The sequence below is a fragment of the Protopterus annectens genome, chromosome 6.part0 (genome assembly GCF_019279795.1).
Source record: "Protopterus annectens isolate FY-2018-M chromosome 6.part0, PAN1.0, whole genome shotgun sequence".
Lineage (NCBI taxonomy): Eukaryota > Metazoa > Chordata > Ceratodontiformes > Protopteridae > Protopterus > Protopterus annectens.
In genome coordinates, this window is record NC_056737.1 from 1,236,410,025 (window position 1) to 1,236,482,113 (window position 72,089).

Below are 72,089 nucleotides of genomic sequence, written 5' to 3' on the forward strand. Positions count from 1 at the left end.
GCTACAGGGTAGTGGAGTTAACAAAGTTGAGAAACCTTTGAGCAAGTGAGCTTGAGCATGAGTAATTTACCCAGTCAATGGATGGGTAGTTAAAGTCACCCAACACCATGGTTTTCAAATGTATCTTGATAGACTCAAGTAGACCCAAATAGGTAGAGTGGGTGTCCTGATTCATGGAGGGGGTCCTGTAATTGACCATGACTTGAACAGGTGTCCTACCAACAGTTAATTGCACCTGAAGTATGTCCAGGGAATCATACTGCTTAACAAATCTGGACTTGTATTTATCTATAATGAATGCTGATACACCACCTCCTTTAGTTTTCATGCCTTCAGTTTGGGGTCTGACTGTGCGGAAGGAGGTGTAACCCCATATGACTGGGGTGCTCTCCACAGTCTTTAACCAGGTTTCTGTGACTGAACAAATGTCTGCGTCTTTCAAGGTGATGACTGCTTCCAGTGAGTGCAGTTTCGTGTTAATACTCTTAGCATTTAGCAGCATAACATTGAGGTTGTTTTTAGATGGAGTTTTTACATTGGGAATTTTTTCCTAGAGACATTGCATAAAAAAGGAATTATGGGGGCGGCAAGTGCCTTAGCCAGTAGCTGAAATCCCAGGGGTGACAGATGAAGACCATCTCTGGCAAAGCATCGAGGTCTGTCGATCATGTCATCCCAGGCTGACAGATACTGGATCTCCTTAGAATGACACCAGAATCTAAGCCAATTATTGAAGTCAGTCATTTTCTGTTTGTATTGAGACATCATGCTAGGTGAAGGCAAAATGCTGCTTAAGGCTATGGACATAACTGCCTGAGACACATACTCTGAAAGCTCAGTCATGTCTCTCTTCATATAGTTCAGAGAGGTATGTCTCAAGTTGTTCACACCAACATGGACTGTGATGGAGTCATAAAAGTACCTGTTGTTGACAAACTTGAGTGCATTTGGGATATGGTGTACCTGGCACCTGACAGACAGCTGACTGTGACCTTTTCCTTATCCAGCCTGATGAGAGGAACATCTGTGTGTCTCATGATGGAATCACCTATGACTAATATGTTTGGTTTTATGGTTTGCCTTAAGAACTTGACAGGTGAGACACTGGTGCATGAGCTATTAAGTGTATGTGTTCTGCAGAGGAAGTATTATGTGTAGTGTGCTTGTGTTTGGGAGGTCTCTGGTGTTTAGGTATTGTTCTGGTGAGGCCCTCCTCATATGTAGGTATGTATGATGTGGGTTTGGGTGGAGTAGGAGGTGAGGTGTGCATGCTGACATCCCGCTCATTGTCATATGTACTGACTGGTGTGTGAGAGAGCATGGATTCAAGGTTCTTGATATAGTTACATCTCTCACATTTTGAGTTTGTGTGGGCTAGGAGTAGAGGGCTGTCAGTGAACATGAGGCAGTTGCTACACTGCCTCAGGATGCCCATATTGACCAAGCTGGCTGGAGAAACTGTGGGAAATTGTCCATCCATAGCGTTAGGTAAAATTATATTGTCAGGAAAAGAGGTCGCACTTAGGAATGACAGGAGAGTGAGCGGTGTGTTGGTACCTCTGAGGCTAGGCTTGGTGTTCCATCTGACAGTAGAGCAGGGCCATGAAAAACCTCTGGAGGACCACTAGCAAAGTGCTAAGGGAAAATTTAACAAGCAAAATGTTTACATCTATCACTACTGATGTTAACTACGTCTATGTAGCATTGCACGATGGTGTGCTACATGCAAATAAGTGCAAATGCAGGCTTAAATAAAACAAGAAATACCCTTATAACTCAAACTAGCCAATAAGGACATTATCTCGGTGCTTTAGTCCATCCACCCTTGATTAAATAGGACCCAGATCGCACTCTCCTCCCACATGGGTGCAAAATGGCCTTCATTAACAAAGATGGCTTGAATTTGATGCTCAGAAGTTACAAAGCAGACCTACAAACAGCAAACATGGAACTGGGCTATGCTGTAGCTGAACTAGTACAGTATATGGTAAAATGTAGCAAAAAACATTTCAAGCAATTCAAACAAACTGTAGAATGCAAATAGAAATTAAAAATGCAATATAAAAGCAAAAACAGGCAATTATAATTAGTTGGATGTAACGGATGCCTCAGATATTTCAGTGTCTCAGTGAAGAGCTGGTTTTAGTGCTCAAGTGATACATAACAGTCTAGATTCAGCAAGTCTGAATCTGGCCTATGTTATAAAATGCAGTAGTACTAGAAATTCAAGGCACTTAAAATCACAGTCACAACAGCATAAAACAGTTTAAATAAAACAGCAATTCATCAGCAATTCCCAGCTTAGAAGGGCGTAAGCCACAGTCTCCCACCAAAAGAGTATAGGCCACAAACCTTCCTAATGTAAATTGTTTTTAGACCCCAAGTGCTTAAGCCAGAACTAAGACACTTCAGAAAAGATACCCAATAGGCCTTCAACCAGCAATTTCCAGCTTAGATGGTTGTGGGCTATCCTCTCCTGCTACAAGTTTAGACCCATGAATCCCCCTAAAGTAGAGTAACTGATTTGAAACCCTAGTGCTTAAACCAGAGTGAAGACACATAGAATAACAGGCACGATAAGCCTTCACCAGCAATTCCCAGCTTAGAAGAGTGTAGGCCACAACTCCCTTTTTCCCGTTTCCTACATGGGGGCAGGATGTTGTGTCAACTGCTGTTATCTTTCTCAATTTAATGCCACTCTTCTACCTAATGCAATGGGCATACCTGACTGTCACAGGTCTTCCATCATGCAATCTATCCACCTCTTTGCTGGACTCCCTTGTATCTTTCTGCCTTCTTCCTGTGCCTCTCCTAACGCTTCATCAGCAGATTGTATTCTGCTTTCCTACGCGTTTGAACTATTATAATCTGCTCTTGTTGGCATCTCTGCCTTTGGAACTGCATTGGCTTCAGCTGTTAGGTCCTTATTTCCTCATCTGTCCTACACTGTGCCTTCTACCACACATTTTAGGCACATCATCTCCACCACCTCTAGCTTCCTCGACTTCACTGCCTTTACTGCTCAGAAGTCTGTACCATACAGCAGTACTAGTCATACCACTGTTCTGTACACTTTACGTTTCATCTTCTTTGGTATTCTGCTGTCAAATACTAACCCTGACACACTTTGCCAGCCAGTTACAATGCCTCCATTTTTAGCTTTGACCTCATAATTCAGACTTCTCCTCTTCTCAACCATCCATCACTTGAAGCCATTAACCTGCTCCACTGTTTTTATATATGTCTTTATTTTCATCTACTTATTCTGATTTCCCCATTTGCCATGACAACTGTATTGTTTGTACTCAGTCATCCCTTGTGCATTCAGTTTTGCAGTCCATTCCCATACAATTTTCTAAATTTCTTGTTCACAGTTTGCTTGTGATATCACATTGTCTACACAGAACAGCTTTCTATATATTCCCCTCAGACCTGTTTGCTAATGTAATCCCTCACCTGTATGAACAGCAGTAGGCTCATAAGTAAACCCTGATGCACATCCGCTTCCAATGGGAACATTTCTGTGAGTCCAAACCCTGTTCATACTTGTGTCATTGGGTTTTTGTAATAGCCTGCATTAATTATACTAATGTTTCCAGGACTTTGAATCATCACAGAACTAACCAAATCAGCTTTCTTGGAACCTTCTATTATTTATGCAGCCTAGGAATGCTCAGTTGAACTCTTTTCTCAAAGCTATCTTCTTCTCAACTATCTACCTAACTGCAAACATTAGGTTGTTTATGCTGCCCTGATCTGAATCCAAACTGCTCATATCCCATATTCCTTTCTACTCCTTTATGTATTTGCTTATCAATCATCCTTGTGGGCACTTTCATACAGTCAGGCAGGAGTTTGATACCTCTACACTGCCAATAGTTGTGAATGTCCTCTTTGTTCTTGTGCACTGGCAGAAATGTTTATCCTCCATCATCTCAGATATTCCTTTCTCTCCATACTGCTGTGAGTACCTTCAGGAGACATTTCTCCCCTATCACATCCAGCATCTTTACCATCTCTGCCGAGACCTCATCTGAGCCTGCTGCTTTCCCTGACTTCATCACACCCAGCATCTTTACCATCTCCGCCGAGACCTCATCTGAGCCTGCTGCTTTCCCTGACTTCATCACACCCAGCATCTTTACCATCTCTGCCGAGACCTCATCTGAGCCTGCTGCTTTCCCTGACTTCATCACACCCAGCATCTTTACCATCTCCGCCGAGACCTCATCTGAGCCTGCTGCTTTCCCTGACTTCATCACACCCAGCATCTTTACCATCTCCGCCGAGACCTCATCTGAGCCTGCTGCTTTCCCTGACTTCATCACACCCAGCATCTTTACCATCTCCGCCGAGACCTCATCTGAGCCTGCTGCTTTCCTGACTTCATCACACCCAGCATCTTTACCATCTCCGCCGAGACCTCATCTGAGCCTGCTGCTTTCCCTGACTTCATCACACCCAGCATCTTTACCATCTCTGCCGAGACCTCATCTGAGCCTGCTGCTTTCCCTGACTTCATTCTCCTTAGTGCTGTTCTACTTCTTCTAGGATGAGCTCCTGCACTTCTTTCATAGTAGACTGTGCCTGGGGCAGTACTGCTTCTGTGGGCTTTTCTTTATTCAAAAACTGCTGGAAATACAAATTCCGTCTGCCATTGATGTCTTGTGGACTGGTGACCAGGTTGTTTCTCACTTATGAAGGCTCTCTGATGGCTATCATCTTTATCTTTCTGTCTTTGCCTTGCAATGTGTTAGAGTTTCTTTGTGCCTTCTGCTGAGACACTTTCTAGAAGCTGATTGTGGGCCTCTGATGTCCTGTTCTTTGCTGTGGCAAATGCCCTTTTAGCCTCCTTTTTAGTCAAACAATATTCCTTTTTAGCCTGGTCCATCTTTTTCTCACCACTCTTACACTGAAAAAGGGGTTCTGCCTAATCACACATTCTTGTAAACAAAAACTAATACATATAATTCCTGCACTCCTTCTTTCCTTTAATAACTTCTTGATTATGTATGTATATATGGGTCTATATTATAACATCGAAGTTTGTAAACATCAAATGTTATAATATCGAACCCTAAACATCGAAATCCGCAAACATCTAACAGTCAGAATAGCGATTTTTTTTCCCAGGGAAAAAAATCGCTATTCCGAGAAATATACACACAACACAAACACACACAATAAACAGCAATCCACACACATACACTTAAAATCCTACACCTAAACCTAAACTTAACTTTACATACACTGCTAGCTATCCACTTACCTTAACCCAACCCTAACCCTAAGGTCCATCACTATCGCACACTCACCTCACCCGCACCCTAACCCTAACTCACCTAACCCGCCCCCTAACCCTAACCTACACACAACCGCACACTTACCTGACCCGCGCCCTAACCCTAACTCACCGAACCCGCCCCTAACCCTAACCTGCACACAACTGCACACCTACCTGACCCGTGCCCTAACCCTAATGTCCACACAACCGCACACTTATCTGACCCACTCCCTAACCCTAACTCACCTAATCCGTCCCCTAACCCTAACCTACTCACAATCACACACTTACCTGAACCCGACCCATAACGTTCCAACATATCGAACACTGAAAACAGCGAAGCCACAGCAATGGCCCAGGGAAAGAATCCTGCACCTTCGCTGTTTTCAGTGTTCGACAAACCTGGTTTGATATTATAACATTCAAACTTTATAAAATTTTATGTTATAATATAGACCCATGTATATATATATATATATATATATATATATATATATATATATATGTATAATATATTTAGAAAGTATAATTTCATTTTGTATATATATATATATATATATATATATATATATATATATATATTGATAAAAAAAACTATAGGTTTACTATCAAAATGTGGAAATGCAGTTTAACAAAAATGGGTTTGTCGAACATGTGTTCTTACCATTACCTATAAGGTTGAACTGAAAATATATGACTTCATATTAGCCAAAGTGAGCGCACATTCATTAGTATCAAGTTGACATTGTGAAGTGAGATCACAGTACAGTGCGGATAGGGAAATGTTCCCTTTTCCTCACTGTAGTGTGATCTCATCGTTGGTATATATAACATGTTGGGGGTGACACGGAGGGTGCAGGGTGGCTTGCCCACCTGTAAACATGTTACCAGTAACACATACTTTCGACATTGGAACTTCCAGTGTTCGAATGTTGATTCAGCGGTTATCATTTCTGACATTTTGGTTATTCGGTATTACCAAATCCGGATACATGGGTTGATCATTTTGTAGAAAAATGTTTTGATTTACCACATTTTGATATAAACCTAACTATACATATATATATACATATATATATATATATATATATATATATATATATATATATATATATGGTTCCCATTCAGAAGCCTGAAACATCATAAGCCTGAAAATCAAAATCCTGAAACCAAAAGCCTGAAAATTCAGAATCCTGAAAACTCAAAATCCTGAAAGCCCAAAATCCTGAAAGCCCAAAATCCTGAAACTCAAAATCCTGAAAACACAAATAATGCTAATATGTCACTATAAAGACACTAATATCTACCAACTGACCCTGACCCTAACCCTAACCCTAAGGTCCGTCACTATCGCACACTCACCTGAGCCACGCTCTAACCCTAACTCACTTAAACCGCCTCTAACCCCAATATTTGTCACTATTGCATACATGCCTAACCTGCGCCCTAACCCTAACTCACTTAAACCGCCCCTAACCCTAACATAAAACCAACCGCACACTTACCTGACCCCAACACATGACCTAACACCACAGGGCTAACAATAGCAAAGCCACAATGACATCAGTATGTCTATTTTGTGTTTTCAGGATTTTGAGTTTCAGGATTTTGGGCTTTCAGGATTTTGGGCTTTCAGGATTTTGAGTTTTCAGGATTCTGAATTTTCAGGCTTTTGGTTTCAGGATTTTGATTTTCAGGCTTATGATGTTTCAGGCTTCTGAATGGGAACCATATATATATATATATATATATATATATATATATATATATATGGTGTGTGTGTGCGTGTGTGTGTGTGTGACTTTCATAATTTTGAAAAAAAAGCCTCATTCTGTATTTAAAATGTGCCACTCTTAGTGAATAATTGTTTATATCTACACAAGAAATTATCTTCAAATCTGTGATTTTAAGTTATATGTAGACATATCAATGTACACTAAAAACAATGATGTATTTATGCATATGGCACAGTATCACTGGAGTCTGCATTCTTTAAAGAAATCATTCTCTCATGAAATTATATATTTGATTATTTTAGACCATTGTATGTATTTTCTTTACATGTTTATTTATTCTGGTTGTGCATATGTATTTTTCTTTTGTTTTATGCAGAGACACTACCTTTAGAAATAACTTGTTATATTTTCTAAGCAGCAAAACTATATTGAAAAACAATGGTTTAATTTTGTAAATTCTTTATTCTGCCACACTTCATATGTATCTTTTGATTGCACTGTGTGTCCCAGTGTCCTTTGACATGAGGGCAGAATAATATGGTTATATTTGCCTCGTTGCAACAGTGGCTAGAATGAGAAATTACAGCAATGCAGAATTGCAAGAGGAAAGATACTGCAAGAATGAAGTGAAACAGAGGGTAGAAGTTGATTTCAATTTGTTTTAATAGTGCAATCCCAAAGTTTATCTTATCAGCCGAGTAGTTTAATTTTGTTGCATGCTAATTAATCAAATATGGTGGGATTTAAGTTACTTCTTTCAGCACCTACGCTCTGCTTTTCTGTGGCAACAGATCTCTTTGGTGTGATATAAGAATACTGTATCTTCAGAACAGAGTTCAGTGCACTTCAGTGAGAGGTTTATTTTTGTTATTGTATAGGAAAATCCAAACTTAGGCACTAACACAAAAGTAAGTAAGATATACAAAACCATTAATATGAATGACGTGTAAGTTGTAGCACTATATCATGAAGCAGTCAAATGTAAGATAAAAATCTATGCTATGTCACTAAATATACCTATATGCCTGAAAATAAAGTGCTAGTGTTTGCCTACAACATAACTTTATGTGCCTAGTTTTGACCTCATTTTCTGTCTGCCTCTGTCTTCCAGTAACCATCCTCAGTCCCCATCATTTCTCTTTCTATATAACAGTTCTTAAAGATGTTTGCTGTTTTCCAATATTCTTGCTACACTCAGTGCACTTTTTAAGTTCATAAGTATTTGAGTGTTCAGATAAAAAAGGACCATCAAGGAACACTTTATTCCAAATAACAAGGTCATAAAGATGATCATCAAATGATGTATCTTATCAAATTTTAACAAGTTCAATACTTTTAAAGTTCTAAAATTATCAGGAATTCTATTCCACAAAGATACTATACATATTCCCTATATTGGTCCTACTTACATGTGCATTAAATTTCAAGTTATTATGTTTATGAGTCTTATCAGATATGTGAATTTCCAAATTAACCAAAGTTTGGAATACTAGAGCATACGCTACCCTGTAAGGAAGCAACAGTATACCATGCATATATCTATAGTGAATGAAATATAATTTGCATGAATGACATCTGTCACTATATTCCATGCCCTAATTTTGGAAATCTGTTTTGTAAATCTTCTCTGAACCCTTTCCACAAAGTTAAGTTGACCAGCAGTATAAAAACAAAAATACCATTATATTCAAGGATAATTCTTACATGAACTTTATATAAGGTAGTTAAATAATCTTCACACTACCTGCAATACTTTTAATAATTAAACCTAATTTCCTTAAAACATTTTTACAAGTATAATTAACATGTCTCACAAATAAAAATTTGAAAGAAATCAAAATACCCAAGTACTTATAGGTATTAAACTCTGGTATTACAAACAATATAAGATAAATTAGTTTCCTTGTGGTTGGACTACAAAAAACATACCATTAAATTTAGTTGCACTAAACTGAAATAATAAACTGGTTGCCTATCTCCAAATTTTATAACATATAAGAAATGATGACCTCAAAGTCATCATCGGATTTAGCAAAGAAATCAACTTTAAAATCATAAGCATAAGCATGCTTGCTAATCCAGCAATGTCTACTAAATGGAATAGTGCTAAATGCTAAATTGAATACAGATGGCCCGAAATAAATCCATGTAGCACACCTGATATAACTTTAACTGGATTAGATTCAGTACCTTGGATTATAACCCCCTTAAACTGATCTGACAGCAATTTAGAGATCCATCTAGTTATATAAGGATTTATTTCCAAGATAAAAAGTACTTTAATAATTACCTCATTGTCAATAAGTCAAAAGTCTAGATCAGGTCCAAGTAAATTGCTGCAACATTGAAACCTAAGTCTAAGGCCTTGGTAATTTCATTATAAAAACTAATCAAATTAATTAAGATAGAATGACCTCTGACAAAACCATGTTGATAACTATCCTGGTTCTTAAAATTTCAATATTGTCTATTTAAAAAAATGGGACAAGAGAGGTTTCAAAACATTTCCATATAATCAATGTTAAACATACATAATGATAATTCTTGATTGCTAACTTATTCCCTTTTCTATATATAGGAGCTCATACACATCACTTCCAAGAGCTAGGTACAATGCCATAATATAAAATGTGTTCAACATATTGAATCAAAAAGGTTCAATAAAGTTAAATGAGTGAAAAAGTAAAATTCCAATAATTTTACCAGGGCCCGTACTTGTTGATTTTTATTGTGTCTAATACATTTCTCAAAATGTCCAAAGTAATCAGTGAGCAAAGGTACATATGATCGACTTTCCCTTTAACAACTGAATTAGAAATTTGGATATAAATTTTAGAAAAGTACTGATTAAACACATTTGAAATAAGTTTATAATCTGTTATACTAATTCCATTTACCACATTAGTTCTTTATGGAGAGGCTCAGTCGCTAATATAGTTCAAATATTTAAAACATGTTTCCCCTATTGTCTCATTTGTTTGCTGAGTTGTTCTCATAATTCATACTTTCTTATTCTAATAAAAATTCCAGCGTCCTGCTCTTATTGTTAAAGTTCTTAAAAGATACCCATAATTTCTTCTTTTTGTATAATTTTTGTACACTACAGATTAAATAAAGTCTAGACTAAGTGTACATGATACGTATTCAAGAACATTCTTATCACATTCTTTGTGCTTTCTAGTCACTCAGAAAGATTACCTAAGTATATATGTAGTGTACACTTTGTAGTAACCTTTATGAATCCCTGTCAATATTTAAAGCTGCAAGAATATCAGTAGGAAAATTAAAATTAGGAGGGAGAAGGTGTGAGTTATGCCAGTGTTGTCTGTTCATTCAGAATGGTGTATACTTAGTGTAGGCATTATTGAATACTGGGAAGGCAAACTCTTTGCTACTATCTGATGTTTTGTAAAAAGCATTTTTCCCACACGTTGTCTTAATATATTTTCAAAGTTAACATATCCAAAATCATTGTTAGGTGAAAATGTTAGCTAATCAATATCCCCCATTACAGGTTAGAGTTAAATTTAGATCAAATGCTGTAGAAACATGATCTGAAGACCCTAGGGGTAAAGAGACATAGGTGTTACTAACCAGTAATACTTCCAGTATTTTACCCCTCCCCATTCATAGGTTCTGTATTTGATTGACTCAGACCATGAAATGACTAGATGTTTAAAAATCACTCCTGCCTAATGCACTGAGAAATCCTGCCAGAGGTAGAATTCTGCAGTGAGTTACGCATCTTTAAATTCTACATATGACATGTATTATATTTCATATCTAATGCATTGTGGTGTAAATAAGCTAAACCGTATATTATATTTTGAGATGAGAGATATTAATATTCGATAAACAGCATGCATAAAGGGATGTTCTAAAGAAGTTGGTATACTTAATATGATAAAACTAAAATTCATCAGATATTTCCTGATGAAGGATTATGATTCCTTTTTTTATGTGCATGACAGGTGCAATCATGATGTAACCTACACTTTAGTTACTTTGTGGTAAAAACTATCAATCATTATTGCAAGCATTTTAACATTTGATGTTTAGCACTCCAGTATATGTCCTTGAGACATCCAAGCTTGCATAACAGTATAACAGTAATATTATCTTGTAAATGATAGCTTGATTGTCCTCATGTTCAGATCCCATTGAATTTATAACATTATTAGCAAACAGTAACTATAAAAAAAACCTCTGCTCGCCAACTCTCCAACCACATACTGCATTATTTTTAATTTCTGATCCCTACACTTCTGAAAAAAAAAAAACATGATCGTTGACAGGCAATGAAATGCATCTTTTTTTTTTTTTTTTTACTCTGGCAGGTTGTTTTGTTTGACATGCATTAATTCCTACTTAGAAATAGTAGAACCTTGTGTCTAGGTTGGGTGAGCAGCAAAAAAAAAAAAAAAACTGGAAAGTGCCAGCCTGATCTATGATGCTCAAGCTATAGTGAAATGAACAAGAGTTACAAAGCTGATGATATTAACATTTCCACTTTATATATTACCCATTCACTATTTTTGACTAAGCCCAGCAGCACTGGGTTAAGTGACTTGCTGCTAGCCACAAAGTGGGCAAAAGGGAATCAAATCCTTGACCATGGGAAGCAGGTTGTTAATAGCTCATTGTTTTATCATCTGAATTAACTGTATGGTATTGTATGCTGTAACTGCAAGACCAGAGTAACTAGATCCCTATGTAAAGAGGTGCCTAGGTGCTGTAGTAAATATTTCCATGCAGGACTCATCTTAAAGACACAGTAAGTTTGACATTACAAACTCAATATGAAATATTTCTTTCTTTTTTATTGCTCCTTCTCAGTCCATTTTATGATACATGTTCATCAGTCATCATCATCATCAATCCCCTCTTTTTCCCATTTTGTACATGGGCTTGGGATGTTGCATTGACTGTTACCATCTCTGTCAATTCCATGTCAATCTCCTATCTTCTTTCATAGTCGCGTCTGACTGTTAAATGTCTTCTCTCACACAATCCATATATTTCTTTGCTGGTTGCCATCATTTCTTTTTGTTTCTTCCTGCCTGCCCAAAATCTCCTTCACCAGATTGTTTCTGTTTTCTTGCGTTCCAGACCCACTGTAACCTGTTACATCACAGCACGCTATCTTTTATTCTAAACTTCTTCATGATTTAAGAATCGCACATAACACGGTCATATTACAATATGCTGTTTACAGAGATTTTATGGCAAGTATAGCAGGATTAACTTTATGTATTACTTTGTATCAACGTATCAGTAATGTCTCATTTGTAGATGAGAGATCATATGATATAAAGAATTTGATAAGGACTGATTGATAAGATTGTTTGTTAAGCAGAACATGTATGTTGCAGTGATGGCATTGAAGGACTGACATAAAATATTTTAAAATAAAGAGAAATACAACAAACAACATGAAATGTAGAAGGCAGGCAGTAAGAATGAATGAATGAATGAATGAATGAATGACAAACAGAATTGTCTTTTGAGACTGATGAGTAGGAGGCTCAGAAAATTAGAAATCAAACACCTAAAGCAAACTCATACATACAATGATGTATTCCCTAAACCATTTTTTGGCATTTCCAGTTATTGTAACACATTACTTCCTTGCATACTATGTAAGATTCTAAAAGTAGGCATCAGTGTAACCAGTCTCTAACCCTAATCAGGTACAAATAAGTTCCATTTATGAGATAATTTCTTGAAAATTTAATCATATTTGTTCAGAAAAGTTAATCTCGAGAGAGTTCATCAGTTCTAGAACTGGCAGGCTGTACAATACATTTTCAAAACTCTTCAGAAAAAGTCACATGGTTGCCTTGGCACAAAACACACAATTGTGTATATGTGCTATGAGAATAAAAGATAAACAAATAAGTAATAATTTAAGGATGTGACTGTGATATGGTGAAATGGAAGAAACGCTTATCTTGCTGTCCTTTCTGAATATGCAGGTGCTTGATATAATCTGATGGCTAATGTCCAAAACGATTGCACATTTTCATTCTGCTTAAAAATGAAAAAATATTACAAACACTTTTTTTCTAATTCAAAGTTTGACCACAATATCTTGAAAACCATCAGTATACTTTATTATTTACAATGTAATGTATTGTCCTGAAGGTAATCACTGTGATTATTTGTACTTTTATCCTAGTTCATGACTGAAAATAATCCACAGATCAGCCCAACTATCCAGTATGTAAAAATGAATGAATAAATAAATGTGTACTTCTTATCCCTTGATAACACAAACCAATTATGGTTAGTGCATTCTATATACTTAACATAACTTTCATAGTATATCTGCTTCTATTAGAAGCAATTGATTTTTGAAACAAGAAATAGCCATCTTTTATTTTCATGATGGCCTCTGAATTTAATATATTCACTTAATACTATGAGTTTACTTAAACACACTACATTAGTTAAATTCCAGTAAACAACAAACATGAGAAATTAGATATTTAATTGTTCTGAGTTTAAAATGTAACAGTATCTCAGCTTCTATAACCATTATCAGAGCATCTTTTTAAATATATTTCAGTACATATTTAATAAGATTTCAAAGTCTACAGCTCTAGCGGCTAGATATAGTAAAAGAAACAAATAATATCAGGTATTAACATATAGCTTTATTTATATATATATTCTAGTAGATTCCTGCCAAGAAAACTCAAACTCTTAAAAATATTTTAGTGCAAAAGAAATCTGCTAACTCTGTGTTCATTTAGTTGGAACAGTATCTAGTGAGAAATGCAAGGACATAGTTCTTCAGTCTAAGAGTATTTCTCCTTGTTATGTAGAAAACAAAAAGGAAACATTATAACTGTGATGTTACATTTAATATCTATTAGAATACCATATGTCTGATTTATGTAATTTGATGAGTCTGAAATTACATGGTATATAAATTCATAAAGTGCAGATATAGCTCAGCCTGCATTTTTGCATAAACCTAAACCAAAACATTGCACTCATTTGCAAACTGTGGCACAGCATACCTTAGGCCTTAAGACTTTGACCCAGTTTTTTCTGCTTTAGCAATTTCAGCATATCTCAGTATGGATATATTTTGATATTAGGTTTAACACAGCCCATAATCTACACTGATATTTTGCATAAGCATCTGCAATTAAATGTGCATTACCATATGCATAATTACCACTTACTAAGTCTTTTATTAGATTGCTTCCACAGAAAATGAACATAATTTAGCCACATGACCAGCCTGGTCAGTAGTTAATACAACATGCATTAAAATTTGAAATACTGACATCAAATTCTACCGCATTTTTTTTTTTTGTAAAAATAAAAACAAGCTAATATAAACAGGGATCTGATTAAGATAATCTCTATGGTATAGAACTATGATATTTTATAATAACTGTTATTGTAGTGTTGTACTTATGTTTACAGCTGCAGAACATTAAGAGAATGGCTTGTACACACACTTGTATGTCTGTGCATGTACATATATGTACACCTGTACTCATAGGAACAAAGATGTTTATATCTTGATAATATATCTGTGTGTGTGTGTGTGTGTGTGTGTGTGTGTGTGTGTGTGTGTGTGTGTGTGTGTGTGTGTGACATGTACATGCACACATCTGTTCATGTGAATGTGTTCTGATGAATGCATGCACAGGATTCATACAAAGACAATTTAGAGATGAACTTTTTTATAGAAAAGGTATTAAATAACCTATTTTATGCTGATGCACACCAATACTATTAAAATGTCTTACTCAATGAAAGTTCATGATAGTAGTTGTTTAAATATTCAAAAAACTGAGAGAACATCTTGTTTATGTCATACCAAGTTATGTTTTTTATAAACAGAATGACTACAGTGTTTTATAATAAACAACACTATTGTCCAAGGCAAGCATTTCTCAGTGGTCAAAAGGTGATTCACATGGGCATAATTCAACAGGCATTTGTTGATATTACAGTCATAGCATGATCATTTCAATGTCTATTTAGTACTTCCTGATGTTTCTTATATTAAACCTATTTTTTGTAAAAAATTAATTCTCACAAGCTATAGTGTTTCATCTTTACCCAAAATCAGAACACTGTAAACACCATATGTAAACATTGATATTTATATGCAAAGGACAGCAACGTATTTGCAGCTTTAGCCTCTTCTTTAATCATTATATGTGTAGATAGTTTGAGACAGCATATTGTTTGTGCATTTTGCAAGTGAAACTTACTAAAAACATGAGGACTAATGTGATAGCCTAGGAAGAAGCAAGCAAACAATATAAGCCTGAGAAAAAGTCTTTAGAAAACAATGGCATTGACTTGCAACACAAATGAGAATTTCTTTACTTGCAATTCTCTGCAATATTGGAGAAAAGAGAATTGTGTAGAAAGTGTGCTAAAAAATAAAAGGCTCAACTTCTGTTTGTAACACTTCTGCCACTAGATGGCAGTGATGCATTGATGTTTCTAAAACGTTTGTCTTTCTTTCGCTCTTTCCTTTTTCTTTTTTTCTTTTTGTTTCACTTTGGCAATAGTTTTGTCAAGAAATAAGAGATAAGATAACAAAGTGGAAAATTACACAGTGCCCACTCCATACCTATCAACCTCTTAGAGCAAGAAATCTGGACAAAGCCATAAATAAAAGTGGGACAAAGACCCAAAAATAGGGACACTTTTTAAATATTGCTCTTACAAACTTAGAAAGTTAATAGAATAACAGAATTTGCATTAGCATGAATTTGCCAATTTTATGAAAAACGGAGCAAAACTATGAGGCAAAAATCTGGGCATTCTGCAAAAATCTATACAGTTGAGAGGTATGGTAGGGCCCACTCTTTCCTATATAAGATTGTTTCTAATAAACCTAGGGTCTATACTGTGAAGATATATCATCTGGAAGTTTGTTTCCCTTAGTCCACTTCAGTGTATTACACAACTAACACATATATGTATATATAGACAGACACACACACACACACACACACACACACACACACACACACACACACACACACATATCTACACACAAGCACATGCATAAATACTTGTGCACACACACAAATGCAAACATTCACTTGCATGTGCCTGTGTGTGTGTGTGTGTGTGTGTGTGTGTGTGTGTGTGTGTGTGTGTGTGTGTGTGTGTGTGTGTGTGTGTGTGTGTGTGTGTGTGTGTGTGTGTGTGTACGTATATATATATATATATATATATATATATATATATATATATATAGAGAGATATATATATATATATATATATATATATATATATATAGTTAGTAAGTTATCTAATGTCAGTTAACTGCTGTATATTGGACTGGGGTGAAAGCCCTTTCAATGTAGTCTTTGGGGAAAAATACATTCAAAATAAGAAACTAGTGAAATATTTAAAAAGATATCAAATATTTCAAATAGAAAAAAATTGATAATAAAACAAATGCATATATATATAAAATATATATATATATATATATATATATATATATATATATATATATATATATATGTATATATATATATATATATATATATATATATATATACACACACACACACACACACACACACACACACATATATCTACACACAAGCACATGCATAAACACATGTGCACACACACAAATGCAAACATTCACTTGTGTGTGTGTGTGTGTGTGTGTGTATATTGTATATATGTATGTATACACACACAAATATGTATATAATGCACACATGCACACACACAATATATATATATATATATTTATATGCATATATGTATATATACACACACATATGTATATATAGATAGATAGATAGATAGATAGATATAGATATGCTTTGTGTGTGTGAGAGAGAAATGATGCATATTGTATCAATTTACACTTTGAATATCTGTTGTAATTTTTTCTTAATAAACAGTGCAGAGTATATTCTGAACAGCACAGAATGACTTTTTTACAGGATTCATAATTTGGAAATGTAAGTTTCTAGCAAACTTTACTACATCATTGAACAAGAAGAAATCGCTTTTCTATACCTGAATCAAGTAGGCTTGACTACAGAGTGCTTCCATCATCTGCTGTTGAAATTGAAACAGTTCTAATTCATCTACATTTAACCAATGTAACTGAAATAGAAAAAATAGCAATAGTTGCTTTCAGCATTTAAATATCTATTGCTTGTAAAGAACATAACTATATATTTAAACACTCTCTACACATTTATCTATTTCTAATGTTATTAGCATGCTCATAGCAGAAGCACCTGAGTGCCTTTTTCTTATACATTGAATAGTACTTATACATTTATAATGAGTTAGAGATGTTGAAAAGTAGCACTGTTTGTATATACACAATGCAAGAGAAGGTAATTGTTCCTAAACCAATATTCCTATATCTTAGTTTAAATGTAAAATAGTCCATTGTCAGTGACTGGGAATATAAGTACTTTGTATCACTTTCTATCAATATTAAACACAGCATTTTTTCTTGATTAATGAAACTCATATTCTTCTGACAATGTTATAATTGGTTTATTTTAGTGAATACAGTCATGTTACTCTATTATGTAAAATCCTTAAAACCTAAAGTAAGCACATGCATAATACACCTCCTGTTTTATTTTTTATATAAATCCATTGGTGCCCATGTTTTGATCTGGAGACTGCATTATGCATGAATAGTTGTAGCTCATCCAAACAGAAAATAAGATACATTGTATCAAAACAACATTGCAGAGCTGATATAAAAATCACAATGTCACTTCTTCTTTAATGTATTATGCTTTATTTCCATCTATTAATATAATTTAGCTAAATGTGGTACACCAGCTGGAAACACACACACACACACACACACACACACACACACACACACACACACACACACACACACACACACACACACACACACACACACACACACACACACACACACACACACACACATATGCTCATACAAAATCATTTGTTTTTATATATATATATATATATATATATATATATATATATATATATATGTGTGTGTGTGTGTGTGTGTGTGTTTGTGAGTCACACACACACACATATCTGTAAAACACACACTGATGTACATTTTATGCATTCTTCATTTGCTATCTGCTGTACCTGCAGTGCTTACAGTAAATGCACAATACACTAACAATTATGCTTCTTCTTTATCCTGACTTTAATGACACAACAATGGCATCAACATAAATTAACAGAATCAATTATTCTGGTTTATCACTGATATAACGAAGCTTTATAATTATCAGTAGGTGAATGCTTATAAAGTGATCACAAGTAGACATATTTATACATCCTTTTATTTATATTGTGCTCCTGCAATAACATTCATCACCTGTATGCTGATTCGACCAAGTATTGTTTTTATTCTGTGGCATATTCAGAGTAATTTTCAGTTTACATCAAAATAGGTAGGAAGGCAGATGGTTAGTTTCTTGACAGCATGTCAGACTACTTAACTGCTCTTGGAGCTTCTGCGAGTAGAATGTCCTGTAAAGGATACTATTAATATTATGCTGTTAGATCAGTAAAATAACAATATTAATTAACAAATGATAACATAACTTAGGGTAATTTCCATTTGTCATCTTCTAATTAGAAGTCAGAATGAAGCAAAGCAGAAAATGAAAATTACATTTAGTTAAACCTGCACACTGCACTCTCCTTGTGGGCATTTTATAGTACTATAAGGTAGACCATAGAAAAATAAACACAGTAAGAAAAAGAAACATTTCTTTTAAGAAATGACAATAGTTAAAATGCTAGTGTATAGTTATTTTCAGCAGCCATTCAATGTACTGGTAACAGTAGAAACACAGCATTGATTATGATGTTTTTGTCTTTCTTTTCTTTCTTCTTGCTCTATTTTTTTTTATTTTTACATTTTCAACATTTGTTCCATACTTTATGCTTTGTTTAAGTAAATAGCTTTATCTTTTAGCCTTGTTACCATTTTCTTTCATTACGATCTATTAATTAAAATTCACATACTATAAATAAAATATAGCAGTGGTAATGGTTCATGTTCCTCTACACAGAAAAGTCAGCACAGCACTGAACTAGTATGTCTTGATTTCTTGCTGTAACTTATTTTAAGGTACTACATAATTAAAGATTAGCATACATCCATAATAAGTGTTTACTCTAACTAGCTATTTATGGTACACACAGTCAAATCTCCACACTTAAATGCGTATGGCTCTAAAATAGTAACATATTTATAATGAAGATAACATTTTCAGTAGGCCTTCACTGGCTGTCAGCCAAAAGAAGGCATTGTGTTGATTTTCTATAAGCCAACATAATGATAAAGTAGTTATGCATTTTAGCAATAATAATGATCTTAGACATACAGTGTCAGTTTACAAAGATAAACTAAATAACTAAACATAAAAGGTTTACTCATGAAAGTGCATGTTGAAAAACATTTTATTTATTCAAAATGTATGCAAAAGCAGTTTTGATCTTTTTGATGTAAACAGTTGTTTCACTTGTCCTCTGCAAATATTTAATTTATTTCATTCAGCTATAGAATCATCATGATATATGTTTTTATTTCATGAGTATTGATAATTTCACATATACATTGCTATTTAGTAGTTTTGTAAAATGAGTTCCATAAACTACTTCTTCTTAATCAATGTGACTGAAAATAAAAGAAACAATTTGCACTTACTGTGTTTAGCAAACACACACACAAACTCATACTTTTAGTCTTATAATGGCTGTAATCATTTCACAGCTGTTGAGTAATAAACTTTCATTTATAGTCAGCGAATCTATTGGTTCTGTTGATCCACTATAGAGTATAATATTAGCATATGTTATAGAACTTTACATGCGGTCATGAATAATTGCATATTGGTATATTTTTTTTCAGAAGACAGATGATGGAAATGTCTGTGATTTTACAAAAATGCAGACCTTTTTGTCTGTCAATGCATTAACACATCATAAACTAAGTACTCAACTGTGCTAAAGGAAAAAGCAGAAAATAGTTCTGATTTTTATTTATTTATTTTATTTATTTATTTATTTGTTTATTTCAGTAAATGTTGCTTTTACTTAAATATTTTAAATTGATATATTCCTGACTCTGATAACAACTATATCTACATATTAACCTCAACAGCAGCTATGAAACATCATTATGTTCATCATTACAGCTGTTACAATAAGGCTATATGGGTTGTGTTTTCCCCAAGGCATAGTAACCGGACAGCTTCCAAAAGCTTGGGGTCCTTCCCACACATTCACTCTGACTGCTGATTGGCCATCTCTGAGTATGGAAAGCTAACAGTCAAGAGTGGAAGATTTTCAGTATTTTCATGCCCCCTTTGTGAAGAAGCAGCTGAGAGGCTTCATAAGAAAAGCAGCCAGCCTTCAGCTCCATTCTGGCAGATAAGTCTCCTTTAGTGAAACCCTTCCAAAGTGGAATATTTATTTTAATGCATCTAGTATATGTAAAAAAGAATATTTTATATTTAATGTGTATATATATTTTGTAGTCAGTTTATAAAACATGATATTTTTTTTAATTTCTAGTTCCTGTCCAGGACCAATGTTTTTAGATTTGGCTAGTGTGGGAATTGTTTGATAAAGGAATGTACTGCTTATGCAAACTTTTTTATTTTTATTTTATTTTTTTTCAATTAAAAGTTATGTGTGGAGCAGTGTTTCATATGAGTAGGGAATTCAAATATCTGCTATGTGTAAGTGCACCCTACATAATTGTACTTTTATGCTGGTAATATTGCTTGTTTTCCTACTTTTTGACAATGGTAACATCAAATTCTGATTTTTTGCATCACACACACACACACACACACACACACACACACACACACACACATGTGAATCTTCAGTCAGTCGACATGTAGACATTCCAAATGTTGATAAAAAAGGTCAACAATGCAAACTGGCAGCATGATGTGCATGCGCTGAGACATGATCTAACAATTGTGAGTGTGCACAATACCGGAGAAATGGCATATCCTCCAAACCCAGTATTAAAGCAATCTCCCAGAAAAGTCAACATCTCTCCTACTGACCAAATGAAGTAGGTAGGAAAGCTGTCAAGCATCTTAGAGGATCCCACATTATAGATAGATAGATAGAGAGAGAGAGAGAAAGAGAGAGATACAGAGAGAGAGAGAAGGAGAGAGATACAGAGAGAGAGAGAGAGAGAGATACAGAGAGAGAGAGAGAGAGAGAGAGATACAGAGAGAGAGAGAGAGAGATTTATATATATATATATATATATATATATATATATATATATATATATATATATATATATACGGACATATATACTAGTGCACTAAATACCACTGAAAAGTTTGAGATAGAGTATGCAAATGATCTGTAGAACTGTCATCAAAGTCACAGAACAACCAATAAATTAAACATGAGATTGCAGACAACATTGAGTATAAAAGATAAATTGCAGGGCAAATCTTAAATATGAGTACTACACTCTGTAACTACAGGCACTAATGTTAACGAAGGTATAGCAGTACTGTCTTTACAGATTTATATATGATGAAATATGCAGAATATTGAATATACTATAATGTAAAAAGCATGATTTGTGACTTCCCTTTTTCAGTATTTAAACTGGTGAAAAATTCTTAACCTTCAAGGCTATCTTCCCTGTCTTTGTTGTGGTATGTAAAATGTCTCCTTAATTTCACTGATATAAGCCAGTTACAACATTTGAAATGACAAGATAATGTCACTTTTAACAATGTTAGTGTCAAAAGTGAGTTTGCATTGGAATGGATTCATATCCTTACTTTAGTTTCAAAACTGAATGCAACAATAAAAACAACTCTCTGTTGTCACCTTTTTCCAGTAAAATGTGTAGTTTCTCAACCATTTAATCATTTTGTTTTTATATATTTTAACATAACTTTAAAAAAGAGGGTGGTTTTGATGTACATTCACCATACTGTCCAATGTCAAGCAGTAAGGTGAATTTAACAATGAAAACCTTGGGAAAATGCAATGCCATAGATGATGACAGATATAAAATTAAATCAAAGTAAAGGAAATTATTGACTCTGAGAAAACTTTCTAGAGAAGATAAGGATATATGTGTCAGAAGATGTAATGCAGTGATCTTGTAGTATATAGAAAGAGAGAAGGTTGGGAGATAAATGACAGTGCTGTATATCTGTGGCTATAAGTTATGGGCAGATATAATAGCCAACGTCTTAACAGCTCTTAATATATTTTTCAAATAGATAAAATGATGTGGTCACGAAACCCTGTTCTCTGAACATTACAGTCTCATAAATATTTTCGCTTTGGCTAATCATTCAATTAATTAAGTTATATGTATTATTCCATGAGATGTACTGAAGGATGTCCCACAGCAGAATTCCATGTAAAATGTCAGTAGCAGAGTGGAAGATGTTATCAGTTTTCATAAATCACTGACTGGCTAGTATTGTCATATGAGATACGATTCAGGCTTAAGTAATGTACCATAGCATGGAATTACATCATGATATACTCTTTATTTCATAGTATGGTTTGTGATAAAATCTGGCCTGCACCATTATGAAAACAACATTCCTATATGCTTTACCATCAAAATTCTATACATGTCCAGTGCTTCTTCAAATTTTCCATTCTAAATAACCACTGATGCATAAATTATCCTGTTACCAGAAATTACTTTTTATCATAACTTGATTTTCTATACAGTACTAATGTATATGGAACACTCTCAATGTTTATTATTTATAATTAAGTTGTCATACTGTTGTCAGTTAATGATTACTTCTCTACAAACATTCTCTGATCCCGTTCCCTCACAGTAGGATGTTTTTGTATTTTTTTCATCATATTTCTCTATCTAATATTATGAGGGTGTTAAAAGATTTATGTTAATAATATTTGATATACTTCTTTTCAATGTCACAGTTTAATTTATATTTTAACAGACTTGCACAGGCATTTTTTTTTCTTATTTATTTATTTATTTATTTATTTTTTGCTTCAGCTAAATTAAAATTAAATGAGTTGTTTTTGTAAGCGAGCAAAACAATCTTCTGCTTTCCAGTTGCCTTATTCAATCCAGCTGTGTCAAGTTTGCCTCTTTCATGACAAAAGCTGCCTGATCGTTTATGATGACAATACTGGCTAGTTTGTATAGATCACTACTTTTTATACTGCTTGATATAGCAATGATTTCAGTAGAATGAAAATTACTAAAGATCCAATAGTTCTAGCTCATGCAGAAGAGAATGAAAGTAGGGTTGTAAATTCCTTGCTGTTTTGGATATTTTCTGGATCAAAACATCTAAAATGCAAATAGAAATAAGATGTAGGAGCCACAGAGACAATTTCCAAAGAAAATATTGAAAGATTTCTTGCAGACCTAAAATGGTGGTCACTCAAGAACCTGAATATCAAATAAATGCTACTCAAAGGAAGGAAGCACTATATATCATTTATATATCATTCTATAATTGCCTGCAACTGAAGGGATCATTTTATAGGGAAGAAATTACACTCCAGCATGAGGTACTGTTATTTAATGGTGTGGTTATTATTTAACTAATACTTTAATTTTCAAATTAATCTGAAAAGCCATACTCTAGAAAAATATAATGCATTCCCACTGAATTTCCTATTCTACAGTACTGAAACCACTATAAAAGGCAATGCCTACTGCACATACTGGCAAAGATAACTTCTGCCTAAGTATGTAAACCTTGTTTCAGTGGCAATTGTCAAGTCAATTACATACTTATGAAACATATTCCAAAAAGAAAAAGATGTTTCATCATTAAAAAATTGCAAGTTTAGTATTTTTTTAAAGGGTGATCCTGTTGATATGGCTAAATGAGCTAAAAAAATCACAAATGTTCTTAAAAGTCTAGCCTATGGACTGCTATACTATTAATAAAATCACAACTGCATGTTTTCCAATATTCACCATTGCTGTATGCTAACTGGGCATGTAGGCATTGCTCTAATCTCTCTGACAGAATATATGTTAGGCAGAACCTTAGTGAATGTTATGCATAAAAATAGTCAATACATGAACAAATAAACTCTACTTTGTTCTGTCAACAGCATTTAACACTGTAAATGACTCTATATTCTTTACAAGTCTCAGATCTTGTGGAATTCATTCAACTCCATCCAATATCAGCATGATTTCTGCCCAAGTCTATCTTCTGTCATCTCTCACTACTCCCCTACCAGACTTCTCTGAAGTTCAACCCAAGACCTACTAAAAATCCATAAACCCAAATCCAACACAGGGTGCAACTTGTATAGCTATCATCCCTCTATTGCATGGAACAAACTCCCACTAGAAGTGGGAGTGTAAAACAGCTGTGCCCCATGTGACACTTGCTAGTCAACAAACAACAAATAATTACATTGTTAAAGTAAAAAAAAAAAAAATATATATATATATATATATATATATATATATATATATATATATATATGTAGAGAGAGAGAGAGAGATTTTTAAGTGTCCTTCCATCCTTTCTTTAAAGTACCATTCTGGAAAAGGAACATTTTCACCAAAATATATCCCAGGTGCTTACTCTTTAGGAGACATAAGTGACTAACTTAGGATAACATGGAACGTAGCATTCTTTGCGAGTGCAGGCACCAAATGAGTAACAAGGAGGGCGCTGAGTATTGGAGGCGACACTGAAGAACTGACAGGCTTCACAGTGATTGCATCTCCATATCATGAAAAGGAAATACATTTCGTGCTGAAGATCAGAATCCCCAAACTGAAAAAATATCCAAAAATACTACTTTAAGTGATTGTTGCAGGGGGAATGCCCCCCCAAACCACCTGATGTCAGACCCCCAAACTAATATATACCAAATGCATGGTGATCCAATCTCAAATAACTGGGAAATTACCCATTCCAAATGCCACCAATGCTGACACTATTTGCAGACAATGGTTTCCTTAGAGAAGAGCTCCAATTCTCTGTGGGTTAAACTTTGGGCAAATGGTACATGACAGTTAAATCGTTGCCCAACCACAGGTTATCCTATATATGGATATGTATATATATATATATATATATATATATATATATATATATAGATATATAGATATATAGATATATATATATATATATATATGGATATGTGTATATGTATGTAATTATATATGTCTATATATATATATATATATATATATATATATATATATATTTATAATATAAAAAATATATATATATATATATATATATATATATATATATATATATATATATACTCATGGGTTACCTTCATTTGATCGACAGCCCATTTGACTGAAACCCATTTGACTGACAACTAGTACTTCAGTACACTTTAAGGCGACCCTGGAGTTGGTATGGTACGAGGAGTTGGGTGGGTTCAGCCCCCCCCAACCTATTTTGGTTTAAATTCTGTACTTTTTTTGTGTTATTTTCGTCTTTTAAATGAAACTGGGGGGGGGGGGGCTGCACCCCCCACCCCCTAACTATATATACCAACTCCAGGGTCTCACTACATTGGGAAAGGAGGCAAATCCCTGTTACTTGCCTTAAAGTGTACTGAAGTACTAGTTGTCAGTCAGATGAGTTGTCAGTTAAATGGGTTTCAGTCAAATGAAATTTCGATCAAATGAAAGTAACCCATACACACACACACACACACACACACACACACACACACACACACACACACACACACACACACACACAACCAGATAAGTTTAATGTAGTGCAGAATCACGTGAAACTCATCTATATATATATATATATATATATATATATATATATATATATATATATATATATATATATATATATATATATACATATATATATATATATATATATATATATATATATTCATAGGTTCATAGGTAGGTACTAGGCTATCTACCCGAAGGCATTTATAAGCCTAGCCAGAATGTGTTGGCTTTCGCTGCCCCCTTAGATTAGTTCCCTGTGCCTCTGTTCAGCAGAGCCACTGAAGTGATCCCGGGGTAAACTTTCTGTTTCCCATCCACTTGTCAAGGTTTCTCGTGAAGAGTGTTAGTGAGGAGCTCTGCCTAATGTAGATTGGAATCTTGTTCCAAAGCATGGAAAATCTCTGTGACAGGAATCTATCCCTCCAGCATGTCCTATTTATTGTTGTGGTGAGGTTTAGATCATTTGAGTGGGTGGCTTGAGGGGATAAGCATTTCTTTAGGTGGGACATGTCCATCAGTTCTGGGGTGGACATGGCCTTGTATGTCAGGCAGAGATCACCTCTGAGTAGGTGGTATGCAACCGAGTATGGCTGGAGTTTCTTCAGTCGAGCTGCATAGGTCATCTATTTGAGGCCAGTGATCCTCTTGGTGAGGTACTTCTGTGGTCTTTCCAGCTGTTGCATGTGTCTTGTAAGATGCATCCCAAATGGGGCGTTGTACTCTATGATGGGTCTGATGAGTGATGAGTAGAGGGGCACAATGACCTCTTTTGATTTGGATGCGAACCCTTTTTTGATAAGGTGTGCCACATAGAAGGATTTTCTAACCACTTTGGCAATGTGATTATCAAAGTAGAGTTTACTATCTACTTGGGTCCCCAGATCCCATATTACGTCTTATGTATTTAGGGGACTACCACCTATGTGGTAGTTTGTGGGTACTTTGTTTTTTCCAAAGGGGATGATTATGCACTTTTTGGCATTTAGCTTGAGGCCATGATTTTGACACCAGGTGTCCGTCTCAGTGAGACCCTTTTGGAGAATGTCTGTGTCAGCCGGAGAGTCAGTTATAGCCTCTAGTTTGTAGTCATCTGTGAACTTTTCAGCCATAGTCCTCCTGTGCTTGCCTGTACCTCTGAGAAGTATATGCTGAACAGGAGGGGTCCTAGGACTGAGCCCTGGGGAATGCCACTTGTAACCGGTTTAGAGTCAGACCTGCTCGCACAACTCTTACCATGTGGGTTCTGTCTGTGAGCCAGTTGGCAACTCATCTTGTGATGTAGGGCTTTATGTTCAGGCTGGTGAGCTTGTCTGTAATACCAGAATGGGGAATGGTGCCAAAAACCTTTGCGAGGTCTAGGTAGGCTGTGTGTACCACCTTTCCCTTGTCTATAGCCTTGGTAACTTTCTCAAAGAAGTCCACCAGGTTTAGGAGGCATGATCTGCCCTTAACAAAGCCGAATTGGGTAGGGTCCAGTGTTTGGTGGTTCCCAATGTCTCTGTTAATGAGTTCCATGATGATGCACTCCATAGCCATGCAGCCCAAGCTAGTCAGGCTTATAGGGTGATAGTTCCAAGGGTCTGTTGTGACTCCACCTTTGTGGAGCAGAATAACTGTTTTTGTGTGCCACTCTATGGGTACGTAACCCGTGGAGTGGCTGAGTTTGAACAGTGTGTTTTGGTGAGGTGTTAGTTCATCTTTGAGTTCATGTAGGATGCAGCCTGGGACACCGTCTGGTCCCATTGATGCTGTGTTTTTGGCTTTGGAGAGGGCTGTTTTAACCTGAGTGTCTATGATTTCAGGAGCTCTACATTCTTCTGGTATGGTTATGGGCCCTTTTGGGGGTGAGAGGGGGGTGAAGTTTGCACTGAACCTGTCTGCCAGGATGTTGGCAATATTGGTCAGTTCAGTGTATACCATCCTGCACTAACTCTGAGCAGATCTGAGCATTGCCACTTAGATTCTTGACATAGTTAAAGAATACCTTGTGGTTATCTTTGGAGTCCTTGGCAATTTTTCTTTCGAAACTCACCTTGGATGATTTTATGAGGGATCATAGTTTCTTGCTGATACTGATCAGGGATGTCTTCCCTTTTTGGGATTTTACTCTTTTCTGTACTAGTTTCCTCCTTCTATTGTATAGCTTGTTTATGGCAGGAGTCCACCAGACTGGTTTCCTTTTCTTGAAGGAGTGAGTTTTGGTTTTGCTTAGGATAGCACAATCCATGCATTCTTGTAGGTGCCCGTAGAATGCAATTGTAATGGATTTTGCAGCTTGGACAATGTTATCCTTTAGCATGGGGGCTTTGAAACTTTCCACCTTGGTCTTAAGTAACGTGAAGTTTGCTTGTAAAAGGTTTTTCATGGTGGTTTCCTTATCCAGGGATGGGGGTGGAATGTGGATATCCAAAGTGATTTTATTATGGTCAGATCTAACCAGTGAGGAGTTGACCTCCAGTGTGGAGCACCGGTCGCCCATGTTGGTGATGACCAGGTCCAAAATGTTGTCACCTCTAGTGGGAGTGTTGACCAGTTGATCCAGGGCATTTGAGTTTATAAATTCTAGGAAATTTTGGGCAAGGGAGTTAGTACTTGAGTAGTTCTCCCAATTAATGTTTGGGTAATTGAAATTACCCAGTATTAGGGTGTTTGGTAGGACCTTTATATTTCCCAGTGTTTCCAAAAATGTGGAATGGGGGTCCTGGGACATGGTGGGTGATCTGTAGCAAGTTGCAATTTGAATTTCTGTTTTGCCCGTTGTTAGTTGCACGTGGATGATCTCTGAAGCATTGTGCTGTGTCACTAACCTGGAGGTGTGGGTATCCTTGATGAAAATGGATACGCCCCCACCTTTTGTATTTCGGTCTGGGTTCTGTGGCCTAAATGTATGGTAAGAGTTGTAGCCTGGTAGTGCTGGGGTGCTCTCTGGAGCCTTAAACCAGGTTTCTGTTACTGCACATATATCAATTTTCTCCATACTGAGGAGTGCCTCAAATGCATGCATTTTGAGGTTTAGACTTCTGGCATTGAGTAGCATTACCCTCAGTTTTTTGTTACTTGTGCTATTTATGGTGGTGGGTTTGTCTTTTGAGCCTTGCTTAAAGAAGGCACTATGGGGGTGGCAAGAGCCTTGACCAGTATTCGAAAGCATAAGGGTGACAGATGCAAGCCGTCTCTAGCGAAGCAGTGTGGCTTGTCGAGCATGTCATCCCAGGTGGACAGACACTGGATCCCCTTGGAATGACACCAGAAACTTAGCCAATTATTGAAATTGATAATTTTTTCTTTATACTGTGGTATCATTCTTGGTGAGGGCAGGATGCTACTCAGGGTCAGTGTCATACCGGCCTGGGCTGTAAGATCAGAGAGCTCTTCCATGTCTCTTTTCATGTAGTCCAGGGAGGTATGGCTCAGGTCATTCCCACCAACATGGACAATGACAGAGTCGTATTTGTACTTGTTCTGGAGTGACCTGAGTGCTTGTGTTATGTGGCAGATGCTGGCACCACATATATAGTTACATGAGTTATAACTTCCGATAAAATGAATAAAGTTCTATAACATAACAGCAAAATTTGGAACCAAGATGCACAATTCCATCTACCACTGCTTCACACTCTAAATTTAAACTGGCTTGAATTCCCAAACAGCCTTTCATTCTTAAAGTTTGATCTTGCCATACTCCACTACACTTCCATATTAAGTGTCCATCCCTTAGTTCTCTGCTTTAATGGTCCTCTCCTTCTAGAACACTTTACTCTATAGACAAAAATCCCCTTGTTAAACAAATCTTACAGTACTTTCAGGGACTCCCTGTACTTCTATTACATATCCATGAAGTGGAATTCTATGTTATAGATGTAAGACAAATAGCATCGTTCAGGATCTTCATAGATAATATAAAAGGCTACCTACACAACTGTTGCATATTTTCCTGCTCTGGCTCTTCAGTTAGATACAGGTAGGTCATCTTATTCATCAAAAGTTGCTAAACTTGCAGTGAGGAGCTTAGCCCAGATTCCCAGTTGCCCCCAAGAGATATCCGGTTAAGGGACTTGCTCAAGAACACACAGCAATAAAATGAGGATTCAGGGAATCAAACTCTTTACCAAAATAACTACAGTTCAAAGCTTTAAACCTCTTCACAAACTTCCAAATAGAAACCCAATTTAGTATCTATCCATCTTAGGTAAAAAACTAGGCTATCAGTCTGCAGAATATTACATGCCTAGCCAGTGATCTTAAGGCAGAATCAAGTCCTTTCCATCTGTAAGATGAAAACTTTAGCCATTATGCCAACACCACCCCTTCCATATTTTTTCCAACACTCTTCCATTAATACCCTGTTCTACCCCAAGACCTCTTACTAATGTACTAAATATCAACTTTACCATCTTAATCTAAAGTTCACATATAACCTCTCACCATATGTTACTTTTATACACCCCTCTTCATTTTTCTTATCTTTGCTAATCTCTCTCCATCCACTTCTTCATCCATTCTTCTCTCCTGCCACCTCTGTTACCTATATATCCATTCATCTGTCTTGGTTTGCGATTTATTGATCTTTCCCGTTAAAAAGAGGTGTGTCTTTGAGCAATACTGAGCAGAAGTTACTGCACACATTCATTCACAATGTAAAGGAATTCCACCTTTTAGGTGACTTTCACAACCTTTAACGATCAGAGCAGCAACTTTACTTAAATTATTTTTTACTTGTAAATTGTTTATGTGAGTTTTCTCATAGCATTTTATGTAAATTCTCTTTGAATCCTATGATAACTGATTTTGATTATTGTCTTTATTTAGAATTCTTTATTCATCCAGCTGTATATGGATTCCTTAAATGAGTATGCCATTAGTGGTCTGCTAAAGCACTAGTATTTTGTACAGTGTATCAAACGCTATGTATATTTAAAAGTAACACCTGATAATGGTGATCTGCATTCCTAATGGCAAGAGTTGGATGATTTGCTTACCATTATTAGTAGTAAATCCAGACTTCCTGATGGTAAATACACTTGTGCAATTGACACAGCTTAGATAACTGTTGTTATATATAATTTATGGCTGGACTGATGAGATAAATAATGTTAGGCAAAGAGCAAATAGAATACATTTAGGGAAGGAAGTGTCTATTGTCAGTAAAGATCACTCAACCTCTATTGAACAAGATAATACTACTGGCAACTTTGGAATTCTGGATACAAGTATTCAGCAGTCGAAGAATTTGGAGCATATAGAAGATAAGAAAAAGAAAGAAAGGAAGAAGTTCGCAACACATAACAAGGAAGAAAAAGAAACCTATTAATGTCTGTAAGGTAAAGAGAATACTTACTAAAATGGGCACTGCTTTGTTATGTAACACAGGCTACAGGGAATGATAACTTTTTTCTATCAGAAATCCTTGTCTACAGGAAAAAGCATATTTTTTTTTCAAAAGAGAAGGAAGAAAAAAGAGGCAAGGAGCAGATTACATGGAAGAAATCAAAAAAGAACTTTAAACAATTGAAGAACATTACTGTAAAAAAAAAAAAGAGGAGAACAACAGACATTGACAATGTGGCTGCGGATGTACAAAGCCAGCTGGATGAGAACTGCATGATTGCAAATGGAATAAGTAATGAAAACAGTGGAATTAATATGAATACAGGTGATGAAGATCATTCGTGTGTTACGACTGATAGAGCAGATGTTATTGACTTAGAAGTTGAAGATTCTTCAACTCTGGACAGAAAATATATTATTGTGGTTAGACACTCAACTATAAGAGGAAATGATACTTACATTTCCAGAGAAGACAATTAGCACTGAAGGGTGTTATGCTTGCCAGAATCAAAAATAGACGATGTAAGACAAGTCTTAGAATGCTTAATGCAACTAACTACGCATCTGCTTTTATTCATGTCAGTACAAATAATCTCATCTTCAAGGAACCTCTGACTATTAGTAGAGAACTACAGCCCTCTTAGATAGTATAGCTTGTTCAGGTGTTAGGACATATTTTTCACAAATCAAGTATAGAGAGGAGAATCAGGTCACTATGAATGAAAAGATTTTTGGGGTAAATACCTCGTGAAAAAAAGTCCTCTTTTAAAAAATGGAACCATGGTAAGCATATGAGCTTAACTGGGGACATGTATATGGTCAAACATGATGGCATGCACTTGCCAAGATGAGGGAAGAAAAATTCTCCAGCAGATATTTTGCAATATTTGACAAATGCAAAACATGATTTTTCCAGGTTGAAAATTTAGCAGTTCACAGATAGCAACATTTGATGCATCTCTGGTGTTTGTTAATGCTAGAACCATTAATAATACTATTTCTTTTTTTTTTTTTAATTGGACAATTTGCTACATTGAGAAAAAAGTTTGTAACGGTGAGCAAACCAAGACTCCAAAAAACAAACAAGTGTAGAAGCGGAGAAAAACGGCAATTAAGTTCTTTCTTTCTAGAAAACGTTTATTTACCAGACCACGGTCCACTCAGCAAATTAGATAGGTAAACACAATCAATCGTAAAACATAAACGCTATTGAGCCCTTGCGTTTTCGTCTGCTGCATTGAGACTTCATCAGATGAATACTTTGTTACCATTTACATTCCCTTTATATAGTCTACATAATCATTTAATTAATGAACACACCTTAATTCAATTAACTTAATTAAAATCATATTGCATACTTTCTTGGTAGAAGTGTGCTTCACTATTCTATATTAATAACAACAATATGAAATTTTATTATTTTTTAACAAAGGAACCTTCCTATGATTTTTAATTTATGGTCCAGCATGTTAAATACATATGAATCTCCACTAGATGGCAGCTGAACACCACAAAGTGAATTTTTTGTATATATGTATATTTTGGTATTTAGTCCCTTAATCTATGAAAGAAATGAGTTCATATTAACTCTATGGAAATTAATTCTACTTGTTTTAAACATGTTATAAAATGAAGAGTTTTTAAATGTTGTTTAAATGTTGTACAACTGTTGTTTTTAAGTGAATAGTGAAGCACACTTCTACCAAGAAAGTATGCAATAGGATTTTAATTAAGTTAATTGAATTAAGGTGTGTTCATTAATTAAATGATTATGTAGACTATATAAAGGGAATGTAAATGGTAACAAAGTATTCATCTGATGAAGTCTCAATGCAGCAGACGAAAACGCAAGGGCTCAATAGCTTTTATGTTTTACGATTGATTGTGTTTACCTATCTAATTTGCTGAGTGGACCGTGGTCTGGTAAATAAACGTTTTCTAGAAAGAAAGAACTTAATTGCCGTTTTTCTCCGCTTCTACACTTGTTTGTTTTTTGCAATTTGCTGCATTCCTACAAGACTGATGTTGTTATTGTTTGTGAAAAATGGTTAAAGAACAATGATTGGAAACCAGTTTTGTCAGGGTATAAATGCTTTTACTGTAACAGATATTCTAACAAAAAATCAGGTGAAGGTATTACAAAAGGGATTAAAGGTAGTTATGAGACCTGTGATTATTACATGTTCAATGATAACACCAATACTATAGACTGTGTAACTGTGACTATAAAGACAACCCTGGAACATATAACAATTGTTGGAGTGTACAGACCACCAAAATCAAGTGCAGATGACCTAGAGGAATTCATACATTTCTTGCATGAAACTCTGGATGGAAGAATAATAGTGACTGGGGACTTAAATTTACCAGAAACAGACTGGAATAATATTGATTCAACAATATTAGTAACAAAATTATTCAGAACATATGTTCAGGAATAACAATTACTTCAGATTATTAAAAAGCCCACCAGAAAATAGAACATACTAGACATTGTTTGCGTTCCTAACGAAATTACTGTTACTTCATGTCAGGTTTTACCATTGTCGATGTTCAGTGATCATGAGGTTATAAAGGTTAATTTGTTGTTAGGTAATTCTGCCAAACTAAAATCTAAACCAATGCACAGAAGATTAATAACAGATTATATGGAAGCAAAACGGTGACTGTATAAAACCAATTGGAGTGATATATTCAGAAAAACGTCAGAAGAAATATGGAAAGATTTGAAAGAGAAATTGATTGAATGGAAAAAAATTTCAAAAAAAAATATTTAATGTCAGGAACTAGGCACACAATGTCAGAAGGACATAGTTCCATAAGAACATGATACTTAATTAAGATGAGAGACAAAATGTTATTTATTTATTTATTTATTTAATTATTTATTTGTTTGTTTGTTTATTTATTGACTTTTGTTGACTGGGAAAGTCCATTGGGTCAGGAACCCATTTTCAGTGGAGGCCCAGGGAGAAAAGCTCCGCAATTAGTACAGTGGGTCAGGAACCCAATTTCAGTGGAGGCCCAGGGAGAAAAGCTCCACAATTAATACAGTCCAATAAAAATATAGACACTTGACAACAATTTTTTTAAAAGCAGAAATATACAAAAATTAAAAAAAATTATAAAAGTAGAATACATAGACAATATAAAAGGTATATAAACTTAGATAACAATTGGTAGTATAGTACAAAGCTTGAGTTGTTTCTTTTTGGCATTGCATGTAAAAAACATGGCAGTTCTTGCAGAACAGTTTTAGTGGCAATAGAGCTGTGTTGCTGTCAGGGTAAAAGTTATTTTGAGCTATGGAACTGGATTAGAAATAAGTAGTGAAGGTTTTATGGTGGTTTGTTTGATTTGCATTGGCATTTCAGGTTATGTAGGAAGTAAGTTTTCAATGCTACTTTATATGTCTTTATACAGTCTATTTGGGTACTATGGGAGGGTAAGGAGTTCCATTTTTTAGCAATGCTATGGCAGAACAAGCATTGTTCAGCTCTTTTATTGGACTTGGTTACACTTAGTAGCAATTTGTTGGAGGATCTTGCGTACGTAAGGATCTTAGGTACATAAAGGAAGTTTGTAGTATTGATGAAAGTGCTGTGCATGTATTTGGTTTATAAATTAGTTTATGGGCAAACATTATTTGGGTATAGCAAAGATAGTTTGGGAAATCCAACCAGTTCAGTTCAGAGATTGCTTGTCAGTGGATGTGAGCACTTAGGCTTTACTGAGATGAATTTAGCTATTTTATAGTACCAAGACTGAAGTTTATTGCTGAGGGGTGAGTGAAGGTTAGTAAAGACGGCACTACCATAAAGTAGAGCAGGGATGAGTAAGGTACTTGCCAGTTTTGTTTTGGTGTTTTTGTCCATGTAAAGTTTATGAGAATAAAGTCTGCCAAGTTTAAAGTGTGTTTTCTTTATTGCGTTGATAATGTGTGTTTCAAATGTGTGTTTGTCATCAATTGTAATGCCTAGTAGTTTGGCAGATTTTACTATTTCTATTTCAATTCTGTCTTAATATAAGATTTTGAAGGCTATATCTGCTGGTTTTGAAGAGAATAATAGAAGTTATGTTTTTTTGGCATTTAGTAGCAGTTGTGAATTATTTAGCTATGATTAAATCTCTGTAAAAGCATTTTGAGTAACTGTGAGGAGGTCAGAGAAATTGTTTGAAGTAGAGATTATTGTCGAATCACCGGCATATTGGATAATTTTACCTAGTTGAGAGACTTTGTGGAAGTCACTAATAAAGATGTTGAAGAGTAATGGCCCCAGAATGGAAACCTGTGGGACTCCCATGTTGTTTGACAGATAATCCGCTTAGACGTTATATCACTTTATAGATTGTTGTCTATTGTTAAGGTATGATGTAAACCAGTTGAGGGATTTAGGGGCCCAGCCAAGTTTTGTTAATTGGATCAGAAGTTTAGTATGTGATACTGTGTCAAAAGCCTTAGATAGATCCAATAGGATTATTGAAGTGGGGTGATTTGTATCTAAGGCTTTCTTGACAGTATCGGTGAATGAGAGCAGGGCTGTAATAGTGCTGTGCTCTGGGTGAAAGCCATGTTGAGTGGGAGACAGAAGATTATTATCAATGAGGTGCTTGAGTAATTGTGTGTATATATACACGTCAAGGATCTTGGATAGTGGGGAAAGTATAGAGATGGGGCGATAGTTTGAGAGGTCTTGAGAGTTTCCACCTTTATTTAGTAGAGTAATAACAGATTTTTTTCCATAGATGTGGAATGTATCCTTCTGTGAGAGAGCGGTTTATAAGAATACTAACTGGATATGCAGTTGCATTTGCTGCTAGTTGTAAATATTCTGGGGGAAGGTTGTCTGTGGAAAGAAAGCATGGTTTGAGTTTTTTTAATAGTTTACATATGAGAGATGTGGGTACTGGTTGAATAGAAAATGAGTGAGTTGCGGAAGGATTGGAATTTTTGTCAGGGATGAGTTGGGCATTGATATTTTGTATGAGATTATTAGTATTTTGGGAATATTGGTCTGGGCTTGTTGAGGAGTCTTTGATTAATTTTTGGATGGTGGTTGTTTTATATTCTGTTTGTGAATTTAACTGAAATAAATGTCATGCTAAGCTGGAAAAAAAAAAACACGGCAATATCGAGGTTTGCTCTGAGTTACTGCACAATGGTACCTCCTTTACTGAGCCAACAGATATTGCCAACATACTGGCCAACAGATTCAGTGTCAACTTTACCCCTCTCTCCCCCGCTAAAGGACCAGTCACAATACTGGAAGAATGCAAGGCACCCAGCATTACTCTAGCACAGGTTAAAGCTGCATTGCCCAAGGCCAAGAATACAGCTTCCATAGGACCCAACAGTATCCCTGGATGTATTCTACATGAACTACAAAGTGAACTGGCACCACATCTGTGTGCCCTGTTCAATCACAGCCTCACCTCAGGCTTTATCCCTACTGAATGGTGCACTGCTACAGTCATCCCTCTCCATAAAGGGGGAGTGACTACAGACCCTGGGAATTATTGCCCCATTAGCCTGATGAGTCTGATATGTAAGGTTATGGAGCGCATCATTATGGACCTAATTACCAAGGATATAGGGAATGTCCAAACTTTAGATCCCATGCAATTTGGTTTTGTGAAAGGTAGATCATGCCTGTTCAACCTGGTTGACTTATTTGCGTCAGTCGGCAGAGCTGTGGATGAGGACAAGGCAGTTCATATAGCTTTCCTCGATCTGGCCAAGGCCTTTGATACCATTCTTCACTTAGGAATTATTGATAAACTCACCAAACTAGGCATCAATCCATATATCACTAGGTGGGTTGCAAACTGTCTCACAGATAGAACCCACAGTGTGAAAGTAGCGGACTCCAAATCGGACTGCCATCCAGTCATGCGTGGAGTCTCACAGGGATCAGTCTGGATCCTCTCCTGTTTGGTATCTACTTCTCAGAAGTCCAGGCCAACACAGAGGGACTCTGGCTTACCAACCTCACAGACAACTGCAAGCTGGGAGCCATTATTAACTCCCCAAGTGATGTAGACATCCTACAGAAAGGCCTCACTGAGACCAATGACCGGTGTTGAAACCATGGCCTTAAGTTTAATGCCAAAAAAATGCGTCATCATTCCCTTTGGGGAAAAACTCAGTTCCCACTAATTACCACATTGATGGGAGCCCACTGAACACTGAAGGCATCATAAAAGATCTGGGGACACAGGTTGACAGCAACCTCTCCTTCGATCACCACATTACCACTGCAGACAGGAAGTCCTTCTATATGGAACATCTCATTACCAAGGGTTTTGCATCCAGGAAAAAAGAAGTCATCATCTCTTTCTACTCTTCCCTCATTAGGCCAATCATTGAGTATAATGCCCCATTTGGCATGTACCTCACTAGACATATGCAGCAGATGAAAAGGCCACAAAAGTACCACATGAAGAGGGTGCTAGGCCTTAAAGACATGTCCTACATGGACAGACTCAAAAATCTCCAGCTATTCTCTGTATCATATTGTCTACTAAGAGGCGGTTTCTGCTTGACTTACAAAGCCATATCTGACCCAGCTCTCTTAGAAATGCTACATCTAAAGAAATCCCAATACCTCCACACCACATGCTCCAGAGACCTCGATCTCATTACCACAATCAACAGAACATGCTGAAGGGACAGGTTTATAACCCAGAGACTGCTAATGCTCTGGAATAGACTTCCCATACATGTCAAGCAGAGCACCTCACTGGTCCTCTTCAAGAGAAATCTTGATGAGTAGATGGGAAATAGAAATTTCACCCCGGGGATCACTCCAGTGGCTCTGCATGATAGAGGCACTGGGAACTTATGTTGGGTGGCACAATGCCAAGGCACTACTATAGCCTAGGCTTGTAAAGGCCCCAGGGCCATTAGCCTAGTACACACCTATGAACCTATGAACCTATGGTAATAAAGTGGGTATTAAAGTCATGGGAAATTTGTTTAGGGGGTCTTATCAGGTGCAGGAGAGGGATTCTGTAGAGTTCCAGGGTTGAGAAGGGTGGAAACTGACTTCAAGAATTTCTTTGGATTGTTTTGTAAGGTTGTTAGCTTAGAGGGGAAATATATATATATTTTTTAACTTGTATTACTACAAATATAAGAAATGGAAAACAGGTTAAACTAAAACTTGGAAAACTGAAATAAACAAGCTGGACAGGCTAAGTAAATGGGTGTATATTAGTTAATTGAAAACTAACTTCAGTGAACGGCTATTCATTGAACATATATCAGCAATGTCCATTCATCAAACATTCACATCGCAAATGTTTTTTACAGGGCAGTGAGTTACTTGGTCAGCATTAGAAAATTTGCCCTTTTCCCCACTGTAGTGTGATTTTGGAGTTGGTATATATAAGTAGGGGTGTGTGGAGGGTGCAGCCCTCACAATGGGGGGATGGGGGGTATAGCCCCCCCCCACCTTGGTGGGTTTGATATACTGTGGTGTGTGTGATGGTCGGTATGTTGGCCAAGTGACTCACTGCCCTGTGAAAAATGTTGACTGATGTGAATGGGTGATGAACAGCCATTCGCTGATTTATGTTCGACGAATGGTCATTTGCTGAAGTTAGTTTTTGACAAACTAATCTAGACCTGAGTAAACACAGTGTGAGACAAGATCATGAAAAAATTGAAGAAAATGTATATAAAGATATTGAGCATAATAGAAACCCATGTTATAAATACATAAGATGGGGAAGGAGTAAAGACATGCAAACTGATAAACTGTCCTGGGGATTCCGTAAAGCTTACAATGAGTTTATGTGCTTGCATGGTGAGCAGCAACACTAATTACATATTCATACTGTGCACTGCATTTAAACATAAACAAATGTTGCTTTTTGCCTAGCAACAATGTTGCTGGATAGGAAACTGTGTAAATCAACATGGACAGCAGCAGACATGTAAACTTGTTTACCTACGGGCAAACTAGGTCTACGTGTTTCAGTGAAGTGCAACAAAGATTACCAGGGTTATTAATACAGTATTGTATATATTTCCAGCCAATTACATGACAATGTATACAGTGCAAAGTATTATGGAAACCTGTTTCAGGCATACTGAATAAAAGTTGTGTAAATGATCAGTAAGGGTACATAGACTGCATAATAAATAAATTGTCAGGGAACATGTGTGTATTGAAAAGGGACACAGATAAATTGTAGAAAGGAACATAGGGAAGAGGACAGGTGAAATATGGTAATGCACAACAGATGAGGGCAAGTTAGTGAAGATAGTTGTAGCAGGAACCTTAATCGCATATCAATATGATACAATATGGACTGCTTAGTGAAAGTATATTTAGAATGTACTGAAACCCATGATGATGCCACAATATAAACAAGAAATGATTGATATCAACAACTGGCTTAATTTCTGGTATCAATCCAGGTGGAACCAGTATCTCTCAGCCTGGAAAGAGATGGTTGACAGGCCACATTCCTTTGTCAGAGATGGCCTGCATCTGTGTCCTCTAGGCTGCTGGATACTGGCAAAGGCACTTGCCACCCCCATAGTGCCTTTTATAGGCAATGTCAAAGCAACAAAAATTCTGATCTGAAAAAATTTGATTGGAGGCAAGCTCAAGGTTCCTCTGCTTAATGCTTGGGTGCTAAACATGAAGCTGCACTGGAGGAAATTGCCAACCTGCTAACTGTCAGACCTGACAAAAACTTCATCCTCCTGGACCCACTGCCCATACTCTAAAGCATACCTGACAACAGTCCTCTGCCAAGTATCTCTAGACATCATATCTGTGCTTTCCAAGGCTAAAAACATGCCCTCAATGGTACCAGATAACATCCCAGGCTGCTTACTAAGTAATCTAAAGCAGGAAATAGTGGACCCAGTTAGCATCCTCTTTAACCATAGCCTGAGAACTGACATAGTGGAAAACAGCAATAGTAATCCCCTTGCACAAAGGGTGGCCTTCAACTGATCCTGGGAACTATAGACTCATAAGTCTAACCAGTCTCATCTGCAAGGCCACGAAAAATATCATCAAACACATTATCAACAAGGACATAGGTGACCTTCAAACCGTAGACCCAAACCAATATGGCTTTGATAAGAGTAGATCATGCTTATTAAACCTAGTAGACTTCTTCGAGAAAGTCACCAAAATTCTTATCTTGACCTGGCCAAGGCTTTTGACACAACCCCCCACTCAGGTATCATTCAGAAACTCTCCCAAGGGAGATTAACCCTTATGTCACTAGATGGATAGCCAGTTAGCTCACCCACAGAACATATGGTATCAAAGTTGGTGACTCAACCTCTACCAGTACGACCATCACCAGGGGCATACCAGAAGGATCTGTGCTGGGGCATTTACTGTTTGGAATCTAAATTTTGGAAGTCCAGACTACAGTAGATGGCCTTTTTTTACCAAGTATTCTGATGCTTGCAAATTGGATGCAATCATTGAAACCTCCAGTGGTGTTAACATATTACAGGAGGGGCTAACACAGACAAATGATTAGTACCAAATACATGGTCTACAACTAAATGCAGAACAGTGGCATTATTATTACATTTGGCAAAGTGGAATTCTCCCCTAATTACTGTATTGACAATATGCCCCTTAAGCTCCAACCTGGTATTGTGAGACACTGGAACACAGGTAGACAGAAATCTGAACATCAACTAACAGGTTTCTACAGTGGCAAGGTCAGCCTTCTAGATCATACACCAAATTAATATAGTATAATGCTCCCTTTTACATGTACCTCACCAGCCATCTGTAGCAGCTGGAGAGACCACAATGTTTTCTCAACAAGAAAACACAGGGCCTCCAGACCATTCCATGATGTGTGAATAGACTGAAACTCAGTCACTGTACTCTGTATCATATTGGCTTCTGAGAGGTGATTTGTGCCTGGCCTACAGTGCAGTCTCTGACCCTGCACTGATAGAAATGCTGCTTATCTGCAAATCTAATGACAGAAGAGTGACTAGCTCTCAGTATCTTAACCTAGCCGGTGACATTAACAGAACATGTCTGAGAGACAAATATATCTCCCAGAGACTGCCGCTGCTCTGGAATAAACTTCCATATCAAGTGAAGTAGAGCTGCTCACTGACCCTATTCAAGTGCAACCTAGACAAATGTATGGAAGACTGAAAATTCACCATGGGGTGTGGTATCCATGTCCCTCATGAACAAGGGTAGTCAGTGTTGACAGTAGACTTTCTCAACAAATTACATTCACCTAATAAAGACAATTGGTGCTACATGTGATGAACATGGCTAGGCTTGAAAGGGCTGTAAGACCGCTAGCCTAGTAACCTATGAAGCTATGAATCTATATCAACAGTTCTCGACAGGCATATTAATATGGTTGCTATAGAAGGGGCATGTAATTTAATGGCAGCAATGGCCATCAATATATTAGCTCACAACACAGATTGTAGCCACAGTGTACATCACAACACAGATTGTAGCCACAGTGTACATCAACACCTCAGTATAGCATATATCAAGGACAGTAACATTGACATGTCAAGTGATCATAGGGTCATAGAACACTATTAGGTTGATGGCCAACATCACATGAAACCCTAGCCATTATTATAAAATAAAAGTAAAATGCATATATGTATATTATGAAGATAGTAAGACTATTGTGCATATGTGTATATTTGGTGACTCGCATTACAATCTTCCACTGTCCATATTGGATGTGTGTGTAGTACACCATGAAAGAACTAGCAATTGCACATTCAGTAGTCTGATGATGGCTTGCATAGGCTCATGGAAGGACTCTTCTTCATGATGTGTGTATATATATTTGACATGAGGACATTCTTCATGCCTCTGCAGGAAGGATGTCATGTGCCCAGAGGACAAAGTAGGATGTGTGGGGCTATGTGAATGGTACTCCAAGTGGTAGAGAAATGAGCTATTCCAAAGATCACATAATGACCATAATGTACCAGCAAGCAAACACGCAACAGTACACTAGGCCTTATATGAACATTACAGCTGTATAGGCATAGAATATGAGTATCATGCAATTTCACAGTAGCAACACCACATATGTCTGACTGTAGTAATGTCACATTGCAGTATATGGAGTATGATAGCATCATTGTATGCTGAGGAGAACATATTATGAGCAGTGTAGGGCATGGATGTGGAGTCACTTCCCTGTGTAAAATTGAGTCATAAGTAGCTTTCTGTCAGATTAGAACATCTATATGTATAGTTAAAGTAGATTGCAAATGCAGTAGTTAATGATACCACCACAGCACAGGTTTGTCTTGAATACTGTTAGAGTGCATGTTACACAGGATGGCATAGTCAGCGTATGCCAGAAGATGTTTTGAGGAGTGTTGGAAAAAGCTTTGCTCTCAAATACTGTTCAAAAACTTCCTATTTACAGAGCACAGTACTTAACACAAGTGTCAGAGCACACTTCTAGCTTTTACAGTGTTGGAAAATATTTTATAGCTGACGCCATCAGCAGAGTCTAGTGACAAGAAGATGGTAATAGCAGTATCTGACATGCTGGTGTAAAATGCTATCTTTAATGTCAAACAAGTGCACAAACACACCAGTTAACTGTGGTGAGAGCAGAATCCCTACCTAAGTATACAGGCTGAAAAACTCAGTACTTAACGTAAGCACCATGGCACAAGTCTGACTTTTACAAGACTACAGGACAAGATGTAGTGGACATTATCACTGGATGTTGAATAGAAGATGTTGGGAGGTCTGAATGAAATGGATGTGTAGGCATAAATAAATGTCAAAATATTGGTACTCCATGGATTTGTAGTGATGACTGCAGGATACACATTTATGCTCTTCTGACTAGACAGACAAAAGTTGACTGCAGGGAGACTAGAACTCCTACATAACTAAGTACACAGATTAGAGAACACAGTACTTAATGCAAGCACCCCAGCACAAGTCTAACTTTTACAAGGCTGCAGGACAATTTATAGTGGATGACATCATCACTGGATGTTTGAGATATTAATGATTGGCATGTTATCAAATTGTTGAGTGTGCAAAATGTAACATTTGCTGTTGTGTTTCCAATGTGCATGTATATCTTAAAAAGACAGATTTGCAAACTATTTGCAAACAGCTGTCCACATTACTACAAGTACTGGAAAACCTGAATGTGTAGTGTCATTATAAAGATGTGCTTGGTATATAAGAATGGATTTATTATTTATTTCTGTAGTATAGTTAATGTATTTGTGAACACATACTGCAATTCAAGGTTTGAAGTGCATAGGTTTAGGTAACAGATTGCTGAAGTGTAAATATGTTTTCTTTCCTTAAAAAGTGCCTTTGCTTTGCTTGCATTATTACATTTACTTTCATCAGATGAAGAGTAAATGGACAGTAAGCATAAGTAATACTGGCTATTGTGCACTATCCATAGTGCAACAGAGTGCAGTAGGTTTATGGAGAGCAAAGTGTTTGTGCATGCGAGATATATGTTTCTACTGCTTCCCATATTTGTGCATGGTTAAGCAGTGAACACACATGAGCCTCTTTGCTAAAATAATGAGAGTTCTGAGTACTGAGTGTATGAAACACACCTGCTGCTTACCTGACTTTGTGGTATCAGGTGTAAATGCATTGACATAATTCTTTTGGAAACCAGATGATATAGGGATCAAATCCAGGTGTATGTAATAGTTTTAATTAAGATTTACAATGCAATGAAATAATTATTTATACTACATTTGCCGTGTATTACCTTAGTGCAGTTTAAGTGGCATTGTGCGGAGGTAAGCACATCAAGGAAGAGCCTTCACTGTTGCTTGGCATTGGTGCATAATGTCAAACTCAGTGCAAACATAGAGGCCAAAAATGAAGGGCCCCATTGCTTTTTTTTTTTTTTTTTGCTTATTTGTGTTGTGTGCAATTCTATTTTTTGACAAGATTAAAGGTGTTAAAATGGGGTAAATAGGACAGTGGTGAAATAGGGGAGAAGCTGTGGGAAGAACAAATGGAAAGCAATATAGGCATGTGCAGGAGGAAAGTAGAAAAGAACCATAGCTATCCACTTTTTCAACAGTGTAAAATGAATATGTATAGAATATTGGCTGAATCTGGACTGTCACCTCAGCAAAAAGGAGTGACAACACGCAATCATGTTGTATAGCCAATTGGACCGAATCAAGTGTGTCAAGTAGATGTGTGCAAAGTGGAGAGCTAGGATGGGTCAACATTTTATTTTTGTCGGACAAGTGCCCATTTTTTTTATTTTTACTCCAGTACTCCCAGAGGGACAGCACCAGCTGCAGGGGAAGTGCTACCTGAAGGTACAGGTAATGCAGGGACAGCAAAGCCAGTATTGCCTGGTTGGGTCCCAGATATGCTGGGTGTTGGACCCAGAGACAGTGGAGTGAGAGCAGGCTGAGCAATTGGGGTTGGCCTACCTCCCCCTGCTTAAAACATTTTGTGATTTGTCAGAAATGGATGACATAGAAACATTTTGATGACACATAGAAAAAAAAAAGATAAGGGTTGGCATGAAAGAAAAAAAAAGATAAAATTAGTATCATCATATGTGACATACAATGCATTATCAGAATAATAAAGCATTTTATCTAAACATTTACATTTAAATATACCTCTTAACTACTGCAAACTATAATTGAGAATTGTTCAAAGTAATCCTTGTAATGTGCATATATTGCACATATGCCTGGTCGAGTTACAAAGATTAAGTTAACAGCAGATCATTTATGTCACTTGTATAGAAATTAATGTAATATTTTTAACAGATTTTACTATTTTATATTTGTTACTTGTAGTATTTGAACCCACAACATCTGACTATAGTCTTACACTTGACTGCTATAGTTGGCTTGTGCTACAGACAGAAGCATGCATGCTTGCTTTTACAGTTAGGATATACATGCTTATTTTGTTACAACTGTATGGAAAAAAAACATATTTAAAGGCTAAAAAAAGTACTTTGATTGCACTACACACATACCCCTTGCTTTCCTCAGTCTCTCTAGATGCTTAGCATGGGCCTCTCTATTTTCAGTAATCTCTGCACTGGCTGTAGAATAAAGAGAAGAGAACAAGAGAAGAGCATTATGCATACCAGTATTCCTTATATGCAGCTTTATATCTGCTATGAATGCTCAGTATCATTATACTAAAACAACTGTGGGATGCTACCAGTCCTGAACTCATCCAGCCACTGGTTGAGTATATCCCTCTTGCACCTATTGAGATTATTAAAGTGATGCCTATACTATTTCCCAGTTCTTGGAATGCCAGTTGCACTGGTGAAAGACTTGGCCAGACTATTCCAAGCTTCAGACTTGTTCTTAGAGCCTGTATAGTCCCCCTGCAAAGGCCTTCAGCTGTGGCAGTTTACAAGGAGTTCAGTGAAGATTATTGACTCCTCAACACCTTATCTTTGCTCCCTAAATTGGTCACCTTCCCTTTAATCACCAAAAATGTCCAACCAGGGGAGAGCAGCAATAGCTATAAATTATTTCCCACTAATGCCTGTTGTTACATTTACTGGTAGTGGACAAACCTGAACAATGATGTTAAGCAGATAGAAACAGTGGCGTACAGAGAGGAAAACGGTTTTTGAAATCGGAATATTAATGTGACACTTGTCATTAGTTTGATGGTTGTTTGCTGCTGGACTGTTAGGTGATTTAACTTTGCAGATATGTACTGGGGGCATACATTTCATGACCTGACACATTTTTGATTTGGCTTTATACACTGATAAAACTGATTTTTACAATGTGAGATTCAAACCTATACATAAGAGACAAAACATATTCTTCTACAGTGGTGATTTTCCACAGAAGTGCTTCTCAGACATACTCATGAATTATATATAACACACATGACATATTAAGGGGTTAACCATGTATGTGTATGACCTGACAGGGTTGTGGTTTATACATTCATGCCTGTATGAGTCTTATTGAAGTCTGAAGGCCAGATAATACAATTATAATTATAGAGACATAGTAGTCAGTAAACCCAAATTCATACATATAATTATGAGCTCCACTGCTATACATAGTTATTGCTATTTACAATTATGTGTAATTTTGTTTATGTGATATTTAATATAATGTAAAATGGAACAACAGTAACAATATTTGGAATTTCATGTATTTGAACCCAGGACCATCAGTATTTCAGCCCTACATTTCCACCTGCTGCCACAGGAATAGTTAAAAAAACAGGTGTATATTTTGATATTCATTATTAACTTCTATGTGTTAACCACTGTGCAATGCCACTTAGTGTATTTGCGCAGTGCCCAACATACTTGATAGAATGTATCTGCATTGAAATTGTCTATTATCTGCTTCCTCTCTGCAGGTGTTCTAGACCTTCAGATTTTGGGAAAGATTGCTAACAGCTGCACAATGTTGCTAAGAGATGTTGTGCAACAGAAAGCAAAAGATGCAACAATGTATCCTTTATGAATTCTAGAATTTCTGCATCCTGTCTGCTTCTTGTGTGGGCCATTAGTCCAGATTTGAACAATGGTAAGCATCGCACAAACAAGACAAGCAAAGCTAAACTTATTTTAGCCTTGTGAGCAGTGTTTAGTAGGTTTCATCCTTAAAAAATCAAAGGTGGGACTTGAACCATGATCCACAGATAATATATGCTGTGTGGCTCACTGTGTTTAACAGAGATGCTACACACACACAGCTAATTCATGTGTGTAGCTGATGTAATGGTTATTAAAGGAGTACATTACATGACATTTATTCTGTTTATCCATTTCCTGTGTTTGCGCTAATCCTTGCACTGCACAAATAAAGGCATTAAAAAAAAAGAAAAGAAATATATAAAATAAACCACACTTCAAAATATATGTTAGTACAAATGAAAGATATTTGCATAAGTCTGGATTTGAGCTTGCACACAAATCTTCTTCTTGTCTTTCAGCTTTTCCCGGTTAGGGGTCGCCACAGCAGAACTCCGGTCCGCTAATGATTGGCAGTAGAGTTTTACGTGCTGGCTTGCCGGGCCTAACGCACAACCTTCAATGAAGGAACTCCCATTCATGCATGTCGTCACACAGAAGACGCTCTGAGAATCGAACGGGCAACGTCTAACTGGGAGGTGACAACGCTACCGCAGCACCACCATCACAGTGAGCTTGCACACAAATGATCCTTCAAATCACATGGTATCTTATCCCTCTTTGTCACAGAAACAGCTTTGCAAGAGAGAATGAAAATTATTGTGCATACAAGCAAGTCCAAAATCATCCACATTATTAAACCAACTTAAGGCACTTCTACACTTCTGAGTTGTTTGTCCATTTATTAATTTCAGATGTAGTGCAATGAGTGATCATACAACCATTTATGATTATTGTTTGCAGAAATGCAGCTCTGTCTTATCTCTGTATGATGTTCATTCTTCTCTTATCTGAGCAGTAATCTGAGTAAGTCAGTCTGAATTGCTGTTGTATTTTCCTTCTCCCTACCAGTAATTGTTCATAGTTGCAATCCATTAGCAACAAAGACTGAGGGAGTGTTTGCACTATGTTTACATGTGCTATACAGAGCCAAGAATTTGGGATTCAGCAATTCTAATGAGCTCACACCTCATGTGCATCTTTACCATGCTCACAGGTCTGAATCTACACTATAAAAAGGTAACCATGTAGCTAGGGAACCTGAAGGTGAGGAAACTTGTTTATGTGACTAACAAAGAAGAAGATTACTACTGCTTTGGATTTATCTGCACAGAAGTCTACTGATCTTGATAAGGTATGATTGCATTTTTCATTTATATAATGGATATGCTCACATGTCACTAGGAACAAAAAGATATAGATATATAGATATGCGTTAGTAGATGATACTTTTATCTGTATGCACTTCTTAGACATTTACAGATTACATAGAAATTTTTGTCAGGACATTTTACTTTCACAGGTATACAGCCTTATTTAACTTGTATCACAAGTGTTAATGGTACAACTGCTTCTCTTTACACTCTTCTATTTTTATTTTAGTGAAATGTAAATGCCAAATATTGGCAATGCCAAATGGGTGTTAGCCTTCTAGGATGACCTATAGACACCTGTAGGGAAATGCTGGCCACAGGCAGTGATGACTGGAAATTCCATAAAAAATGAATGTTATGTGTTAAATGTGCACACATGTTTTGGGATAGTTTGTTTGAGAGCAGTTATAGCAATTCACTGATGTTTTATTCCTTTTTTGGTACAGAAATATCATTTGCTTGTTGTTTAAGGGTGGAGACCCAGTTTCCATTTCTGTGTTGCCACAACCAAAATGATTTTACAGAGGTTTGCTTTGTTATTGTTATTCCTTGTTCATAGGTTCACAGGTGTGCACTAGGCTAATGGCCCTGGAGCCTTTACAAGCCTAGCCCATAGAAGTGCCCTGGCATCATGTTGCCTGACATTAGTTACCATTGCCTCTATCAAGTAGAGCCACTGGAGTGATCTCCAGGGGGAACTTTCTATTATAGGTTCATAGGAAAAAATATTGGTGCATTGGCCAGGAATCAAACCCAGGCCTCCCACATGGCAGGCGAGAGTTCTACACTAAACCATCCGTATTATTAGTTTTGGATTAAACCTTTGTATGTGACTGTGATATGTTACATTCATGTAACACTTTTTTATATTTTTATATTACAAAGACATGCATCTGGAGTATTTCTCCCCGGGCCTCAGCTGAAAATTGGCTCATTTCAAGTTGGACTTTCCTGGTCAACAAATATTAAATAAATAAATAAATGCATTTGAATAACTTGAAAGTTTTTTGCTTCTCCAGTGGGAATATTGAAAAACTAATAATATGTGTTATATCTAAGCAGGTGTGTTATTTATGTGATATTGATGTGTAGTATCCTTCTTTTGTGTTTTATGTCACCTAGGACTATGGCACCCAAGAATCTCAATCCTTGCAACCCCCCCCCCTTCAATGACCTCAAAAAATTAAATGATCGTCCAAGCTTTTTGGCAACATGGTGGCTTTCTGCTTGACACAGGATATGGGGATATGTCTGAAGCATGCAAATTTGGAACCAGATTGTGAGCAATGTGATTGCTGTCAGAGGACACAGCAGGACATATGATCAGGTGAATCATAGGGCCACTGACATGATTTCATCGGACCAGGGGAGAGCAGCTGCAGTGGCCCATGGAAAGTGGGCTATGGGAATGGGGCTGCTACAGAACCACCATTGACACCAAATGAAAAGTTCCTATCCACTGTCAGGGATCCAGAGAGCTCACTGGAAAGTGCACAACAGCATGTGATTGATGTTGGTGCTGCTGTTTTAGGGAGGACAAGTATGCCCCAGGAAGAGCTTCCAGATAAGCTTACCTATGTCAATTTTTAATGATTTATTGTATGGTAAAATATCGTAAGCAATACTTAAGTTGGTTTAATAATTTTTTTTTGGTGGGGGAGGGGGGTAGTGATACATTGATACAGTTACCAACACATTCTGGATCATTACACATGGGCTTGGGGTGGACATGCCATCCAAGTTTCAGTTAAATGTATTGTTAATGGACATATAAAGAACAATTTTCCCCCTGTGTTATTGTTATTGTGCTGATGGTGTCCTTACATTTTGCTTAAATTATTCCAGGGCCATCCTCTCTAGCAAGTATGGAGCCATCTGCACATGGTGAGCCAAACTTTTTTATTTCAGTACTGATGATCATGTCACAGAAATTTTCCTTTAATCCATACATGTGAGGTGGGTGTCAGGACTTTGTGTGTATTGCTGTACCATCTGCGATAGTGGCACCAGTGTTAGTTTGTTAGCATATATTAAACTGTAATAGTCTAACTATTAATTTCTTTCCTGTGTTTGTTCCTTATTATCACAGGTGACCCTGACAGTGTAGGACTCTTAGGTTCATAGGTTCATAGGTAGGTACTAGGCTATCGGCCCTAGGGCCCATACAAGCCTAGCCAAAAAATGTACCCTGGCTTTCGCCACCCAAGAAAATTATTTTCCTGTGCCCCTGTCGAGCAGAGCCACAGAAGTGATCCCCGGGGTGAATTTCCCATTTCCCATGCAATCATCAAGATTTTTCTTGAAGAGTGCTAATGAGGAGCTCTGTTTGACATAGATAGGTAGTCTGTTCCAGAGTATGGGAAGTCTTTGGGACAGGAATCTATCCCTCCAGCATGTTCTGTTTATTGTGGTGACAAGGTTTAGGTCCCTAGAGCATGTAGCTCGGAGGGATTGGGATTTCTTTAAGTGAAGCATGTCCAACAACTCTGGGTTTGACATAGCTTTGTATGTTAGGCAGAGATCGCCCCTGAGTAGGCAATATGCGATGGAGTAAAGCTGTCGTTTTTTGAGATGGTCTGCATAGGACATCTGTTTGAGGCCAGTAATCCTCTTTGTGAGGTATTTCTGTGGTCTTTCCAGTTCTTGTAGATGTCTTGTGAGGTACATACCAAAAGGGGGTTGTACTCTATAATGGGTCTAATGAGTGATGAGTAGAGGGGAACAATGACCTCTTTTTTTCTGGATGAGAAACCTTTTGTGATGAGGTGTGCCATGTAGAAGGATTTCTTGACCACTGTGGCGATGTGATTATCAAAGGAGAGACTACTGTCCACCTATGTCCCAAGGTCTCTTATCACATTTTCGTTATTAAGTAGACTACCAGCTATGTGGTAGTTCATGGGTACAGAATTTTTACCAAAGGGGATGACAATACACTTTATGGCATTGAGCTTCAGGCCATGGCTTTGACACCAGGTATCTGTCTCAGTGAGGCCTTTTTGTAGTTTGTCCACATCGTTAGGAGCTTCGATTATGGCTCCTAGTTTGCAGTCATCTGCAAACTTTGTTAGCCAAAGATCTTCTGTGTTGGCCTGCACTTCAGAGAAGTAGATACCAAACAGGAGAGGACCCAGGACTGAACTCTGTGGTACTCCACTTGTCACTAGTCTGATGTCAGATTTGGAATCCACTACTTTCACAGTGTGGGTTCTGTCCGTGAGCCAGTTGGCAACCCATCTTGTGACATAGGGATTTATACCTAGTTTAGTGAGCTTATCTATAATTCCAGAGTGGGGGATGGTGTCAAAAGCCTTGGCGAGATCTAGATAAGCTGTGTGAACCATTTTACCCTCATCTATGGCTTTGGTGACTGCTTCAAAGAAGTCAATCAGGTTTAGGAGACATGATCTGCCTTTTACAAATCCAAACTGGGTAGGGTCCAGAGTTTGGGGATTACCAATGCCTTTGTTTATGAGTTCCACAATGATACATTCCATGGCCTTGCAGACCAGGCTCGTCAGGCTAATGGGGCGGTAGTTCCCGGGGTCCATCATGGCTCCCCCTTTGTGGAGTGGGATAACCGTTGTGGTGCACCATTCAGTGGGTACAAAGCCTGAGGTGAGGCTATGATTGAACATGGTACTTAGGTAGGGTGCCAGTTCATTCTGTAGTTCGTGTAGAACACAGCCTGGTTTATTGTCAGGTCCCATGGATGCTGTGTTCTTGGCTTTGGAGTGTGTTTTTTACCTGTGCAGCCGTGATTATAGGAACTTTGCATTCTTCCGGTATAGAGATGGGCTCTCTAGGGTGTGAGAGGGGGGGTAAAGTTAGCACTGAACGTACCTGCTAGGATGTTGGCAATATCTGTTGGTTCTGTATATTTAGTGCCATTGTGCTGTAACTCAGAGCAGATCTGAGTGTTGCCATTGAGATTCTTGACATAGCTATCAAATGCTTTGTTGTTGTCTTTAGAGTCAGTGGCATTTTGTTTTTGTAACTAGCTTTGGAGGATTTTATGAGGGATCTCAGCTTCTTACTGAGGTTGACCAGGGAGTTCCTCCAGTCATGGGATTTTACTCTTTTTTGCAACAGTTTCTTTCTTCTGTTGTAGAGTTTGTTAATGGCAGAGGACCACCAGATTGGCTTCTTTTTTTTGGAGGATAACATCTTGGTTCTATTAGGGATAGCATGATCCATGCACTCGTGTAAGTGCTTATAAAGTGCATTTGTGTAGGATTCGGCAGTCATACCTCTATTGTCCATCTGCATGGGTGTCATGAAGTTTGCCACTTCTGTCTTAAGAAGTGTGAAGTTGGCTTTGGAGAAGTTTTTTATGATGGTTTCCCTAATTGGGGGTGGGGGTGGGATGTGGATGTCTAGGCTAATTAGCTTGTGGTCGGATCTGACCAACGAGGAATTGACCTCTGGTGTGGAACACCGGTTTCCCATGTTGGTAGTGACCAGGTCTAGGATATTGCTGCCCCTGGTGGGGGTGTGAATAAGTTGATCCAAGGCGTTGGAATTTATGAATTCTAGAAAACATTGAGCAAAAGAGTTGGTACATGAGTAGTTTTCCCAGTTAATGGTGGGGTAGTTGAAATCGCCCATTATTAGGGTGTTGGGTTGTACCCTAATACTTTCCAGTGTATCAAGAAATGAGGCGTGTGAATCCTGGGGCATGGTGGGGGGTCTGTAGCAAGTTACAGTTTGGATTGCGGTCTTTCCCAGAGTTAGTTGCACTTGGATAATCTCGGATGCATTATGCTGTGCAACTAGCCTGGAGGTATGGATATCCTTAATGAATATGGACACGCCTCCACCTTTAGTGCTTCTTTCTGGGTTAGGTGGCCGAAAGATGTGGTATGAACTGAAGCCTGATAATGCAGGGGTGTTCTCTGGAGCTTTGAACCAGGTGTCTGTCACTGCACAGATGTCAATGTTCTCAATTTTAAGGAGTGCCTCGAGTGAGTGCATTTTGAGGTTTAGACTTCTAGCATTGAGTAGCATTACCCTCAGATTTTGCATGCTTGTACCTGTTACGGTGGCGAATTTGTCATTTGAACCTTGCCTAAAAAAGGCACTATAGGAGTGGCAAGAGCCTTAGCCAGTATCCGGAATCCTAAGGGCGACAGGTGCAGGCCATCTCTGGCAAAGCATCGTGGACTGCCGATCATGTCGTCCCAGGCAGACAAATACTGGATCCCCTTAGAATGACAGCAGAAGCTTAACCAATTGTTGAAGTCAATCATTTTGTCCTTGTACTGTGGTATCATTCTGGGTGATGGCAGGATGCTACTCAGGGTTAGGGTCATACCTGCCTGGGATACAAGATTGGAGAGCTCCTCCATGTCTCTTTTCATGTAGTCCAGGGAGGTACGTCTCAGGTCATTCACACCAACATGGACAATGACAGTGTCATATTTGTACTTATTATGGAGTGACCTGAGTGCATGCATTATGTGGCGGATCCTGGCACCTGACAGGCAGCTGACAGTAACTTTCTCCTTGTTTAGCCTAGTGAGTGGAACATCGGTGTGCCTGACTATAGAGTCACGTATGACTAGAGTGTTGGGTACGTTGTTATGCCTTATGGGCTGTGGTTGAGTGGCACACTGAGTTTGTGGGCTATGTGTCATTTGGGTTGTGTTGGGGGTGGAGTTTGCTTGCGTTTATGCTTTTAATGTCCCTGATGCTTGGGCAGGTTTTTATTGAGAGCCTCCGCGAATGTACATGTGTGTTTTGTGTTTCTATGTGTGTGTTTTGGTGGTGTAGGTTTTGAGGGACTTTGTGAAGAGTGTGGTGTGGTGCAAGTGTTTACCTTCTCCTCTTGACTGTCTAGTCCAGTCTTGGGTGAAGAGAGCTTTGCTTCCAGTTTGGCTATATAAGTGCATCTCTCACAGGTTGTAGTGTTGGGTGGTAGGAGGAGAGGGTTGTCTGTGTACATGAGGCAATTGCTGCATTGCCCCAAGATGCCCAGATTCATCAGTAGACAGGAGAAATCACTGGGAGCTGACCCTTACACATGCCTGGATAAGTGCTTATTTATTAAGTACTAAAAACTGCTTTCCACTAGACAAGTGAGGAAAGTTGAGTGCTTTAGTAATTTGCAGCTTATGTAGTGCTTACAATGAGTTCTGAACAAGTGCTGAGTTCAAAGAAACAGATTTGAGTGCTGAAACTAGAAAACTGGCTAGTTATAAGAAACAAAAGTAAGCTAGAAGGCTTCCCTCCAACACAGTAGGGCTTGGGGGCTCAGAAGCCTACAAACAGTCTAGACCACTTAACAGGAAAGGCAGGAAACAAGCTTAAATTTATTTATTTATTTATTTTTTTTGTTCTCTTTCCCAGATGTACACAGTAGGAGTGCCTGAAATCAGAATATGATCTCACTGATATTACTACATGATGTCAGAGTATTGGCAGACTGATGATAATGGTGGCCAAACATAGATACAGTCAGGGGGCACAGAGGTTGAATCTGACACTGAGGCTGAGATTCAGCCATCACCTGTAATTCTATCAGACACAGCCAGTAGGCCTATGCACACCTGTTACTGGGAGCCCTCAGATATTTGACAGGTGGATGGTGAGACACTTGATCAGGGTAGTTTGGTTAGTATGGCTTCAGTGCCTGTTGACTCTGGCCATAGCCAAACTGTGGGTGAGGTGACATGTAGGAGGGTGGTTAGGGTTGCTTGGAGGAGGCGTGCTGTCCATCCTCCACCTGATCCAGGTGTATCTTTCCATGCCAATTGACATATGTTTAATGCCATCATGGAAGTGCAGGCACATTCCAATAGGGCTTACAAGGAAATGCTTAGGGTTGTAGATGTCACACAAGCTGACATAAGTGACTGCCTCCACTGTGTTGCCGATTTAATAGATCGGATGAATGACACATTGGAATTGGCTGTATATGTGATAGAATGTCCACTTGGAGGGGAACAACATCCACATGGGCGTAGGTCAGCCATATCATCAGATGTTAGCCAATGTGGCCATGCTCGATCACTCTCCTGTAGTGGTACTACTTCCACTGCTCCATCAGTGGTTGAGGTGTCCACACCTAGATGTGGCAGTCAATGGGTAGTAGTCCTGTGCATACTCGTGAGGAGAACTCATCCAGCAGGCATCAGTCACATTCAGGTAGCAGCAGTGCATCCACTTGTGGGCATGGATGTGGGAGTGCAACTACTGGCAGAGCCAGTTCTTGGGGTCAGGGGCAATGAAGATGAACTGTCACCTCTAACATGCATGACTCACACCTCTCCAACATACCAGGACACAGAGCTAGCACAGTGCTTGGCTGTGTTTTTACAGGCACTGACACCCCAGTTTCACCTGTTGTGTCCATACAGATACACACATATAACAGTTATATGGATCAGACGTGAGGCTTAAAGCTCATTTTGTCTCAGTTCAGTTTCCATTTGATACTTTATCCAAAGGTCTGCCTGTTTCTCTTATTTACTCACATACACTTACTACATTTTGTGTCAGCCTAGGCTTCTTGCACCCCCAGTGCCCTGTGCTAACTGTGCCATATCCCAGTTTTCTATCTTTTGGATTCAAGGATACATAGGTCTTTTGTCTGATGTGCAGGGTGCATAATGAACTTAGTGCTTAGTATATCTGTTTTTGTGATGCTGTTTTACAAACCCTACTGCTTTCTTACAGGTTTTTTAATGTGTATATCCCTGCCAAACTGTTAGACCAACAAAGCTGGACCAAGCCATAAATAAAAGTGTGACAAAGGCCCAACAATGGGGAGAGTTTTTAAACATTGTGGTCTTACAAACTTAGACAGTTGATAAGGTTTTGCATTACTATTTTAATGTTTTTTAAGGGATATTAAGTCTGAAACTGAAATGTGTATCATTATTTTCCACCATCACTCTTTAATGATTTTCCATTACAAATTTATGAGGCCAAAATGTGAACATTCTTTAAAAATCTGCACATTTTAGACATTAGGCCTATCACCTGTAGGGTTCCCAACCATCCAAAATTCTTCTGGACTGTCCAGAATTAAGGGACACTGTCCAGAAAATGGACTGGACAGCATATTGTCTGGAATAAATACTGGGAGATTATGTTTTTTAATTAAAAAAGATATATATATTTTTTAAGGACGTTCTTCTTTAAGAACACCCTTTGTATCTGGTCGCACAAACACAGAAGACCAAAATAGTCTTCTATGTCTGTGTGACCGATTGTTTATATCTGACTTCCACTCATACCCAGAATTTGAATTCTTGAAGACATCTGAACTGCTCACCAATGCAAACCGTGAACAGACATGTTTCAAACTGGTTTAGCTTAGACTAAGGATATTAACAGCTGTCAGTGAGTAAGAAAGCACTGAATTTGATTAACTAAAAGTTTACATTTCTGAAGACATAAATATTCATAGTACATTTCACTGTTTTGTTTGTTTGCTGCTTGAATGTTTTGTTTCATCTTGTTGGGGCATATGGGGCTGATAGAAATTCATAGAGCCAAAGTGAATCTTTCCTTACTAAAGATTAAGTACACATAGCTGTTACTTGTGTACACTGAGGAAAATTCTTCAAGTAAAAGAGTTCTAACTTAGTTGTAACTTAGTCCTATTGGCCTGAATAAGAAAACTCCATTCTTGACAGGAGTGTAGGAGGCAGGTATCAAATAAGGTAATAACATGTAAATATATTAATTTAACAGAACAATGCTGAATAAATAAGTTATTAAAAATAGAAATGTGTAAATTGACTGTACAGAATGTCAAGAGTTTAAGCACGGGGGGCGGGCTATACTCCCACTGTACTCGCCCTATCCCCTACCAAAAATATTGTAATTCCAAAGTCTCTCTGCTTCAAAGATAGATGTCAGCACCTGGATTTCTAATGAACTAAGAATACCTTCTACCTCAAGACATGAACTCAGATTTGGTATATTTAGTACACAGGCTGTGGGAACAAAACCACTTCATGGAGGCTCCCTCTGTAAAAAATGTGTATTTTATTTTAATATCAAAGCAGTGCTTACAATATTGTTATTCAGTATGCCATTAAGTAAGCTTTATCTTTGTAACTATTTAATTACAAGTACACACAATGAAACTTTCTATAGACAGCTATGAATTTCTAAATCATGTTACATGTTTTCTTAATATTATATTAAAAATAAAAGGTAATTTGATATAACAATCATTGCAGCTATCATAAATCCAGCATCTTTTATAAAGTAAGTCTGGTGGTCACAATGAAACATCAGTCAATGCAGTTACGGAAACAGCCAAAAATTATAGCCACTAATTTTTACACACCACTAAGACTGTAAAGTTTTGTCTCCATGTTACTTTCCATTTTGAGTTATTTAAATTGTAGCATGACAGCCATCAATAAATTCAAGACTTTTTTTTTTATTACAATGCCTACCAGCTGCTAACAATGATTTGCATGGAGGCTTTTTAAATAAAGGAGATTAACAGGGGCTGCACAAATAAAGGCAGACTTTTGTGTGTGATTAATGCTAATAAATACAATCAAAAAGATCTAAACTCTCCAAAGCAAATTACTTTTGCAATTAAAAAATGGCAATCCCTCCTGTAGACCCCTCATCCCCTGCTACTAACTAAAATGATTCTGAGATTAGTGTGTTTTGTGGAAAAGGAGACATCCCCAAACTACCATAATTTTAAACTTTAATAACAAAGCCCTGGGATCACAGAAATTGCACATTACAATGTTAAGTTATGTATTGATTAAAAGCCTTGCTCCCATTTACAGGTGAGAGAAAATCCTACTAGGTAAATATACCTCAGAAAGAAACCATCACAAGTCTGACATGCAGACTGTATTGATACAGATAAAATTGACATTCCTGGTTTAGCAAGATTTTAAAAGAAGGCTTCACTGGGACTGCCTGGATGCCAATAAGAGGAAAGACATAAACGTGATAAAGATCCCTAGAATACAGTGTCAGGCAATGAATTATCCTGGAGATAGATAACTTAGTTGCCATTGATGATGGAATTGTATAGCCTCTTGCAATAAATGAGGAGAATCTTGGTTAGGCTTTAGTGAAGATTACAGCTGGAATGGAGAAAAAAATCAGATTGTTGTATTTCAGACTTGTGTTTTAATGATGCAGGTTACAGATTTTAGGCAGTGATTTAAACAAGGTCATCCTGGGCCAACAGAATGTTAGTACAATACATGATATATTGACAGGGGAGCAATAAAGTCTAAAGAGGATGTTCAGAGCACCTGCAGTTTTCTGACTATGTGACATAGGCTGTGCCAACTGTAGAGAATGTAGTTAAATAAACTGTAGGCTTGTGAGCTTTTTTGTAACTTTGAGGTGCATAGACAACTGAAAGTGTAGTAAACCAGTTGTATGCAGTTTTGGATATTGTATGTCTTGGGCTGACTTGAACTCTTATAGGGAAGTAGTATTTCACAGCATGTAGATAGATTGCTGATACTGTGTTGTATTTTAAGGGGCGGGGTGCTGCAGTCCTAAGTATGTTCTCCTTTGGATGACATGCCTAGTAATTATGAACATGTTTTCAGTTTGCCATCTATTCCCTATTGCAATATTACCAACTTACCATTTTTTAATGTAACATAGGCAATTTATTCTTCAAGTGCAGCAGACACTGAATTTGTATATGAAACACTGAAATATAGCAGCATTTCATTAATTACAGATCTCTTTAATGAGGAATTACTCAGATGACTTTTACTTCTACAGAGATTGTGCATATTGACTGATACTGGTGGATTGTAATAACACAAGTTTGAGTGGCCGTTTATGGTTGAAATGTTCTGAGTTGGGCAGTTTTGTCATTATTGGTTCATATGTTTTGTTCCATTGCTTACTGGAAAATGTTCAAAACTGTAAATTTAAAACATGGTCTAACAAGTGGTGCTGTATTCTGCAAGAGTTATAATTTAATTATTATATATTATAATTTAATACAATCAGGAAGGTGAATTAAAGAACTTTTGCATGGTCCTAAAATATGTCCAAGGGGCCTATGATTTGAATATAGCCTAAAGTTACACTTAATCTGCCACTAGCCAGATGCATTTTCTTTGAATATGGGTTTCAGTGCTGTTTCAGTGAATGTGAGTTTCAAAGGCAGGGAAGTTTTAATGCTAAGTCTGTTTTCATTGTCAGACTGTATTGCTTTGCTTAGAAAAATAACAAATGTCTATCAGTGTTTGTGCTATAAAATTTGAAATAAAAGTTTGAAATTAAATCCAGATATCTTTAATCATTGTAGAAGTTAAGCAGAAAACAGCATGCATACTAAGAGTTTTGAACAATTATGGCAACTGGGAAGAAATGGAGAAATAGCCAAGTAATGGGGCACTGGAATGGCTGAGTGGCAGGGTCCAAGGGTACCAAAATTACACACATTTTGCTTTAATGTACATGTCCAGAATTTTTGACATGAAAAGTTGGCAACCCTAATTACCTGATAGGGGACAGATGTCCTGTCACATCTTGATGTAATTCCTGTAAAAATCGCCCACCTTATACTTACTTACTTACATTATCAAGCAACAGTGTGCAAGGATATGCCATTCATTTTATTGTTAGACATTTATTTTTCTATTCCAAGTTCAGCACTTTGGAAATCTAGCACTTGCAAGAGTTTTAGTTCAGGGCTGACTCTATCTGATGCTAGGAGTACATAGCCATTACATGAGTAAATAAAGGTTGTGAGTGTTACCTGGCATCAGTGTTACTGTATGTATGTGCATAGGATGGAGGTTTTAGCCCCTTTGGTGGTTGACATGTGTGCTATCCATTGACTCTTGTCCAGTGAAAGGTCATATTGTGCACATCTACATCTGCCTACACCCACAGTGGCTGCTGGATCCCCTCTGACTCATCACCTGCATGTGGCTGTGATGACCTTGCCAGTGGTGGTGTGATGTGTGGCCTTTCCTCTTGCAGTTCCTGCTGAAGCTATTTTCTCAAAATAATGCTGTGGAGCATGGCACAAATGGTGAATATTTTAGCACATGTACAGGGATTGTACTGTAGGGCTCCCCAGATGTACCTAGGCACCAGAACTGGGACTTCAGCAGCCCAAAATCATGCTCTATGATATTTCTTGTTTGAACATGCGCTTCATTATAGCATTCTTCAGTTGGTGAGTGTGTGCATTTCTGATGCCATAGTTCCAGTGCATAACCTGCATCCCCCAATAAATGACCCTGTGGGATAACCCCCCCCCCAGTAAAACATCTCATACAATTGAGAGATGTGCCAGATATGTGAGTCATGGTAACTGCCTAGGTTGCCAGCACACACATTCAGGATGAGTCCCTTAGTGTTACACATGACCTGGCAGTTAATAGAGTGCTGACTCTTCCTATTTATGCAGACTCTTCCCTGTTCTCTGAGTGGTGTTTTGATTTCTACATGTGTACAGTCTATGGCACTCAGGACTTCAGGGTAGTGTGCTACAAGGTAGAACACCTGCATGGTTCTGGCTGTGTCCTCAGCTGACTGGGAAGATATATGCATGCACTGGTATTTTGCAGTATAGTATTCAGGAATTAGGATCATATGATCATAGGAAGTCACTAGGATAATGACCCTGGGACACTTACAAGCCTAGCCAAGTTCTATCCTTATTTCCATCATCAGCACCCATTTCCCCTATCCAAAAGGAATGCAGTTGGAACCCCTGGTGTGAACTTATGGTTATTCATCCAGTTGTTCAGCTTACATTTGAAGAGGGCCAATGAGGTGCTCTGTTTGAGATGAAGTCTGTTCCAAAGATGTGGTAACCTCTAGGAGACAAATCTGTCCATCCAGCAGGTTCTATTAATGTTGCATACCAGGTTAAGGTTTTGAGAGTGAGTAATCTGTGTACCATTTGATTTGAGGATATGCAGCATTTCCAATAAAGCAGGGTCAGAGATTGCCATATATGCAAAGCAGAGATCACTGAGTAGTCTGTATGAAACAGAATAAAGTGACAGTGATTTCAGATGATCCACATAGGAAAGATGCTGAAGACCTTGAATTTTACATGTGAGGAACCTCTGTGGTCTCTCTAATTGCTGCAGGTGCTTGGAAAGGTACATACAAAATAGGGCATTATACTCAGTTATTGGCCTGATGAGGGAAGAGTACAAGGAAGTTATAACTTTTTTTGGCAGTAATTCCCTTACTTATGAGATGAGTAATATAGAATGCCCTTCTTACCACTTTGGAGACATGGTGATCAAAGGTAAGGTTGCTGTCAACTTGTGTGCCCAGGTCTCTCAGCAGTGAGTGCATACTTAGGGTATTGGTATTGAGGTGGTAGTTAGCAGGAACATCGCTCTTATCATTTGTTTGTGTAAGACCCACTTGTAGGATGTTGACATCATTTTGGCATTCTATTACTGCTCCCAGTTTGCAGTCATCAGCAAACTTTGTCTGCCACAGACCTTTAGATTTGTCAGATGGAGGATCCTGGATGCTGATGCCTGTGTGACCCCCAGCATGTCCCCTGTTGGTGTCTAGAAGGTTCTTGTAGCTAAAATTCTAAGTGCTATACATACCTTAGTCTTCAGTATTGGTTCCCCTCAGTTTGCCCCTGCTCTCAGTTAAGGATAACACTGGTTGCAGAGCTTCTGTAGTGTCTCTATCCACCCTGTAACGCTCTATAATTTCCACCTCATGCAGATTATGAAAAGCTAAATGGGGTCAAAAAACTCTTCTCCCTCTAGGCCATGGTCTATTAGCAGCAGCAGCAGCATCATAGGTATGGGCCTGCTGCACATCATACCTCTCAACATGGAAACATCAAAAATCTGGACAAAGGCCAATGAAAAATAGGTACAAATCTGTATGCTGATTAACATAAAATGTGCATACATAATTTATGTAACCCACCCACTCCAGTGGAATTGTGGGATACCAACTTTCAAATGTAAACTGAAGAACAGAACCAAAATATGGCCCCAGATTCCCCCTGCAGCCATTCCAATGTCTCATTACCTGGCTATTTCTTCCCACTTACCATAAACACTAATGTGTGCATGCATACTGCTTTACTTCTACAATGATTATTTGGATTTTATTTTTACATTTTATAGCACAATGCACAAACACTAATAATCATCTTCTAAACAAAGTAATACTGTTACTCTCTCACAACGAAAATATACTTAGCATTAAAACTTCTCTGCCCTTGAAACTCACATTCATTGAAACAGCATTGAAACCCACACCACATCCAAAGAAAATACATCTGGCCAGTGGTGGATAAAGATTATCTTTGGGCTGTTTTCAAATCATAGACCCCTTGCACACAAAAAAGGAAACATACATGTATTCTTTGATACACCTTCCTCAGTTTATTAAATTATATTCTTTGTATAATACAGCACACTTGTTAGATTTAGAGTGCATTTTAAAAACATTTTTCCAGTAGGCAACACAAGAAAATGCATGAACTAATAATGACAAAACTGCCTAATTCAAAATATTTCCATCATAAAAGTCTACTTACACACACACACACACACACACACACACACACACACATATATATATATATATATATATATATATATATATATATATATATATCAAAATAGAATGGCAGTAGTGTAAGCCATAGGCATCTTGCACAGCTTCTCACACTTATTTTCAATTTCAGAGGGTTTTTTGTGGTGTGGAGTCAAAAGACCAAAATCCAGGGACACATTTTAAACATTGCATAATTTTGGAAAGTTGCTAGAATAAAATGTTATGTTACCACCATGCATTTCACTGCCAACCAAGTCTTGAACCTAAGACCCTATGCACTACAGTCAGAGCAACATACCAATATGCAAAATCATCATAGCTCTCAACATCTTGGCACAAAAAACCTGGACAAAGCCAATACTGGGGAATACATCCCCAAAATAGGGACACATTTCAAATACTTATCTTATAAACTTAAAAAATTGTTAGAATAAAAGGTTTTGTGTTACCATTTATTTTCTGAAGAATATGAAGTCTGAAATTCAAATGCCTGTCATTTGTGAATTCAATCCTTCAGTGATTTGCCGCAAAAGGCCTGTCAGCTACATTCATGTTCCCTTCAAACAGTGTGAGTTATATACAAAAAAATACATAAAAAATCTAGGATTCCTGCATAGGCAATGTCACAGTTTACTTCATTATCCACAAAAAAAGGGGGGAGGGTGCAGAAGCACTACTAGTCCAAATATTATATTATGGAATTGTATCTCTGGATACCTACCAAAAGGCTTTATCCAAAGCACTTATTGTGGGCTACAACAAAATGGCTAAATGCATAGCAATCAAGCAATCCCATTCCCACAACCTTAATGTCCCTAATGGGTACACAAAATGATATATGAAAATAGAATAAAATGTATGCAATTTACTTTTACCCACAAACTACTTTTAACCAGTCTTTCCCCAGATCTTAACTCGAAACATGCTGGCATACACAACATAATGTCCTAAGGTCCTCAAGCAATTTGTTTTTAGTATAAAAGTAAAAACAAATTTGGTAGTACACTACTTACCCCACCTCTTATATTAGTGAAACATTCTTCCATGACATGTGAGAGCACTTACTTCAGATACCACATTCTTATTACAGTGTAAGCCTTCCTTACATGGCACAGCAATGTGTAAGTCCTGTAATATCTCATAAACTATTTAACAACATTACTAATATTGTTATCAATAACTCATTCTAAATTCTACATTTCCTGTACACTACCAAATACAAATGCAGTAGTTTTCTGTACTGACCGTAAGACATATTTATATAAAATCACTACATAAATTAAAAACTCATATCTGACACACACACACACACACACACACACACACACACACACACACACACACACACACACACACACACACACACACATGTGAAATTCAGTTCAAGCAACATTCACAAGAAGAGAAAAATAAAAATACCTCAAAACATGCTCTGCTCACAGATCCAAGGTCTGCAGTACACAATTCAGTTCAAGCAACGTTCATGAGAAGAGAAAAATAAAAATACCTCAAAACATGCTCCGCTCATAGATCCAAGCTCTGCAGTACCAGAAGATGCTAGCTCAAGCTCTGCAATAGCAATACCCAGGCATTCAATTTCCTGCAGATCCAAGTCTCCATTCAATTAAGCATTCTTACTGAAGCTCTGTCGTACCCAGGCATTCACTTCCTCAATTCTTGACCCGCTGGCAGATCCAAGTAAATGAGCTGAGAGATTCGTCCTTCCCTGGAATAAAGCAGCCTGACCTGCTCACAGAAGTTTCCATTCAATTCTTGACCCATGCAGTTGACATTCAAACTCAAACAGTCCTTCCCAGACAGAAAGCAGCTGGAAATGTGTATAAGTGATCCCTTGAGCTCAATTCCGACAGGGTGGTGGAGCTGACATTATCACGCATGTGATGATGACAGCTGAAAACAAAAAAAAAATAAAACATTTAAAACAAAAGCTGGGGAAAATTCAGAAATGAAGGGGTGCCACTCGGGAATCGTGGCACCCCATAATTTGGACCCCAAAACTCGGTAAACACTGAGTAATTCAGTACGTTTGGGAGGTATGCGGCACATACACATGAATAAGTGCAACAACAGCCCCTAACATTCTTTCCATGTAGCCTAGTTTCTGTGGCTGTATTCCAATAGTTTTTACAATTCTCAGGGCAAACCAGCACTGAGTCTACATGTTTGCTTTACAGCTTGTTAAATAGATCTTCTGTCTTGGATTGGTTGATTAGCAAACAGCTCAGCTGCTTATTCTGTAATTAGCATGCCATGATGTTTACCATGTTTGTGTGGCTCTACATGGCTTGTAGAATCACTTACTGAATGCAAAATGGTGCGCCATCTTGTGTTCTTCATGCTGCAATGCACACATGGGTTTAGCAGCTTGTGTAGGCTTTATTGAATTTGCACTTGTGTATAGATTCTAAAATTTATTCTTACAAAGGAGGTGATAAATTGCCCTAGTAACATCCAAGTAACCTCAGATACTGAAATCAAATTAGATTATATTTAAAAAGAACTATGGAGACAGGATCCAAACAAAGCATGGGGAGGAGATATAATTTGTAATAATGACCTTTGAGCAATTCAACAAGAACTTACAATACTATTATCTGCTATTTGTTAGGTTGTACAAATATGGGGAGAGTTCCTCAAGATTGGCGACAAGGGCTTGTTAAACTTATCTTTAAGGAAAACGGGAATAGGACAGGCCCAGAGTCATACAGACCCTTAAGTTTACTTTCATGTTGTGGAAAAATAATGGAGAAGGTAATATTGGATAAGTTATTGTCAGAATTGGAAAGATTGGGACTTGAAACCATATATCAGCATGCATATGCTGAAAATAAAATAGACCTATTACCACCTGTAACTTGATGTTCTATAACAATATAATAACACCTATGAATGAAAAATTGTGGTGTGGTATAATTTATATAGATTTAACTTCAGCATTTGATAGGATATTCCACAAAACACTGGTGGATAAATTAAAAACATTAGATATTGCTGTACTCTTGGTAAGAATGATAGCTGCATGGCTTACACATAGGACATGGCAACTATCATAAAGCAATTGGACAGGTGAAATTCAAGGCTAGAGTCAGGGAGTCTCACAGGGCTCTGTCCTAGTCCCTTACTTGTTTAGCTTGTATCTTTCAGATCTATCTTTTTTATCTGAGGTGTTCTGCAATCTGTATGCAGATGATTTGAAATTGGGTAAACTGATTGCATGTGTTACAGACAGGGCATGTCTGCAAAAGAACTTGACTCAATTGGCCATGTGGGCATATGAGAATAATAAGTTGGCAAATATATCAAAACTAAGCACATAAGATTTGGTAGACATAGATTTAAAGATGAATATTTAATACAGCACACAGTGATAGAAAGTGTAGCTTTATTTAAAGACCTGGGTATTTGGTTAGATCTGGCTTTGAGTTTTTCTAATCATATCAATCAATTGGTTAATGATAGTTAGAGATCTATAGGTAAATGGTTTTTAAAGTCTAAGAAGTCATAAATGATGACATTATTGTTGGTTAGGACAGGACAAGACATTAGCCCAAACTTTAGTATGAAATAACAGTATGGAAACCTTATAAGAAAACAAGCATGAATCAACTGGAAAGAGTACAGTGGAAATACACCAAGAACACCAATGAATGTGACAATTTAAGCTGTTACGAAAGACTAAAATATCTGAACATGTACCTCTGGGAATGTTTGTGGTTATCAGAAAATAGTAGAGAATATTCAGACAAAATAAGTAGAAGATTCTATAGGAATTAGAAGTGTAGTAATTGGTTATATGAGACAGCAGCTGATGCATGGAATAGACTACCAAATTACATTAAAGCAAACATGATTTTTGACAACAGCCTAAACCTTTCTGGACTTTAGTAAAGCAGGTGGAAAAATAGCAAAACGGAGTGATAAAGCAGGCTTGTACCTCAGAAAATCTACGGATAAAGGACAGATACTGTTGTAGAATATTTAAAAAATGCATCAGGCTGTCATATACAGAAAGAATGCACTTTAAAAAGAAATTGATGTGTAACCAAAAAGAAGGCAATGGTCTCTGTACTTCTCAACACACGTCTTTAAGCTAAAAGGTAAGAGAAGTTATATGAAACAGAATGGAGCAAAACTGGTTAATTCAGGTAAAATGCAAATGAATGGAGCAAGAATTAGATTGAGCAAACAAGCAGAACAAGGTGGCAGTCAACAAACAGGAAAACTAAATAAAAAAACCCAAAGGATAATAAACTAAATGTTTAATACAAAACACATTAAGAGCTTTCATCTTAAGTAGAAAAGGCAATTACAGAAGCACATTCCCAGACCTAGGAAAGGGCATCCATTTAATGTCATAGAGACATAAGGTAGCAGAAATACACAATGTGTGACAGACAAAAGGGGAAGACATTAACGAAGTAGCAGAAAATATTCAAAATTGTGGCTGTAAAATGAATAGTTCTGATTTACATTCAGGAAAGGATATAGCTGTAATTCACTGAATCCCTTCTCTCAAACAGCCCAGGATAAATAGTCCGATACTTCTTCTCTCAAAAAAAAAAAAAAAAGTTTCTAGAAGTGTGTTACCTTAAGGTGCACAAGTCAGACAACCCACATTAAGGTGCACAAGTCAGATGAACCAGAAATTATATAAACACAAAGTTTTAGATAATTGAGGGAGAGTTACCAGCTCTGGAGGTATAGAGGAATAAAGTTCTGAGTGTCACCCAAGTGATCTGATTCAGTTAGTAGCTCATTTAACAGAGTTGGTAAGGGAGAGGGGCAGGCCCAACCTGAAGGGACGGCATGGGAAATCTAGCTTTGTACTGCCACAGTCCTTCAGAAGATGGGCTATGATGCAAATGGGAGGCATTTGCATGGATGATAGATGCCCTAATCCATCATCTTGTTGAAGCTTTCACTGTAGGTTTACAGAGAAGCAAGCTTTCACGTGGGATATTTGTGATGGTGCTGCAATGTGATGCGGATCACATGCACTTGCACCTAGGAGCATGGTTAATCTGTTGCAAATGACCTCCCTGTTAGGATACTGGTGAGGACATACAGCAGTCTAATAGCTGCTTGAATGTTGACTCTCTCCAAGCATCATCACCTTGATCCCAGGGGAAATACCTGAGTAAGGGAAAAAATGAGTTATGTTGCACTGCAAGGAGGCATGATGGCTGTTATGTATGGGTGGGAGAGGGAGCAAAGTCTGCAAAGCAAAAAAAAAAAAAACATGGAGTACAGGTTTACCACAATATAAATGTTTAAAAAAATTATAGGGTGAGAGCTAGGATTAATGCAGACAGGAAAAACAGAGGTAAAATACATTGTAAATGGAGTAATGAGTTGCCCTGAGGCATTACCAGAGAGTAGATGCTTCTGTCTGCAATACCAGTTATAGTGGGAAGATCAGCTGTAGGGAAGTAAAACTAAAACACCAGTGGGGAGGAAAGGGAGTGAGCTTCACCTGTTTGCCTTTTACACATTGGAGGCCAAAGGTATCCCACTCATGGCAGATGCACTGCAAGAATGGGAAGAGACATAAATCACTGGTTTATACACACAATTACTCCATATTCTGCAACTGGGAAGATAAGGGAATTTTATCTGGATTTGTTGACACTATATGCTGGATCACTTGGTGACCCTAACTCATATCTCTTCTGCGGACTGAGGTCTGATGATGCATTTTAGCATTTCTCTTGCAAAAGACTGTCCTAATACAAGAACATGCTTGCATGTGGCTGAATTGTGGAGAAACTGATGATTTAAAGGGGGAGTATGTACCATTTTTGCCCTTGTCTATGACTCTAGTGACCTTCTCAAAGAAGAAGGTAGTTACAAGTAGGAAGCAGAGAGGAAAAATGAGAAACAAAGCAATAGATGCGTCTGCGGGGCAACCATTTGAAATCAGGACCTGCTATAATGAGTCCTGTAATTTGGAAACTGAAACATTGAAAAAAATGGACTTGCATTTACTAAGCTTGAGATTACCACTTCTGAGAAGATTCCCTTTTCTCTGAGGTATGGCAATCTCGGATTTAGTATATCTAAGTTTGGTAGATGTTAGCCTTGCCGCACACATCTAGGAATGCGGGGTTCTGGGGAGTGCCCCCTGCAAGATAGGAGTTTAAAGGAGTAGACTGATGTTCAAGATCTGTTCTTCTCAAATATATTCTATTTTTTTTTTTTGGGGTGGGGACATGGCAACAGACAGCATTTTGAGTGCTGACATTTCATTATGGAGCAGCAGTGCATAGACTGAATACCGTTAACCTATCTACTTGAACTCAGGTTACTGTAAAATTGTGGAATTGCTGCTTAAAGACAGGGTCTTGGAATATCTGAAAAATGTCAGGCTCAAGCACAAGGCAACATAATTTCATTCTAGTAGCAATGACCAACACCTACAATATGATTTTTGACTGAGTAACCACACTGTTGGTCCAAAAAGAAGATGTCAGCATATCCTGCATAGACTACATTAATGTGACCTACACAGTACCACATAGATGGTTAATGGAAATATAGAGGGGCTTGGAATGGGACTTTTTAATAGTATGGGTGAATCATTGGTTAGGCAAATGCACAATGTGTCTTATTCACTGAGTTTCATTGTGATGGAAGGATTATGACCAGTCAGAAAGAACCAAGGACAATAGTTCAGGCCTTTGAAAGGAATACATCATTGGAGAGAAAGCAGTAGTAGGTAAAAGGAGGAAAAGGGTAGAGTTTTGAAATAAGGTGAACTAAAGATTAGCAATGCCTATTTGAAATCAGGAAGAAAACTGTGTGAAAGTGCAAGGTATAGTAAAAATGTACAGGAATAGAAAAGAAGAAGTTAACATGCCTCAACAAAAGAATCTCCCCTTCTCTAGGAAGTGCATATAACCCTGCTTATCTTTAAAGACTAGGAACTCACACAGACAATTAAGAGAAGGCATGAACTTTGTTTGCAGTCTGTGTCACAGGACTTAAAAAGGCAAACTAGAATATTTTTATATGTTTTACCTGTAGAAAACAGACAGCCTATGGGTATGAGAACAATTTGTGAGCATTATTCAAAATGTGTCTGGTTTGTACAAAACAATAGCATTCAATAATGCATATCCAGCCTCCTTCCCAGGCAAAAATGGCTTAAAAACAAACAAAAACCTGTCACTGAAAATGTTATGCAAAAACCACCATGTCAGTAATGTATATTGTACAAATATGTCAGGAATAAAAATAATTTCTCCAAAGTCTGCCTCGTGAAGAAGTACAGAGTTTATTAGCAACACAATCTACAGTTCACAGTATTGGAAAAAATGAGAAAAAAATTAGATTGTGAGCATTCATTCCTGAAAAAAACAGAACTTCCTCAGAATCTGAATGGAAACAACATAACATCCTTAAGAATCATGCATTTTAAAGACTCAGACATACTTTTTGTAAATGTGCTCACCCTAGTAAAATACATTTAGTTATAATACATTCAAATAACATGAAATAAGTCTAATATAATGAGCATAGTTGAACATGATGCCAAATGTACAAATAACAAGTTAAAAACACATGAATGACAGATGTGTAAATAAAATTGTAATTGTACATTGATAACCTAACATCACTATAGTACATCCACAGCTAATAATAATAAAAAGTGCTGTCTATTCTAATTTCAAAGACTTTTTTTTTAGTACTGCAGAGATGCAAACCATCTCATTCAAACCTCGAGGCTTGGTAGCATTAATCCTGAGTAGCTATAACATTTCCTCAAACTCTAATTCCAATGACCAATCCCCTCCTCTTGGTTGGATATTAACCTTTCCCAGTATGCCAAATTTAAAATCCCGAGATCCATGATAGCCAAAGGAGTGTTTGTAAAGTGCATTATTATTGTTCTTTATCCTGTCATGCAGGTCTTCATAGATCCTTTTACTTAGTGAAAGTTCTGTTTTTCCTATATTGAAACTTGAACAATAGCTACACAGTGAAACGTACACTACCCCAGATGTCTTACTATTACCCTTCCTGAGTCTAATAACACTCTCAGTGCCATTATTCAACTTAATCTGCTCATCAGTCACAGTATTTGAGCACTGTTTATATTAACCACATCTAGAGGTCCCATTCTTCACCAAGTTAGTGTTTGATTCCTTGTTGTTCTCCATATCTTGTTTACAATTAAGAGCAGTATTGTATACAAAAGTTGGTTCACTACCTAAAATATCCTTATACATTGGGAAGGCACTGATGATATTCCAATTTCTCCTAGAACAAATCACTGAGGATGATTTTTTGCCAAAACTAGGTATAGCAAAGAATAAAAAGTAATTTTTAGCAGAATTTAAAAAAGTGATGTATTATAAATGAGCATTTTGTAATATATAAAATTACATTTTAAAATAGTAATTACTCAGATTATTAATTTTCCCAACAAGATTACAGGAAAATTAGTTGATGGAGTCCACATTTATCCATATTTAATTTATGTATTGTAAATGTAACAAAAAAAAATAAAGCCTGTTACTTTGCTTACAAATGTGTCTCCCTAGATGCTAGAGACACCCTTAATAATGGACTATCAATATGGCAAACTGTAGTATGGGTTCTCATATACTGACTTAACATCTGATATCAGTGAATGCAGATATCAATTTATTGCAAAAATGCACAGAATTGTACTTGTGGTATTTAGACAGTGGTAACATTTCTCAATACTAGATGCAGATGACTGTTTCCTTTTATTATCTTATGTTAAATTTCTCTGCATTTTCACTTGTAAGCTGATTCACCATGGAAATTGTCTGTCCTTGCCTTTGTTCATAACCTCTCTTTAATTTAATTAATATTATCTTACGTCTGTACTTTTCTTTTCAAAATATCTTGGACACTTCTTAAAAACTAGTCTCAGACTGCAAAGTTTTTATTATAACAAATTCCCAAACCAGTTCTACACCTAACTCATCCTTAAATACTTTCATGTAGTGCTGTCAGACATAATGGTTTATAATCAAGCATCGCTGTTATCTAGAAATCTCCTGCTCAGTGTGTACCTCTTTCACACCTTTACAGCTTCAGCTTAGAATGTATTTATTTATTTATAGCTTAATTATTTTTCTCTCCATACCTGCACACCGTTAACCTTTAGATTTATAAAGAGACCCGTTTCTTTTCCACGAACAAGAACTACTTATTAAAGGCTGTCATATAGGGAGGCATCAGGATTATCTTTTAGCACTAACTTCACCCTCAGGTGACTTTAATGTATGTTTACAGAGGTAACTATGAACATTAGCTTCTTCATGTGTGTGAGCATTCACATGTGCGTGATGAATGCTAACACATGAATGTAACTTGACAGATATGTGTATATATCCCTGCACATGGGTTGCATGGTATACATTGTTTCATTAAAGATGCTAGCATTACTCTACCAATGACAAAACTGCACACTAGGTATCACGTCACTAGGGATGTATACTCTTCTATTAGCATTCATAGTATATATCTCTACAGCCTCTGTAACAATCACACAACAAGCCATCTTTGGCATCTTCCCAACTGTTTTCCCTGAAACAATAATTTTTCATTAAGACTTCAATCTTAATCCAATATGACCTAAAGCTAAACAACTTAAAAAATGCTAAAACAATATAACATGAAACAACTTGAAA